The sequence below is a fragment of the Neolamprologus brichardi genome, chromosome 16 (genome assembly GCF_056152115.1).
Source record: "Neolamprologus brichardi isolate AB-2024 chromosome 16, ASM5615211v1, whole genome shotgun sequence".
NCBI classification, from domain to species: Eukaryota; Metazoa; Chordata; class Actinopteri; order Cichliformes; family Cichlidae; genus Neolamprologus; species Neolamprologus brichardi.
The window spans coordinates 36,473,704-36,545,521 of record NC_142119.1 but is presented as its reverse complement, the minus strand read 5'-3'; the positions used below and the strand labels follow the sequence as shown (position 1 = coordinate 36,545,521).

At 44.2% G+C, this 71,818-nt stretch overlaps 3 protein-coding genes across 3 annotated transcripts; all 3 read left to right on the top strand.

Annotated features, from left to right (window-relative positions):
• Positions 1 to 18,589: 18,589 nt before the first annotated feature.
• LOC148098362 (trace amine-associated receptor 13c-like) lies at positions 18,590 to 19,669 on the top strand. Its single transcript, XM_087829570.1, has 2 exons — positions 18,590 to 18,759; positions 18,856 to 19,669. The coding sequence occupies exons 1-2, from the start codon at positions 18,596 to 18,598 to the stop codon at positions 19,667 to 19,669; spliced, it is 978 nt and encodes a 325-aa protein (XP_087685696.1). The 5' UTR covers positions 18,590 to 18,595.
• An 18,160-nt stretch (positions 19,670 to 37,829) lies between these two features.
• LOC148098361 (trace amine-associated receptor 4-like) lies at positions 37,830 to 38,980 on the top strand. The gene is made up of 2 exons (XM_087829579.1): positions 37,830 to 37,999; positions 38,167 to 38,980. Exons 1-2 carry the CDS (start codon positions 37,836 to 37,838, stop codon positions 38,978 to 38,980), a joined length of 978 nt encoding a protein of 325 aa, XP_087685705.1. The 5' UTR covers positions 37,830 to 37,835.
• A 20,652-nt stretch (positions 38,981 to 59,632) lies between these two features.
• Positions 59,633 to 60,781, top strand: LOC148098360 (trace amine-associated receptor 4-like). Its single transcript, XM_087852942.1, has 2 exons — positions 59,633 to 59,802; positions 59,968 to 60,781. Exons 1-2 carry the CDS (start codon positions 59,639 to 59,641, stop codon positions 60,779 to 60,781), a joined length of 978 nt encoding a protein of 325 aa, XP_087709068.1. The 5' UTR covers positions 59,633 to 59,638.
• Positions 60,782 to 71,818: the final 11,037 nt, after the last annotated feature.

Sequence of the window (71,818 nt, the reverse complement as noted above, 5' to 3'; positions counted from 1 at the left end):
AAATGGCCTGTATTTATACATTTCCTGCACCAGCCCCATATACTTTTCTGCCACTCCTGACTTGCTTATGCAGTACCATAGTTCCTCTCTTGTCCCTATCATCTTCTTTCTCTAGATACAAAAAGACACTGTTTTTCTGCCTGGACAGGGAAGTTTGCTTCGCTGTTACAAGTTTCCGTAGAAGGGTCGTCTCTCTGGTTTCTATTAGAAGCTTAGGAAAAATAGGAAAAGGTGCTTTCCCCAATGGATGTGAATGAGGCAAGTTGTGTAAAATGCTTTGAGTGCTCAGTTAGAATAGAAAAGTATGATATGAGAAACAGTCCATTTACCATTTACCCATCCGCCACAGGTATGTTAGTAAAAACAAATTAACTACAACCACCACTTCCTATTAATTCCACTGTTCTTAAACTGGCTGCATTTCAACCACAGATGCTACAGGAGGCACTCTTAAGATAGTCCTTAATGGACTGTGAGAAAAACAGCCATAACCACAATGTACAGGCTGGGCCATTTATATGGATACACCGTAATAACATGGGAATGGTTGGTGATATTAAAGTCCTGTTTGCGGCACATCAGTATATGTGAGGGGGCAAACTCCTCAAGATGGGTGGTGACCATGGTGGCCATTTAGAAGTCGGCCATCTTTGATACAACTTTTGTTTTTTTAATAGGAAGAGGGTCATGTGACACATCAAACTTATTGGTAATGTCACAAGAAAAACAATGGCGTGCTTGGTTTCAACGTAACTTTATTCTTTCAAAGTTTCTGACCACTTATAAAATGTGTTCAATGTGCTGCCCGTTGTGTTGGATTGTCAATGCAACCCTGTGCTGCACATCTCGTATCTTCACACCACAGACAATTCCCTTCAGATGACCCCAAAGATAAAAGTCTAAGGGGGTCAGATCGGGAGACCTTGGGGGCCATTCAACTGGCCCACGACGACCAATCCACTTTCCAGGAAACTGTTCATCTAGGAATGCTCGGACCTGGCACCCATAATGTGGTGGTGCACCATCTTGCTGGGAAAACTCAGGGAACGTGCCAGCTTCAGTGCATAAAGAGGGAAACACATCATCATGTAGCAATTTCAAATATCCAGTGGCCTTGAGGTTTCCACTGATGAAGAATGGATCCACTATCGTTGTATCCCATATACCACACCCCAAACCATCACTTTTGTTGTTCCAACAGTCTTGGAGGGATCCATCCAATGTGGGTTAGTGTCAGACCAATAGCGGTGGTTTTGTTTGTTAACTTCACCATTCACATAAAAGTTTGCCTCATCACTGAACAAAATCTTCTGCGTGAACTGAGGGTCCTGTTCCAATTTTTGTTTTACCCATTCTGCAAATTCTGTGCCGATCTGGGTCATCTGCAGAGATGCTGCAGTAGCTGGAGTTTGTAAGGGGGGCATTTGTGAGTAGCTAATATCCGCCGAAGGGATGTTCGACTAATGCCACTCTCCAGTGACATGTGGCGAGTGTTACGCTGTGGGCTCTTGCTGAATGAAGCTAGGACAGCCACTGATGTTTCTTCATTAGTGACAGTTTTCTTGCGTCCACATTTTGGCAAATCCAACACTGAAACAGTTTCACCAAACTTAGCAAGCAGTTTGCTAACTGTAGCATGGGAGATGGGTGGTCTCGTAGGGTGTCTTTCACTGAAATCTGCTGCAATGACCCGGTTACTGCGTTCACCAGATATCAACACAATTTCGATCCGCTCCTCACCTGTTAACCTCTTCGACATGTCAATGGCTGTGAACAAAGATAAACTTGTAAATAACTCATGAAACAATAAAGTTAAGTTGAAACCAAGCACACCATTGTTTTTCTTGTGACATTACCAATAAGTTTGATGTGTCACATGGCCCTCTTCCTATTGAAAAAACAAAAGTTGTATCCAAGATGGCCGACTTCTAAATGGCCACCATGGTCACCACCCATCTTGAGGAGTTTGCCCCCTCACATATACTGATGTGCCACAAACAGGACTTTAATATCACCAACCATTCCCATTTTATTACGGTGTATCCATATAAATGGCCCACCCTGTACATTTATGTCTAGACAAGAGAACATCTAATTTTATTTAAGGTTTCACAAATATAATATCAATAATATTACTGTTTATCTAGACTCTTTTAAGGGCAGGTGGCGTGGTGGTTGCCTCACAGCAAGAAGGTCTGAGTTCAATTCCACAATTAGGTCTTTCTGTGTAGAGTTTGCATGTTCTCCCTTGCAAGTATAGATGACTAACCTGAAGACTTAAGCCTAATTCATGTAGACATACATTCCTGTGCACAATTAGCACTAATAATAAAAGTAATCCTAACTCAAGTAGAAGCAATGTCTGGAGTGAAGGGTGTGTGTTCTGTGTATTCTGTAACTTCCAAACACAGTTCAGGTCATACAAACACACAGCAAGACAAGAAAACAAGATTTATTAATCTTGCTTTACATATGTCATTATACTGTATGTGAAGCAAGTAGTATTTGTCAAATAGTTTACACTCCCAGTAGAGCATGGCTTTTTACAGACTTTTACAATACTTATATATATTTTAAATATAATGATGCTTTATGTATAATGTATATCATTTCCAATTTTGTTGTACTATTGTACTAGATGTGACTGTGCAATGACAATAAAGGGTGATCTTATCTTATCTTATGTATAATATGCAATTACATCTTTAAGATGAGCAAACTTAGAGAACTAGCATTGTTGTTAAAATCTGACGGTTGCTCTTCACTATCATTGGAGCCACACTCTGAACTTTAGACTAATATGAAAAACATTGCAGGTTGCATCATGTTGTTTTTTTTGTCTCCTTGTAGAGTATATCTTATGGGGTTTCACCTCGTGTGCTTACTTTGGAACATTCATGTTGTTATCAACACCTTTGATGAGAATGACCCTCCTGAGATGGGAGTTTACAGCTATCTGGTGATAATGTGAGAAGGTGTGAATATGTGATGACAGTGATTCAGACCAATTAACTATAGGCTATGTATGTGGATGCTTTGTTTTTGTGAAGCACTTGACATGAGTCCATCTGTGTGTGTGTGTGTGTGTGTGTGTGTGTGTGTGTGTGTGTGTGTGTGTGTGTGTGTGTGTGTGTGTGTGATATAGACATGCACCTGCACATGAACTTTCTACAAACTCTAAGAGGTCAAGGATTCATGTCCTTATCGATCTACGTTTTTAGTAGTTTGTTCCATATACTTGTTTCCTGGAAAAGGTCAGTTTTTGTCAGTAAATTATAATAATTGTGATATATGTGTCTTTCCCTTTCTGACAGAGAAGTCTGAGAGAATATGCAGCTTTATACACAAAGCTCAGCAGAAACAAAGATCAGTTAGGTTCATGCTCTGGCGTAATGCATAGAACTGATACCATCCTGGGCAGTGAAGGTGAGGCCTGAGGCTGTTATGTGAAGGCTGTGTGCACGCAGGGGTGGTGATATGAAGTATCCAAAATGCAGACTCACGGAAATCAAAGGTGAACTTAAACACAGCTTTAATGCTGAACTCCAAAAAAGTAACAAAACTGAGACTCCAAGGTAAACTTTACACAGACAGAACACACAGCAAAATAAGGGTAGATCACGACAATGACAAACTGAAACACAGGGCTTAAATACATAGAGGGAGCAATCAGGGAATGGACAACAGGAGGGAAACACAGCTGGGGCAAATCAGAACTGACGAGACAAGGAAGCGTAAACTGAACACACTGAGATAAGACAGAGACCTTCAAAGTAAAACAGGAAACACATAACACAGACTGAACAAAAGACACAGACTCACATGCAGGCACTACAACAGAGGGAACAGAGATGTGGGACCAGGGCAGACACAGACACTGACTGGACACGGGGATATAGCAGACAGGGGACACAGCAACTAAGGAATACACAGAGACAAACCATAAGACATGACTCTAACGAAAACCCAAAGACTAGAAATTATAAATAATATAATAAACTCAAAAACCCTGGGTCAACGACCCAGGCATCCTAACAGAGGCAAATCGCCTCCAGCACTATTATATCCACGTGTCTTTCTTTCCTATCGTTTCCTGCCCCCCTCCCCCCCCCCCTTTTTTTTGTCTTGAAAGATGCAGTCAGAAGTAAGGAGTTGTTTGACCTGACAACAGACCCCAGACCCACATTGCTGCCAAACCCTCCCAGAAAACATTAATTTAAGCAGATCCTCATGTACTAAATAGAAGTGAAGAAGAATGGAGAAGGAAGGAGGGAGGGAGGGTGGGGCACGTAAACGAGAATGATCAGCTTGCAGAACTAGGGGAACCTATATAGGGCTTTGGAGCATGATGTCACGGAAGGGGGTGTGACCACCGAGGCGCCATTTTAGCAGGCCAAACAAAGGGCTAAAGGAGCAAAAGCATCAGCAATGGTTCGGTCTTGCTGTGTTGCAATGTTGCAATGCAATGTTGTAATGTTAGATTGCACGATTGGGAAGGGAATAAGCTGGAAAATGGGCTCTCTTTTTATCTTTTCCCCACCTGGAAGCAACATGAGGGAGGTTATGTATCAGATGTTACCAAAAGAAACATCTAGCCTGGATAGCAGCTGTAAGACAAGCTGACATCCAGTTCTCTACATCACAGATATCTGTTGGTGTGCTCCAGACATTTTCATTCAGGTAAGTTCTAAATAAGTTCATATTACTCTTTATAGTCTTTATTTTAAAACTTACATTTTAACTACTGATTTTATCTACTGTTCTGATTTTATTTACTGTTTTTTTTAATCAATTTTAAGTCATGCTTTTTATTTGTTTTTGTTTTTTTAATGTCTCTGTAAAGCACTTTGAATCACCTTGTTGTTGAATTGTGCTATATAAATAAACTTGCCTTGCCTATAGCCTATTAGTTTTATTTTCAATGCGCTCTGAGGTCATACCAAATTTGAACAAACATCCTAATGAGTGATTTTGTAGAACTATGTTCTATTTATAGAGTTGCTAATTGTTTTTCATTATTGCAGCAAACCAGGCTATGAAATGAATGAAACAAATCCTGACTGGGTTCCAACGCTACACATGGGGAACTACGAAATCCCTGCTTCAAACTACATGCTACATGCCAATCAGATTACTTCTTCCATGTGAGGCTGAACATGTGCCCCAGTGTGGTAGTAAAACCAGGGAAAATACTCTTGTTAAATACTCTTAAAAGTCTTGTGCTGTATATGTAGTGATACGTTTTCAAAAGAGACAGTAAACTACAGAATGCTAGTAGAGCGTGATATTATTTAAATGCTGTCATGATTTTATGTGAACATTTTGTCATTTGTAAACTATAAACGACATGGATTCTACATTGTTACTGATGTTATGTTCTACAAAGTGGTTTTAATTTTAAAAAAAAAAGGCAAAAATTAGTTTGTTTCTTTATTCAACTTTTGAACAGTGGTACTTAGTAAGTACATATTCAGTAAATGCAAATTATTTACATGGCAATTCACTTCAGGCATAAATTTAGACCCCCTAAATAAAACATTATGGGTTATTCAGAACAGAACTATGCTTGGAGAAATATTCTCCCATCAGTTTAGACAACTCCTCCACAGTAGCAGGTGGAATTTTTCTTTTCTGAGGATGGCTTCTTTTACCTGTCACTACGGATGGTCTGTTTATGTTTTGATTAAGAGCCTTTTTTTGGGCAGCTGAAGAGGAGGAGTCTATCTTATAAGATAAGATATTTATTTATCCTGAGGGAAATTCTTTTGTCATACACATGCTCAATGCAGCAGGAGAGACAGAGGAGCAGAGTAATAAGATATACAATATGTACAATAGAATACAAGTATACAGTAATATAAAGTAGGATAGTGCAAAATATAATATCGAATAAATATATCTGTTCTTAGTGCTCATTGTATGATTATATTGTTTTATGTATGCCTTTATAAACCAGACCCAGACAAGACGAGAACTATGTTAAGGGTGACAGGTTGCCCTGGCAACAGACTTGAGAAAGAGGAAGTGCAAAGCTGCATCGGAAATTTGACACAAAGAAAAGTAGTAAAAGTAGTAACATATAAGGAGTTTTTTGTATCGAAACTGTGTGTAACCTGTAAAGTACCAAAATAACACCTATATGAGACACATTTTTAGCTTCTAATGTTGGGGATTCTGCAACTGGCTTTGGGCTGTGCAGGGCTCTCTCTTCCGGAAGATGATTGAATAAAGAATTATAAATGTTTTGACCACTCTGAGTCGGGTTTTCTCTGTTCTATCATGGGGATAAAAGAACCGGGTTTAATAGTAGCAAGTAACAGTATAACTATATCCTGAAAAATAAATAGCTTAGCTATCAGCGCGCATATCAGTGCAGGTGATTCTAAAAGTGACATAGTATTGTGCAAATGGATACAAGAGTAGCAGCATATGATGGGGAGATGAAACAAACATTCAATGAAAAAATTGTTGGTGAGATTGCACGGTCTGAATGGGAACAGAATAGCTTTGTTATTAATCCTCAGGAAAATCATCTACGGAGTGAGGAAGAGTTGTATAGTTTTATTGCCACCGGTACAAAGGATTTACTGTGGCGGTCAGTTCTGCATTTCGGGGCAATGAGTCTTTTGCCCCATGTGCTCCGTTGGTCCATCATGGAGGCGTGCATGAGGTGGGAGGGGTTATCCATGATAGAAAGAAGCTTTTTTAGCATTCTCCTCTCAGACACCTCCTCTAGGTTCTCCAGTCTGACACCCAGGACAGAACCAGCCTGTTTAATCAGTTTGTTCAGCCTGTTGGCATCAGCTGTCTTCACCCCACTGCCCCAACACACTGCTGCAGAGAACACAACACTCTCCACCACAGAGTGATAGAACATTGTCAGCATTTTCCTACAAACATTAAAGGACCTGAGCCGCCTCAGTAGGAAAAGCCGACTCTGCCCTTTTTTAAAGACACCATTGGTGTTCTTGGTCCAGTCCAGTTTACAGTCCAAGTGTACCCCAGGTACCGGTAGTCCTCCACTATCTCTACATCAGCCCCTCTGATGGTGACAGGGGTAGGAGGAGGAGCCTGCTTCCTAAAGTCCATGATCAGTTTCTTTGTCTTTGTGATATTAAGTTGTAGATAGTTAAGCTCACACCACTCAACAAAGCTGTCCACCACACTCCTATACTCCTCTTCCTGTCCATCCCTGATACAGCCCACAATGGCAGAGTCATCAGAGAGTTTCTGCAGATGGCATGAAAGTGACTTGTACCTGAAGTCAGACGTGTAGAGGGTGAAGAGGAAGGGTGATAGGACTGTCCCCTGTGGCGCCCCCATGCTGCTCATGATGTTGTCCGAGTGGCAGCCCTTCAGCCAAACATGCTGTGGTCGACTTGTTAAATAGTCCGTGATCCAAGCTACCAGTGGGGCGTCCACCTGCATTTCCGTGAGCTTATTCCCCAGCAGTGATGGTCTTATCGTGTTAAAAGCACTGGAGAAGTCAAAGAACATGACCCTCACAATGCTCCCAACAATGTCCAGGTGAGAATAAGCCTGGTCCAGCAGGTAGACGATGGCGTCCTCCACGCCGATACGAGGTTGATAAGCAAACTGCAGGGGGTCCAGCCAAGGCTCCACCAGCAGACGCAGATGTCTCAGGATGAGTCTCTCCAGCGTCTTCGTGACATGTGAAGTCAGAGCCACTGGCCTGTAGTCACTGGGGGTCGACGGGTTGATCTTTTTAGGGACAGGAACCAGGCAGGATGTCTTCCAGAGTGATGGAACCCTCTGCAGTTTCAGACTCATGTTGAAGATCCGATGTAGAACTCCAGCCGGCTGGGAAGCACAGCACCTGAGGGCCCTGGGACTGACACCATCAGGGCAAGCAGCTTTACTGGAGTGGAATCTGCCCAATTCCCTTTTGATGTTATCTCCTGAGAGGGACAGGGTAAGACAGTCTGAGGGGACAGGAGAGGGGGGAGGAGAATGGAGTAGATGGATAAGATGAGAAGAGCTGGGTGTGGAGACAGGAGACGCAGGGCAGTCAAACCTATTGAAGTGTAGATTTAGGTTGTTTGCACTTTCAATGACCCCATCCATCCCAACACCTCTCTTTTGTTTCAGGCCAGTAATGGCCCGCATTCCATTCCACACCTCCCTGGTGTTGTTTTCCAGCCTCCTCCTGTAAGACTCTTTTCCCTCTGCAATCATGGCTTAGTCAGTGGTTATAGCCAACCACCAACTGTATCTTGGTCATATTACCCAGCAAAACCCAGTATGCAGGTTCATTCGTAACAGTCCTTGTGCCACGGATCAACACTGTTGCTTCTACATTAAACAGAAGAGCAGCGACATGGCTGCAGATCTCCGCGACTCTGGCCATACAGGTGCAGCGGGCGGCTTCAACCTTCCCTGTGGTGCTGACAATGACCCATGGCTGCAATGCTGGTTCATTCAGTCTTTGAGAGTGCAGTACCTGAAACACACACAGACAAAGTTCATTTAAAGACAAGAACTTTAATGAGCAAATTTTTAGTGACACAGGACACAAACAATGAAGCAACATGTATAATTAGGATTATTTATATTAAATATGAATTAATTAGTGCAATTTCTTTAACCATAGAGAATGACTAAATCCTTCAGGAGAATGTCACATCAATGCACTGAACTCACTGTTATCCCTCTAACAGAGCCTCCACATGTTCTTACTGTAATTTCCCCCTCATGAATGAATTTAAGCTGCACTAATCTGAATGTTTGGGGGGAAATCAAACGCATTTTACTCGCAGTATTCAAGCTGACTTACCTTTGTTTGATTTACAACGTGAAGGCTTAAAAATAGCCAAATCTTGTACCCAATCCTTGGTGAATTGGATGTCCATCTCCAGAGATTTACAATTGCGAAATTGGTTCGCCGTCTATGCGCTGACTCCACAGACAATGTAGGAAAATATATCAGGCTATGTCAATAGCGGTTGGTCTTCAGGGTTTCTACTCCACTGCCGTTATTTCATACGGGACCACATTTTCAATGCAGGCTATTTTTTGCAAGTACCGTCTCTTTGCATCCGGACGCAATCTGTCTCTATAATGTCCTTTTTCTTTTGAGCTGATTTTAAGTATGGTTCGTAGCAATCCTCCTTCCAACACAGTGTGTTTGTTTTGATTCGTGGCCTGCTAAAATGGTGCCGCGCTCCCACAATGCAATGCGGCGTAACGTCATCTCCAAAGTTTGGAGGCGTGGTCCTGCTCCTGAATTTCCGATACATAATCTCCAATTCACTAGCTGGGCCCATGTCCTCATTTTAAGTTTGACAGCGTTTTAGTAGGTAAAAGTGAATGCTTTAACATGAATTGAGCTGTGGTTTGGGGAAGGCCTCGAAGGGGACTGGCGATGGCTCCCAGGCCTGGCAGATCCTCAAAGAAGGCATCCCCTGAAAATTGTAATAACTGTGCATTACGAGGGTCGATGACCTCAGCCAGAATAATTCGATTTTCAATTCAACTTATTTATATGGCACCGAACCACGGTGACAGATGCCTCGAGACCATACGATGATGTCTAAAAACCCAACAATCTTATGACCCCCCTATGAGCAAGCACTTGACAGTGGGAAGGAAAACTCCCTTTTAACAGGAAGAAACCTCTGGCAGAACCTGGCTCAGGGAGGGGATTGATTGGGGTGAGAGAAGGAGAACAGGACCGAGGCAAGCGTAGGGAGAGTGAATGCCGAGTGGCCTCGCCACCCAGAGAAGAGGAAAATGACTGGTGGCAGGCTAGCGAAGCTGAACAGCTCTCGATAAGGTAGTCGAGGATTCCATGGAGTGGAGTGGATCAGCTTAGACAATTTGGAAGGAATGGCAGGAGAAGAGGTCAAAGGAAATTGAGAACAACGGAAATCTTAATAGGTGAATGAGGGGAACTCTAGATCATGTAGCGACATGGCTCAACTTCTAACTGAAGCGCTGACAGAGAAGTATGATGGATTTTGAGATTTGAGGTGAGGTTCGTAAGGCTTGCGCGAGCTTGTCTTTGAGTAGAAGATGAAGAGCAGGTGCTTAACTGGTTAATTACTTCAGATAAGGTAGTGAGAACTACTGTGCTAATTTCTGAAATGAACAGAAGTGAAAGCAGCAGCTCAGGAAGGGTTGATAAATGGAAAAACTGATTAGAGGAAAGTCGTCTTCTATAATAATAACCCCCAAAATCGTCAGAGAGCAGAGGGCGTGTCCACAGAAATTTGTGGGAGATGATAAGCTGTTTAGATGTAGTCGGAACCGTGAGTCGGCTTTGAGAGTGGTCTCGAATGATTGTGTCAAGGGTGGATGCTAGATATTGCTCACAAAAGCACGGGAGAAGTGAACGGATGCCATGAAGAATTATGCACACAACGCAGTTCTAATGTCTTAAAAGGAGCAATAGAGGACAGAACCTGGCATTCCAGTGCCACAAAGGTTCGTCAGTGCTTTGCGAAGGCAGGAAAGATGGCAGAGAAACTGGTATCTCGGTGCCGGAACAGATCGCTGCTACATCTTGTGGAAGACTGGACGAAATGGAGAAACTGGCATCCTGGTGAAAGTAATGTTTTGGGTTTTTTGCGAGTGATTGATGGCGGAAGCTGCCAATCCAGTAACGGAAGGGTAAGCTGCTTGGGGAACGGAACCTGGCATCTCGGAGCGTTTTCTGCATTTGCAAATAAGGAACAGAGACCAAGAACCTGCCGCTTTGGTGCTGAAAGGAACATCTGCTGCTTAGCATATGAGGGCTAGATGCGGAGGAGGTGGCATCCCAGTGGTAGAAGGATTCACTGCTGTTTTTGCTGTGATAAATGCAGAGAAACTGGCAACTCTATATTAGAAAGCTCGCTGCTGAGTATGCGAATGAGGGATAAAGAAGAATGAGGCAACTCGGTGCCAAGGCTTGCTATTGTATTTGCATAGGAGGGATAGAGGAAGAGAACATGGCATCCTGGTGCCAAAAGCATGCTGCTGCATTTTGCCAATATGGGATACTGGAAAGGGAAACTGGCGACTCGTGCGATTGGATATGAGGGAAGGACCTAGCATCCTGGTGCCACGAAAGCATGTTGCTAAATTTTGCGAAGAATTGATGGAGGGAAGGGAAACTGGCAAGGCGTAGGTAGAAGGCTTGCGACTGCTTTGTAAATAAGGGATAAAGGAAAAATCTGGCAACCCAGTGCCTTTTTTTTCCATGCGGAGAAACTGACCGTTTTGCAAATGAGAAATGAGAACTTGGTATCGGGGCTAGAAGGATTCATGCTGCTTGTTGCCATGATGGATGTAGAGAAACTGGCAGTAGTAGGGTGTCATGGTCCTGAGTCTGCCGACTCAGTGTTTTATGTTTCTATATGCTTTTGTTCATTGTGAGTATATATTCTGTTATGAATTGCCATTTGTTAGGTTTCTGTTCTGTGCTTGCCCTGGTTCCACTTCTGTGTTCTGGTAAATGGTAAATGGTAAATGGTAAATGGCCTGCATTTGTATAGCGCTTTTCTAGTCCCTAAGGACCCCAAAGCGCTTCACACTACATTCAGTCATCCACCCATTCACACACACATTCGCACACTGGCGATGGCAAGCTACATTGTAGCCACAGCCACCCTGGGGCGCACTGACAGAGGCGAGGCTGCCGGACACTGGCGCCACCAGGCCCTCTGACCACCACCAGTAGGCAAACATGGGGTTAGTATCTTGCCCAAGGATATTTGGCATGCAGCCAGGAGGCAGCCTGGGATCGAACCACCGACATCGACAACCACTCTGTCTGTCTATGGTGTCACACTGTGTGTGAATCTGTTTAGTTCAGCGTCTTGTCCAGTTCTGTGTCTGTGAGTTTCCTGTTTTATTCTGAAGGTCTCTGTCTCATGTGAGTGTGTTCACTTTACGTTTTCCCTGTCCCGTCAGCTTTGATTTCCTCCAGGTGTGTTTCCCTCCTGTTGCTCATCTCTTGATTGCTGCTATGTGTATTTATACCCTGTGTGTTCTCCTGCCTGTTGCCGGTTCGTCTGTGTTCCACGGTGTCCTGTCCCTCGTCCGTGTCTCCCCGCCTCTCCCCGCCTCTCCCCGCCTCTCCCCGCCTCTCCCCCATTCTGGTACCCTCTCAGGTTTGTCATTTAGCTTTCCCAGTTTAGCTATTTAGTTTTGTCTTCCCTCTTTGCCTGTTTTGCCATCTCACCACTGTGTAAATAAAACATCACTAGCGTTATCATCTACTGCCTGCGTTTTGGGTCCTTTCTCCCTTCTACACCACACGGCTCGCCTCGGCAGCCGTGACAGTACGAACCGGCCAAACATGGACCAAGCGGCATTCGTACCTTCCGAGGAGCTTCGGGAGGAATTAATCAATTCAGTTTCAAGATGGATTAATCTGTGGTTAGAGCATGAGGGGGAGGAATTTCATCATGCTCTGGAGGACCAACTTCAGCGGCTAGTTTCCAATCACCCCTGGCTGCTGGAGTCACTTCACCCACTCCTACAGGACCTCCTCCTCAACACGCTTTACCTTCACCCCCCAACTGCAACAGCTGGCCTGCCTGGCTTACTGAAAGATTCTCCCCCCAGTCCACCAGAGGACTCTCAGCCGGACAAAATGCCACCCGATCAGTCGGCTTCTCCCTCCTTTCGGGCAAAACGCCGGTCACGCCGCCGTCATCTTTCGCTCGCCAAGCAAGCTCTCAGGGTTAGTGAAAGTGACTGTTTCATGTACACGCAGCCCCCCAGTGGCCAGCTCACACCAGCCCAGGCTTTTTACAAAGCACTGGGAATCATCCTCATTCCACACAGCCGATCCACCCCACAGCAGGAGCAGCCACTTCAGAGCTGCCCCATATCACCGTCCGCTTCCCCTGCCGCTCTCGCCCCTTCTCCCAGGCGGAAGCGACGTCCACGCAGCCGTCAGTTACCGGCAGATTCAGTGAGTCAGGAACGCAGTGTTATTTCTGCTCCGTCTGAGCCTGCATTCATGAACACTCTGTCAGTTATTCCTGAGTCTAGTAATTCAATGCCAGTTTCCTCAGGTTTATTCGATTGTGAAAAGATTAATTTAGAAATGGTTAATTCTTTGTCAGACACTCCTAAGTCCTTTAGCACCTGCTCTGAGGATTTGAAGGACTGCTTTCATTCTGCCTCTTCCGAGTCCTGTGTTATGCTAACCAGAACTTTCCATTCAAAATCTGAAAATAAGAAAGACTCTACTGGAAGCTCAGTTAGCCGCCCGGCCAGAAGCTCATTCGCCACCTCCACCACATTCAGCCTCACTACCCATAGCTCAGTTACAGTCACAGCCAGACTGACTGCAAACTATGTTACAATCCATAGCCCAGTCGGTAGCTCAGTTGGTAGAAGAATCATCAGCTTTATCATCCGTTCAGTCTCCCACTCCACCACCGTTGTCATCCCAACCATTATTTCAGTCACCCTCAGTTCAGCCTCCTGTTCAGCAGCCTCTAGTCCTGCATCCTGTGTCAGTTGCTCCACCTGTACAACAATGCAAGTCTATTCAACCCATAAAGAACTGTTCTACAACAGGAGAGAGACAAACCACACAAAATTGTTATCAGTCCTCAAAAGCTGGCCAGTTCAGAGACTGTGACGCACTCCAGGGCCCCCCCAGAGGCTGAGTTTAAGCCCTCAGCCCAATCTGGACCCCGGGAGGCTAAGAACCCAGCTGAGGACTGCACCCGGCTATCACTGCCTGAGCAGGGTCAGTGCTCTGCGCAGCTGCAGTCAGTCATGTGTGTGCCAGGGGCCCCTGTGCCCGCTGGTTCAGTGACTGTTTCCGCTGGGGGTTCTGGAGAGCCCGGCCAGCCCGTCTTCGTCTCTGCTGGAGGGCCCGAGGGACCGCTCCGGCCTCCTGTCTCTGCTGGAGGGTCCGAGGGACCGCTCCGGCCTCCTGCCTCGTCAGCTGGAGGGCCCGAGGAGCCCGTCCAGTCTCTTGCCTTGTTAGCTGGGGGTCTTGGAGGACCCAGCCAGCACATCCTCATGTCTGCTGACGGTTCCGGGGAGACCGTTCAGCCACCACCTGCTTCACCACCTGTGGCTCCCACGCCGCCGCCTGCAGCCGCAGCTTCATCCACACCACCTGCAGCATCAGCTTCATACTCGCCTGGTCCAGTCTCTGCTTCATCCTCGCCTGGTCCAGCCTCTGCTTCAGCCTCGCCTGGTCCAGCCTCTGCTTCATCCTCGCCTGGTCCAGCCTCTGCTTCATCCTCTGCTTCATCCTCGCCTGGTCCAGCCTCTGCTTCAGCCTCGCCTGGTCCAGCTTCAGGCATGTCTGGTCCAGCCTCCGAGTCAGCTTCGTCCTCGCCCGGTCCGGCTCCAGCTTCAGCTTCACCCACGCTGTCACCTGGTCCAGCTTCACCCATGCCGTCGCCTGGTCCAGGATCGGCTTCGGCGTCGCCTGCAGTGGCCTCCTCTTCAGCTTCATCGGCTTCATCTGGTCCAGCTTCGTCTTCAGCTTCTGCTTTTCCTGGTCCAGCTCCGGCTTCAGCGTCGCCTGGTCGAGCTCCAGCTTCAGCGTCGCCTGGTCGAGCCTCCGCATCCGCTTCGCCTGCAGCGTTCTCATCATCCTTTCGCCTGCAGCATTCTCATCATCCGCTTCGCCTGCAGCATTCTCATCATCCGCTTCGCCTGCAGCCTCGTCTGGTCCAGCCTCCGCCTCGCCTGGTGCTGCGGGGGTCACGCCGCCTTCAGGTCCCCAACTGCCGCCTCACCATCATCGGTCATCCACCAGGGCGCTTGTTGGGCGTCGTCGCTACTGTGGACGACCTCCTGAACGCCGCCGTTGCCGTCCACACGGTCAGTCCCCGGACTTGCTCTGTCGCCGCCACTACCTTCCGCGTGGCCGGCCTCTGGATCTGCTCTGTCGCCGCCACTGCCTTCCGTGTGGTCGGCCTCCGGATCTGCTCTGTCGCCGCCACTGCCTTCCGCGTGGTCGGCCTCCGGACATGAACTGCTATGGAGGATGGCAACACAGGAGTGTTGCCATCCTCTGGGTCGGCCTCCTGAACAGTGTTTGATCTTCTTCCTGTGCTCCACTGTTTCTGGTGGCTTTCTTGTTTTCAGACTCGGTGTGTTCAGTTTACGTTTCCCCTGTCCCATCAGCTTTGATTTCTCCCAGGTGTGTTTCACTCCGGTTGCTCATCCCTTGATTGCTGCTATGTGTATTTATACTCTGTGTGTTCTCCTGCCTTTTGCCGGTTTGTCTGTTCCACTGTGTCCTGTCCCTCGTCCGTGTCTCTCTGCCACTCCCCCATTCTGGTACCTCTTAGGTTTTGTCATTTAGCTTTCCCAGTTTAGGTATTTAGTTTTGTCTTCCCTCTTTGCCTGGCAGCCTTGACATAGTGAAGCTAGATGCTGCATGAAGGAAAACCTGGCAACCCGGTGCCATTTAATTAAATTAATCTATTAATTTATTTTGTCTATGCTGGGAACTGACAACCCGATGGCAAAAAAGCTCACTGTTGCTTTTGTGAATGAGGGATAAAGGAACCTCGCAACCCAGTTCCAAGGTTTGCTATAGAATTTTGCGAAGGAAGGATGAGTGGCTGGAAACATGTCAACTCTGTGCCGAAGCTTGCTGCAGAGTTTAGCCAAGGAGGGATGAGAGGCTGAGAGCCTGGCAACCCGGTGCCGATGTTTGCAGCAGAATTTTGCGAAGGAGGGATGAGTGGCTGAGAATCTGGCAACCTGGTGCCGAGGTTTGCTCAGAATTTTGCGAAGCAGGGATGAGGGGCTGGGAACCTGGCAACTTTTTGCGAAAGCATGCTGCATTCACTACGGAGGGGTGGAGTACTGGCAACTTTTTTTTAAGCTATGCTGAGAACCTGGCAACCTGATGGTCAAAAAGCTCGCTGCCGCTTTTGCGAATGAGGATAAAGGAACCTGGCAACCTGGTGCCGAAGTTAGCTGCAGAATTTTGTGAAGGAGGGAAGAGGTTGGGAACCTGGCAACTATAGAACTGGCCACTCAGTGCCGTTTTTTTGTTTTTTGCGTCTTCGCTGAGAAACTCGGAGTTCAGTGGTAGTAAACTTGCTGCTGCGTTTGCAAATGGTGGATAGGGAAGAACCAGGCATCCCAGTTCTGACTTGCTTGAACATTTAGTGGAAGGAGGGATAGAAAACATCAGGGCGATGGAGAAACAGTTGAGCATGGAACTAGTGACAGATTTCCAGCTTGCATTAAATGGTGTTAGGAGGAAGGAGCACAAAGCTGAGCTTGTCCCTGCTACGTGCCGGCGCCAGGTAGCAGGTGGAGCTATGAAGTACACAGTAGCTTTTGCTGTTGGAGCTGCGATTTGCTTGGAAGCGTGGGTTTGACGTGGCTTCTGGCGCTGACGTCCGTCGGCTTTCCGGCTAGCGCACCCGGCCTGTGGGCCTTTCACGTCGCTATTTTCAGAGTGACATGAAAGGAGCTGTGAGTTCGGCTGGTGGGCGGTTTTCGCTAAAGTGGCGGGCAACCGGAGTTACTGACTGAATTTAGCGGAGATAAGACGACTGGATGGATCAATGTTGCAGACCACATCTCGGGTGGCGAGAAAACTGCTAGAGGGTCGTCAGCAGTCAGTCTCTGTAAAGCGCCGCTGTGGCATTTGGTGTGTTTCTTGGATTACCGGAGGAAAAGCGATGGACACAGAGCTTGAGTAGTTGTTCATCTGATGTGCTGACGGACGAGAGGATGATTGTAGCAAATGGAAGGGTGAGTAAAATTATGTTACTCCTGTGAGAAAGCTGTGCTTAAAGGTATCCGCCAAGAATGGACCCTGTTTGCACGTGTTATGGAAATTTTAACAATAACCTGCAACACACCCAGTTAGCTTGATTTGAAGTGGGTTTAATAAACACATTGCAATGTGGAGAGAGCATCCCAGTGAAACACCAGGATCATCTCTGAATTGTGGCCACCGCCCTTAATACAAAGAACACTCCTCAAACTCTTTCATGTTGGCCCCTCTCACAGGGGGCTTTACCTCCTCCCGCACATAGAGAATTATGACCTTGCTTTCTGCTTAGCCTTCACCTAAGGATTTACATCCCTGATAAGCAGAAGGAGCCTCACTATCTGTTTAATGTCTCCCATTACAACGGCCTTACTGTGTTAACTTTCCACATGCATGTAAAGTAGTGGCAGGAGTGCTCTTACTACGGTAAAGTGAGAAAGTGATATTACTATAACTAATGTGATATAATTAAATATGTGATTAATATATGAGAAAAGATATCTGCCACCACACACGTAAACGAGAATGATCAACTTGCAGAACTAGGGGAACCTATATAGATGACAGCCAGAAGGCACATGTTTGAAGGCGTGGTACTGCTCCTGAAATTCCGATACATAATCTCCAATATACACATTATTTTTGACCAATGGCAACACTTGCACTCCAACGGATGCATCAGGGGCAACGCAGGGTTCAGTGTCTCGCACAAGGATACTCCGGGAACAAGTCAGAGATCGATTGACAGACCTGATCGGTATAGTACAGCGGTCCCCAACCCCCGGGCCTCGGACCGGTACCGGTCCGTGAGTCATTTGGTACCGGGCCGTGAGAGTTGAGGCTCAGGTATGAAATGTATAGTTTTCAGGGTTTTTATCGGTTTTCAGCGTTATTTTGTTATTGTTTTTATAGTTAACTCGGTTTTCCTGGGTCTTTTCACGTGTGTTATGAATAAATCTTCTTTTTTTTCGGTACCGGTAATTTTATTTTGTTGTATTTATCCGCGACACCTTAAAGGCCAGTCCGTGAAAATATTGTCAGGCATAAACCGGTCCAAAAAAGGTGGCGCAAAAAAGGTTGGAGACCGCTGGTATAGTAGATCACCTACTCTGCCACCTGAGTTACAGCCACCAAAATGCATTGCTCTCTGTTGGTTGTGAACAACTACAAGCAACTCAGGGTCACATTATCAAGTGAAAGAAAAACAAAGCAGATGGTAAATAGACATATTTCTTTTGAGATTGTTAACATTCTGGCATTATCAAATTTACTGTCACATCACATGTGCAGGTACACTGGTACAGTATATGCGAGTGAAATTCTTGTGTGTGAGCTTCACAAGTAACAGAGGTGTGTAAAAATGCAATAACATAAGAACAAGCAAAATCTAAGAATGGGTATGTGAATAAATATATGTACAATATAAGAGTGTATGCGCATTACTGAATGTGTATACTAAATATGTATATCTACATGTGTGTGTGTGTGTGTGTGTGTGTGTATATATATATATATATATATAATTATAATTATAATTATTATCATTATTAAATTTCATTCTTTGAATTCTTTTCTTTTGCACCTCCAGAAGTCCACTATCAACTCCTTTTTCTTTGCGACGTTGAGGGTAAAGTGGTACATTATGCTGTACCACTGAGCTGAAGAGGCGAACCTAATGTTTGCTGCTGAACCAGACATTGTACATTGACTAATTACTTGATGAATAATTGACTGATTGACTGGTACTGATATTTCCTGTTCCATAGGTGCAACACCAGCAACAACAACAGAGGTGTGGAAGAAGGAGGGGAGGATGGATATAAAGACGACAGACACATTTTAGTTCAGTTTGCCGTTCTTCCAGCAGTGATGGAGGAAACTGAACTCTGCTTTCAACAACTCGTTAACACCTCCTGCATGAGGCCCAGGCGTCCACACTTTGAGATCATGCTGACTTATATTTTGCTGTCCTTCATTTCTCTACTTACTGTGATTCTTAACCTGTTGGTCATCATCTCCGTCTCACATTTCAGGTAGAAATGTAAGCCTCTGCACTATATACTTAAATTTGAATAACACTTGATAGAGAAAACTAAATATAAAATATTGTGTTTTCTCTCCCTATTCAGGCAGCTCCACACCCCCACCAACCTCCTGCTCCTTTCTCTGGCTGTCGCTGATTTCCGTGTGGGCCTCCTCTTGTTCTTCCAAATTGTGCTAATAGATGGCTGCTGGTTCCTCGGTGACATCATGTGCACTCTGTATCAATACCTAGCATATGTCAGCACCTCGGCCTCAATAGGAACCATGGTGATGATATCTGTTGATCGATATTTGGCTATTTGTTACCCTCTGCATTACTCCACCAAGATCACACAACAAAGAGTTAAAATTGTTGTCTGTTTGTGTTGGATCTGTTCTTTCATCTTTCAAAGTCTGATTCTGATGGATAACCTGAAGCAACCAGGCAGGTATAACTCTTGCATTGGAGAGTGTGTCTTTGTCATTAATTACATCGCAGGACTTGTTGATGTTACTTTTTCCTTTATTGTTCCCTTTGCTGTGATTGTAGTTTTGTATCTGAGAGTGTTTGTGGTGGCTGTGTCTCAGGCTCGTGCCATGAGGTGTCAACTTGCAGTCACTCACCAGCGATCAGTTACAGTAACTGCAAAGAAATCGGAGCTGAAAGCAGCCTGGACTCTTGGTGTTGTTGTAGTTGTGTTTCTTATATGTATGTGCCCATATTACTGCGTTGCTCTCACAGGCCAAGATAACGTCCTAAATGCTTCATCTGCTGCCTTTGTAATATGTTTGGTCTACTTTAACTCATGTCTGAACCCCATTATATATGTCTTTTTCTACCCTTGGTTCAGAAAATCCATAAAAGTCATTGTTACTCTTCAGATACTGCAGCCTGACTCCTGCAAGGCCACCGTGCTTTAGAGGACTGTTTCTCTCTCTCTGTCTCTGCCTCTCACTCTCTCTCTTTCTCTCTCTCTCTCTCTCTCTCACTCTCTCTCTCTCTCTCACACACACACACACACACACAATAAAGGAATTATACACTCACAGTGTGATCCCAGTCTGCTCAAGCCTGCATGCTAAATATCCTTGGGCAAAATACTAAACCCAGGTTGCCCTCCGATGTATCAATTGCAGAGTGAATGTGTATATGTATAAATGTTAGTTAGACTGCACTAAAATCTTAGAAAAGTGAGGTGAATGAACAAGTTGTATAAAGTTCTTTGAGTGCTCAGATAGAGTAGAAAAGCGCTATGTTAAAACCAGTCCATTTACCATTTGCTTTATGACAGTTCATTTATTTGAATTTACGTGTATTAGGAAATCTTCTCTTTGTTAGAACAGTACAATTTCTCACTTTGCCCAGATGTATCACAACATGACTTGAATTATGGAGACGGATATTTTTCCCTTGGTGTACCTAGTTACCACATAAAATGCTTGAAGGCCACACTACTGAGGCACACAACCTTGCTTTGAAGCCATTTAATATTGATTGAAAACTAAAACTTTACAACTGTTTTCGGTTGAAAAATTATTAAATAACCAATGAAAACATGTGTGTGAAGTGAAAAGTGTAGTGCATATAGCTTAGGATAAGCTATATAAGCTTTATGCATATACCTTAGGATAAACTATATGCACTACATGCAGTGTTATATGCGAGCTAAAGCTTATAGCTTAAGAATGAGGTAAGAATCCATAGAGTTTCAGTTTCTCTTTTTTTGCTGCCTGTCCCATTTGGTTCTTTAGCCATCAGAATTATTGTCTGAAGGCCAAGTGGATCATTATGGCTTTGGTGTATTGGTCCATTTGATGGACTTTTCTTATTTTAATGCATTTAGTTATTTGATTTGATTTGATTTGAAGTTATTAGAGATAAGACAGACATGACTTGGGGTTAGGAAAGAGAGAGACAAAGAAAGGGAGGGAAAGAAAAAAAGGGGAAGAGGAACAGTGAGAGAAGACACTAAATAATTCAGCTGGATCACCTGTTGAAAGAGAAAAAAAGAAAAAAAGCTCAAAGAGAGAAACACAATATGGAGATCACAGCAATAATGTCGATAAGTGTAAGTAACAGTAAATACTAAATATCGAATGTTTTTGTGCAGCACACGAGACCAACAGCGCACAATGTGCTTTGAAGTAGCAACCAAGAAAGATATAGTTTGTGTCTCTAAGCACCTGTGTATACACCTGTGTATACACCTGTGTGCACACAGGTGTGGATGGGCGTGCTTGTATTCAAAAGGCTTCTCCATGTAATAATCTGATAAAGTTTGGGGAGAGACAGCTATAGCCCAGTCCCCCAGGGCATGAAGCAGGCATGGAGGAGATCCAGGCCACAGACATTCAGAGGCCCCAGAGTATGAGAGCCCAAGGGTGGACCATCGGAGGGGCTACTGTGCCACCCTCCTGGAGCTGAGGAGAGCCCCAGACGAGGGGTCCCATGGAGTAGAAGCCAGAGGGTTCTGCAGTGGCATGCCCGCGAGCTCTGCCAGCAGCCTGCTGTCCAGAGTGAACAGGAGAGAAAGAAGAGAGGTTAGATTTAAAGAGAAGGAGTGCTCAGTGGGATTTGATAAAGTAGAAATTTAAAACTTTGTCAACATTAAAATGAATAAATAAATCATCATCATCATTTCTGTGAATGATAAAAGCCTCACTGCTTTATGATTACAGGACAGTTGAAACTGACATGTAGTGATGAAATCGCACTTCTTTTTCTTATATTGAGACATTTCAGAGGTAAATGTGCAGGTAAACTACTTTTCACTGACAGAAACCAGGAACTGGTCTGGCCCACTTAAGATCAAAGTGGCATGTATGAGGCCAGCGATGTAAGACACAGAAGGGGAGCACAGCTGGGAGAAATCAGACATGACGAGACCCAGGGGAAGTAAAACTGAATACACTGACATAAGACAAGGACCTTCACAATAAAACATTGTGAAGGTCCTTGGAGAGATGCAGACTAGGGAGAGAGCGAGAGAATACATGAAGAAATACATGAATGCACCAGAACTAACACCACAATATACGCACAGACACACAGAGGGCGACTATACGAGGGAAACCTATATACTCAGGGAACTATACAGAATACAGGAAACCTAAACTAGCACACTATGGAATAAACTAAGATAACAAAGAGAACCTTAAACATCAGATAACAATCTCATCCAGTAGCTCAATTGTTGCCATATCATTGTGTGAGCCAGGTAATGTGCTCAGTCTCAGTCTTTTCTGGCCATCTATTTATTTTGCCTTGGATTCACAAGTTTCTGTTCAGATGTAATCAGAACCAGTAAATCTCTAGGAAACTGAGTGTTTTGTTTGTATTTGCATCCACTGACCACCTGCAGTACTGCACTACTTTGTCTGGAAACATCACAAACACCGCACTTCTGTTTTATCTACTATTTCTAAATTAACCTGTTAAACTTTTCCAGTGTTCAGTATGTGGGTTCATGACCTCCCAACAGTATATGAGCTAGTGAAGAGCTGCTTAGTCAGAGAGTGGTCAAGCTATGGGTAGTGACTTCTAATTGTATTAGAAAAAGCTACTAGTGAGCTACTCACTAGTAGCTCAAAGACTTGGTGTTGTATTTGAACTACTAGTGAGTAGCTGGTATTCAGCCGGCAACATAGCTGACTATTTAACTTGGTTAATCATCTGCTTTCCTTTTCTGAAGATATTTTAGGACAGGGGTGTCAAACTCCATGCCTCAAGGGCCGGAGTCCTGCAGGTTTTAGATCTCACCCTGGGTCAACACACCTGAATCAAATGATTAGTTCATTACCAGGCCTCTGGAGAACTTCATGACATGTTGAGGACGTAATTTAGCCATTTAAATCAGCTGTCTTGTATCAAGGTTACGTCTAAAGTCTGCAGGACACCGGCCCTCGAGGCCTGGAGTTCGACACCTGTGTTTCAGGGTGTGGATGATGTTTGCTTGTGTATAGGAATTTCTTTTACTTATGTATTAATCACATTATTTTATTGTATAATGTCTTGGTGCCACTGGATTTTAACAAGTCTGACACTCATACAGTAAGACAAATGGTGGGGGTCTAGTAAGGAAGTTGGGGGGAAGCAGACCACTCCACAGGAAGAATCTTTTGTCTCTTTGAGGACTCTGGGAGGTGTTCGTTCCTTGGTCCGTAGAAGGCAAGGAACCTCATGGGGACTCCTCGTGTAGTAATGGGAAACTGGATCCAGTAAAGCGGCAGGCCTTCCACCAGGTGGCCAGAGACAAAACTCAATGCGTGACTGTATGGTAAGAACTGAGTAAATGTGTGGTGTGTAAGATTGCAGAGAATGGCTGTGTGGGAAAAGTTGATGTGTGTGTAAAAACATAAAAAATGTGGTTAAAAAATATTGAAAATGGGGAACAAAAACAAGTAAGAAAAAAAAGAGAGGAGTGTAGAAATGTGTGTAAAAGTTGTTTCCAACTAGAGGGAGAGGGTGGTACTGCAGGCCACCAGCTCCCCTAGGGTGGACACACAAAAATTTATTTTTAACAGAATTGTTGATAAAAATAAACAAAAAAAATAGGAGGAGGGTTTGGTGTTTTTCAACATAGGGCAACTACAATCTCTCTGGGTTTTTAAGAAAGGGGAGTTCAGAACCAGAGAGGGGAGATGTGTTGTTTTAAGCAATGAGAAGAATGATCAAAATGTCTCAGTGTGTCACTTGCAGGTGAAGAGCAGACCGTGATCAATTTTTCACGTGCAGCAGTCGGAAGAAAATTATAGGTTAACATCATTAGAAACACTCAAGCAAAGGTTTGGCTGAATTGTTTTACAGCTTAACTTCCATGTGTTTGTCACCCTGAGAAAACAAGCTCCAAGAATCTTTCCCTGAAGACAAGAACTGCAGTTCCAGAACAACGATGGATATCGTTGGAGGGATGTTTGCCTGGAGGGCCTAACCCGGGGGATGTGGCCATGACCTGTTTAAGGGCTCTGGGGGCTCTTAGGTGGTGTTTTCCTTGTGGCTGCGTACAGCGGAGATGGGGGAGGGTCTGTGCTGGCGGACGTTGGTTACTGGCCTGGTAGCCTGGCTGCCCCTGGGTGGGTCCGGGACGGTCGTGGAGGCTTGGGGGTCTTTGGGTGCTCCGCCCCCCAGTCTGGGGTGCTGGCTGGGCCTTGGGGGCTTGGGTCCTGGCTGTTGTGTAGCCGGAGCATTGGGCGGGTGGGTGCAGGGGGGCTCAGCCCCAGTGCAGGGGATCTCTAGTGCATCGGCCCAATTAGGGGACTCTCTAACTGGTGGGGAGATTGTTATATCTTTGCAGGTGGTCTCCTCTCTACAGGAGCTCACTCTGCAGGTGGGGGGAGAGATATAGGAGAGGTAGAGAATGAACTCAACCTGGGTGTCTATTGTCTTGTGTAGTTGATGATTGGATGATGGGGTGGGTGCAGTTTTCTCTGGGGTGGAGTCGGGTGGGCTGCCCCGGACTCTGTGGGGCTGGGCTGTGCTGCTGCGGGCCCCGGTCCGGATGGGCCTGGCCCCCCTTGCCCTGGTGGGTTCCAGAGTGTGGGGGTGCCTACTGGGGTCAGCGGGGTCAGCGGGGAGCTGACCCCCCGCTGACCCGCTTGCCCCTCCCTTGCCCCTCCCTTTCTTCCCTCCCCATCCTCAGCTGCCTCCCTATTCCCGCTCTACCACACCCACCCATACACGCAGGGCTTGGGGTGCAGGTATGTCACCAGGGTACAGGGGAAGCACTCCCCCTCTGTCCCCTTCTGGTCGCCTGTGCCTCAATTTTATTCTGCAACCTATACATCCACATTACTCACACTCTCACATAACACATACATATAGGGCCTTGGGGGTGGGCATGTTTTACAGCATCCAGAGGATGGTCGGTGTAATCCAACCCACCTCTGGCGCTGGTGCCCTACCCTCAATTTTAAATCCATATAGACACTAAGGGTTTATGGGAGGAGCCGGGCTGCTCTCTGAGAGGAAGCAGGAACCATGCTCTCCTGTGTTTTAAATGCACTTTAGAACAGCACACAGCAACACTACATATGAGCGGGCATAGGGAGGTTTGGGGTCTTCACTCACCCCGGTTCTGTTAGCCGTCAGGGCTGGGGGGCTGGGAGGAGGTGCTGGCCGTCAGATTTGGGTCTGGGATGCGGGGCCTCCCTGCTACTGCAGATAAGGAGGTGGTCCACTGGCCTCCACCCCAGAGAGAAGGGTTACATCTTCTGGGTTTAGGTGCGGCTTGCCCCTCTGGGGGCGGGGGTACCTGGACCTGGGATATAGAGTATGTTTGGGGAGTGCGACTGTCTGTGCAGTGTCTATTTGTGTCTGTCTACACGTTGGGTGAGTGCCGAGTATTTGGTTGTGCATATGGGGGTGGGAATGCACGTTTGTGTCCGCGTGCGCCTGTTCGTCTGTGTCTATATGTCAGGTTGGGTCTCTGACTCAACCTCTCTGGGAACATCTCAGGCCCTCCAAAGTACGGAGGCCTATCTCCCCTCACCACACTCCCTGCCGGTGGCTGATGCCCTCAGACGTTGGTGTGTTGGTGGACCTTGTTGACTGGGGCTGGGTGCTCATGCATGTACCGGCTCACTCCTGGTGGCTGATTGGCGGGGCCTGGCGCCTGTGGCCCGGCTGGGCCCCTTCCGGGGGGTGGGGTGCCCTCAGGCCTCTGGCCTCGGGGCCTGAAGCTCGGTCCTCTCAGGCACAGCTGGCTGCCGGCAGAGCCCGCGGGCATGCCACTGCAACCCCCTCTGGCCTCTGCTCCGTAGCTGCTGGGTGACCTCTCGTTTGGGGCTCTAATCAGCTCTTCCCAGGAGGGTGGCACGGTTCCCCCCCTTTTGGTGGTCCTCCTCGGGTCCTCGTACTCTGGGGCCTCTGGATATCTGGGGCCTGGATCTCCTCCATACCTGCTTCATACCCTGGGGGACGGGGCTATGACTCCCCACACTCCCTAGCAGATCGTTACATGGAGAAACCTTTGGAATACGTGCTGATCCACACAGGTGTACACACGGGTGTTCACAGACGCAGACTACACCTTTCTTGGCTGCTGCCTCAAAGCACATTGTGCGCTGTCTATCTTGCGTGCTGCACAATATCGTTTAATATTTAGTATCTACTGTTATCTACTGTTAGCTAGTTTATTGTGATGGTGCTGTATTTATTATGTTGCTCTTTTTTGTTTGCTTTCTCTTCTGTTTTTTTATCTCCATACAGGTGATCCAGGTGTTTTGTTTGTTTTTCTTTCTTCCCCCCTTTCTCACGTCTCTTCTCCCCTCTGGTTTTCTTTTTCTCCCTCTCTTTCTTTCATTCTTTCTCCCTGTCCTATCCCCCAGTCATGTCTGTCCTGTTTGTAGCAACCAAAAATAAAATAAATTCATAATTATAATAAAGGTCAATCAAATGGACCAATATGGCAAGGCCATGATGATCCACTTGGTAAAATAAATCCGCTTGGCATCTTTCTTGGCCTTAAGACAACAATTCTGATAACTAAAGATCCAAACGGGACACACAAAAAAAAGAGAAAAAAGGATTCAGCGAGGTAATCCAGTCTAAATTCTTTTTCTTTTTTGAAATGGCGTCAATGCTGGCAGTAGAAACTTATTGCGTCACGAGAGGTTCTACTGTCAGCAAATAAAAAATGGGGACTGACTGGACTGACAAAAGCTTTGACTGAGTTGACACCAGTATGCAAGATTGCACCTCCACCCAGAGTGACAAAAGGGTGGATGTATGTATGTTTCTTTTTACAGGAGCAGAAAGATGACAGCAGCAGGTTGCATGAGGTTTTGGGCCGTGCTGACTTAACCTTTTATTTGCCACTTTCTGTGTCTGTGAATTTACCAGCAGTTTGTTATTCATGACCTTTTATTGTTTACAATGCAGATGTCACTGTGAGAAAGTGTGCATACAGATGCGCTGCGCTAACATCTACATCACTTTTTCCACAGCAAAGGGTTAATCGTGGGATCTAATCACATGATTTACAGCAGGACACACCACTGGCTAATGTTTTTTCTTACAAAAGATAGAAAAAATGTGCTCCTTGCAGCTGCAAGGAGCACATGGTGGATAGCATGGTCCATATCCCTTGCCTGTCTAAGAATGCTGCTGATCTTATGTTGTAGGTGTGAGTTGAAGATCTCCTGTACCTCTCAGTCCACCTCCACTATACATTTTGGTGTGCCAGTTCTGTCTGGCATCCCCCCCACCATCTAATCCGACAGTCTTGTGGAGGGTATACTGGAGCCTTGATCTTTATTTCTTTCACTCAACTTTTTTGTTCAGGTTGTCTGAATCACTGTTTGTCCAGCACCGCACATATTCTTTCTCTAGTTCCAAAATCACAGTACAATTCCTTCTGACCCTTTCTACACTTCTTCAACACATTCTCAAAGCAAACACTGCATCTGTAGTGCTCTTTAATAGAATCATTATGGTTATGTCTAATATGGAAAAGCACTAGTTTAATGTTAGTTAAAATTAGTACTTATTAAGTAATAAAAAAAAAAGTTTAAGGGTTTTGTGTTTTGCTTAGCAATAGATAAATGAAAAGCTGGTCCAATCACAGCAATTTCGTGTGGCGTTTTAGGTTTTTTTTTTCACTCTACTGTCCATGTTAGTATAGATGACTAATCTGAACTGACTTCATTTAGTCACATTCCTACGCACTGTTAGCACTAACAATAAAAGTAATTCTAATTTAAGTAAGAGCAATGTGTGTTTTGAGTATGCTGTACTGGTTTCTCACTGGTCAGGCGACACAATGTGAACACACTGTGAACATATGAAAAGAAAACAAACATTGCAAATAATATACAGTCCAATCCAGACGTATTGATGAAGCACATTTAAAAACAACAAAGCTGATCGCGTTGCTGTACGTGATACTACATGTATTTCTTGCTTCCTATAGTATCATAACATTATACTGTTGTATACGTTTAAGAATATAATCCACCCACTGTTATCATCTTCAATGCCCTGTACCAACACAGAGCAGAGCAGCTATCTGAAAGCTACTCCAACAGAGGTCGATCATCTTCTTAATAATTTCACCTCCTCACTAGGTACGACTCTGGATACTGTAGCTCCTGTGAAAACTAAGGCCTCTAATCAGAAGTACCTGACCCCGTGGTATAATTCTCAAACACGTAGCCTAAAGCAGATGAGTCGTAAGCTGGAGAGGAAATGGCGTGTCACAAATTTAGAGGATCATCATTTAGCTTGGAGAAATAGTTTGTTGCTTTATAAGAAAGCCCTCCGCAAAGCCAGAACATCTTACTATTCGTCACTGATTGAAGAAAATAAGAACCCCAGGTTTCTCTTCAGCACTGTAGCCAGGCTGACAAACAGTCAGAACTCTGTTGAGCCAACCATCCCTTTAACGTTAACTAGTAATGACTTCATGAACTTCTTCACAAATAAAATGTTTATCATTAGAGAAAAAATTACCAATAATCATCCCACAGATGTAATATTATCTACAGCTACTCTTAGTACCATTGATGTTAAGTTAGACTCTTTTTCTCCAATTGATCTTTCTGAGTTAACTTCAATAATTACTTCCTCCTAACCATCAACGTGTCTTTTAGACCCCATTCCTACAACACTGCTCAAAGAAGTCCTGCCATTAATTGATTCTTCGATCTTAAATATGATCAACCTATCTCTAATAATCAGCTATGTACCACAGGCCTTCAAGCTGGCTGTAGTTAAACCTTTACTCAAAAAGCATCTCTAGACCCAGCAGTCTTAGCTAATTATAGGCCAATCTCCAACCTTCCTTTATATCAAACATCCTTGAAAGAGTAGTTGTCAAACAGCTAACAGATCATCTGCAGAGGAATGGTTTATTTGAAGAGTTTCAGTCAGGTTTCAGAGTTCATCACAGCACAGAAACAGCTTTAGTGAAGGTTACAAATGATCTTCTTATGGCCTCTGACAGTGGACTCATCTCTGTGCTTGTTCTGCTAGACCTTAGTGCAGCATTCGATACTGTTGACCATAATATCCGATTAGAGCGATTAGAGCATGCTGTAGGTATTACAGGTACTGCACTGCAGTGGTTTGTATCATATCTATCTAATAGACTCCAATTTGTGCATGTAAATGGAGAGTCCTCTTCACACACTGAGGTTAATTATGGAGTTCCACAGGGTTCAGTGCTAGGACAAAATCTGTTTACATTATACATGCTTCCCCTAGGCAGCATCATTAGAAGACATAGCATACATTTACACTGCTATGCAGATGACACCCAGCTCTATCTGTCCATGAAGCCAGATAACACACACCAATGAGTTAAACTGCAGGAATGTCTTAAAGACATAAAGACCTGGATGGCCGCTAACTTTCTGCTTCTTAATTCAGATCAAACTGAGGTTATTGTACTCGGCGCTGAAAAGCTTAGAAATATGGTATCTAACCAGATTCTTACTCTGGATGGCATTACCTTGGCCTCCAGTAACACTGTGAGGAACCTTGGAGTCATTTTTGACCAGGATATGTCCTTCAACGCACATATTAAACAAATATGTAAGACTGCGTTCTTCCATTTGCGCAACATCTCTAAAATTAGAAATATCCTGTCTCAGAGTGACGCTGAAAAACTAGTTCATGCATTTATTACTTCCAGGCTGGACTACTGCAATTCATTATTATTAGGATGTCCAAAAAACTCACTGAAAAGCCTTCAGCTAATCCAAAATGCTGCAGCAAGAGTACTGACAGGGACTAGAAAGAGAGAGTATATTTCTCCTGTTTTGGCTTCCCTTCATTGGCTTCCTGTTAAATCCAGAATTGAATTCAAAATCCTGCTCCTCACATACAAGGTCTTAAATAATCAGGCCCCATCTTATCTTAATGACCTTGTAGTACCATATTACCCTATTAGAGCACTTCGCTCTCGCTCTGCAGGCCTACTTGTTCCTAGAGTATTTAAAAGTAGAATGGGAGGCAGAGCCTTCAGTTTTCAGGCCCCTCTTCTGTGGAACCAGCTTCCAGTTTGGATTCAGGAGACAGACACTATCCCTACTTTTAAGATCAGGCTTCAAACTTTCCTTTTTGCTAAAGCATATAGTTAGGGCTGGACCAGGTGACCCTGAATCCTCCCTTAGTTATGCTGCAATAGATGTAGGCTGCCGGGGGATTCCCATGATGCATTGAGTTTTTCCTTTCCAGTCACCTTTCTCAGTCACTATGTATTAATAGACCTCTCTGCATTGAATCATATCTGTTATTAACCTCTGTCTCTCTTCCACAGCATGTCTTTTATCCTGTCTTCCTTCTCTCACCCCAACCGGTCGCAGCAGATGGCCCCACCCCTCCCTGAGCCTGGTTCTGCCGGAGGTTTCTTCCTGTTAAAGGGAGTTTTTCCTTCCCACTGTCGCCAAAGTGCTTGCTCATAGGGCGTCATATGATTGTTGGGTTTTTCTCTGTATCTATGAAGCGCCTTGAGGCGACTTTTGTTGTGATTTGGCGCTATATAAAAAAAATTGAATTGAATTGAATTGAATTGAATTGAATTGAATTGAATTGAATTGAATTGAGAAGTGAACGGATGCCATGAAGAATTATGCACACGACGCAGTTTGAATGTCTTAAAAGGAGCGATAGAGGACAGAACCTGGCATTCCAGTGCCACAAAGGTTCGTCAGTGCTTTGCGAAGGCAGGAAAGATGGCAGAGAAACTGGTATCTCGGTGCCGAAACAGATCGCTGCTACATCTTGAATGAAATGGAGAAACTGGCATCCTGGTGAAAGTAATGTTTTGGGTTTTTTGCGAGTGATTGACGGCGGAAGCTGCCAATCCAGTAATGGAAGGGTAAGCTGCTTAGAGAACGGAACCTGGCATCTCGGTGCAAAGAACGTTTTCTGCATTCGCAAATAAGGAATAGAGACCGAGAACCTGGCTTTTTGGTGCTGAAAGGAACATCTGCTGCTTAGGATATGACGGCTAGTGCGGAGGAGGTGGCGTCCCAGTGGTAGAAGGATTCACTGCTGTTTTTGCTGTGATAAATGCAGAGAAACTGGCAACTCTATATTAGAAATCTCGCTGCTGATTTTGCGAATGGGGGATAAAGAAGAACAAGGCAACTCGGTGCCAAGGCTTGCTATTGTATTTGCATAGGAGGGATAGAGGAAGAGAACATGGCATCCTGGTGCCAAAAGCATGCTGCTGCATTTTGCATATATGGGATACTGGCAACTCGTTCGTAGAAAAGCTTGCTTGTGCGATTGGAATGAGGGAAGGACCAAGCATCCTGGTGCCACGAAAGCATGTTGCAAAATTTTGCGAAGAATTGATGGAGGGAAGGGAAACTGGCAAGGTGTGGGTAGAAGGCTTGCGAATGCTTTGTAAATAAGGGATAAAGGATAAAAATCTGGCAACCCAGTGCGTTTTTTTTTTTTCCATGCGGAGAAACTGACCGTTTTGCAAATGAGAAATGAGAACTTGGTATCGGGGCTAGAAGGATTCATGCTGCTTGTTGCCATGATGGATGTAGAGAAACTGGCAGTAGTAGGGTATCATGGTCCTGAGTCTGCCGACTCTGTTCTGTGCCTGCCCTGGTTCCACTTCTGTGTTCTGTCTGTCTATGGTGTCACACTGTGTTTGAATCTGTCTGTTTAGTTCAGCGTCTTGTCCAGTTCTATGTCTGTGAGTTTCCTGTTTTATTCTGAAGGTCTCTGTCTCATGTGAGTGTGTTCAGTTTACGTTTTCCCTGTCCCGTCAGTTTTGATTTCCTCCAGGTGTGTTTCCCTCCTGTTGCTCATCTCTTGATTGCTGCTATGTGTATTTATACCCTGTGTGTTCTCCTGCCTGTTGCCGGTTCGTCTGTGTTCCACGGTGTCCTGTCCCTCGTCTGTGTCTCTCTGCCTCTCCCCCATTCTGGTACCCTCTCAGGTTTGTCATTTAGCTTTCCCAGTTTAGGTCTTTAGTTTTTTCTTCCCTCTTTACCTGTTTTGCCATCTCACCACTGTGTAAATAAAACATCACTAGCGTTATCGTCTACTGCCTGCGTTTTGGGTCCTTTCTCCTTTCTACACCACATGGCTTGCCTTGGCAGCCGTGACAGTACGAACCGGCCAAACATGGACCAAGCGGCATTCGCACCTTCCGAGGAGCTTCGGGAGGGATTAATCGATTCAGTTTCAAGATGGATTAATCTGTGGCTAGAGCATGAGGGAGAGGAATTTTGTCATGCTCTGGAGGCCCGACTTCAGCGGCTAGTTTCCAATCACCCCTGGCTGCTGGATTCACTTCACCCACTGCCTACAGGACCTCCTCCTCAACACGCTTCACCTTCACCCCCCCAACTGCAACAGCTGGCCTGCCTGCCTACACGCAGCCCCCCAGTGGCCAGCTCACACCAGCCCAGGCTTTTTACAAAGCACTGGGAATCATCCTCATTCCACCCAGCCGATCCACCCCACAGCAGGAGCAGCCACTTCAGAGCTGCCCCATATCACCGTCCGCTTCCCCTGCCGCTCTCGCCCCTTCTCCCAGGCGGAAACGACGTCCACGTGGCCGTCAGTTACCGGCAGATTCAGTGAGTCAGGAACGCAGTGTTTTTTCTGCTCCGTCTGAGCCTGCATTCATGAACACTCTGTCAGTTATTCCTGAGTCTAGTAATTCAATGCCAGTTTCCTCAGGTTTATTCGATTGTGAAAAGATTAGTTTAGAAACAGTTAATTCTTTGTCAGACACTCCTAAGTCCTTTAGCACCTGCTCTGAGGATTTGAAGGACTGCGTTCATTCTGCCTCTTCCGAGTCCTGTGTTATGCTAACCAGGACTTTCAATTCAAAATCTGAAAATAAGAAAGACTCTACTGGAAGCTCAGTTAGCCGCCCGGCCAGAAGCTCAGTTCAGCCTCCTGTTCAGCAGCCTCTAGTCTTGCATCCTGTGTCAGTTGCTCCACCTGTACAACAATGCAAGTCTATTCAACCCATAAAGAACTGTTCTACAACCTCTAATCCTAAGCAGAGAGACATACCACACAATATTGTTATCAGTCCTCAAAAGCTGGCCAGTTCAGAGACTGTGACGCACTCCAGGGCCCCCCCAGAGGCTGAGTTTCAGCCCTCAGCCCACTCTCGACCCCTGGAGGCTAAGAACCCAGCTGAGGACTGCACCCGGCTGTCACTGCCTGAGCAGGGTCAGTGCTCCGTGCAGCTGCAGTCAGTCATGTGTGTGCCAGGGGCCCCTGTGCCCGCTGGTTCAGTAACTGTTTCCGCTGGGGGTTCTGGAGAGCCCGGCCAGCCCGTCTTCGTCTCTGCTGGAGGGCCCGAGGGGCCCGTCCGGCCTCTTGTCTCATCAGCTGGAGGGCCCGAGGAGCCCGTCCAGTCTCTTGCCGTGTTAGCTGGGGGTCTTGGAGGACCCAGCCAGCACATCCACATGTCTGATGACGGATCCAGGGAGACCGTTCAGCCACCACCTGCTTCACCACCTGCGGCTCCCACGCCGCCGCCTGCAGCCGCAGCTTCATCCTCGCCTGGTCCAGCCTCTTCTTCATTCTCGCCTGGTCCAGCCTCTGCTTCAGCCTCGCCTGGTCTAGCTTCAGCCACGTCTGGTCCAGCCTCCGAGTCAGCTTCATGCTCGCCTGGTCCAGCTCCAGCTTCATCTTCACCCACGCCGTCGCCTGGTCCAGGATCGGTTTCACTGTCGCCTGCAGTGGCCTCCTCTTCAGCTTCATCGGCTTCGTCTGGTCCAGCTTCCGCTTCAGCTTCTGCTTGGCCTGGTCCAGCTCCGGCTTCAGCGTCGCCTGGTCCAGCTCCGGCTTCAGCGTCGCCTGGTCCAGCCTCACGATCCGCTTCGCCTGCAGCAGCCTCATCATCCGCTTCGCCTGCAGCATTCTCATCCTCCGCTTCGCCTGCAGCATTCTCATCATCCGCTTCGCCTGCAGCAGCCTCACGATCCGCTTCGCCTGCAGCAGCCTCACCATCCACTTCGCCTGCAGCAGCCTCACCATCCGCTTCGCCTGCAGCAGCCTCACCATCCGCTTCGCCTGCAGCATTCTCATCATCCGCCTTGCCTGCAGCCTCGTCTGGTCCAGCCTCCGCCTCGCCTGGTGCTGCGGGGGTCACGCCGCCTTCAGGTCCCCAACTGCCGCCTCACCATCGTCGGTCATCCGCCAGGGCGCTTGTTGGGCGTCATTGCCACTGTGGACGACATCCTGGACGCCGCCATTGCCGTCCACACGGTCAGTCCCCGGACTTGCTCTGTCGCCGCCACTGCCTTCCGCGTAGTCGGCCTCCGGATCTGCTCTGTCGCCGCCACTGCCTTCCGCGTAGTCGGCCTCCGGATCTGCTCTGTCGCCTCCACTGCCGTCCGCGTGGTCGGCCTCCGGAGATGAACTGTTATGGACTCCTGTGTTGCCATCCTCCGGGTCGGCCTCCTGAACAGTTTTTGATCTGCTTCCTGTGCTCCACTGTTTCTGGTGGCTTTCTTGTTTTCAGACTCGGTGTGTTCAGTTTACGTTTCCCCTGTCCCATCAGCTTTGATTTCCCCCAAGTGTGTTTCACTCCGGTTGCTCATCCCTTGATTGCTGCTATGTGTATTTATACCCTGTGTGTTCTCCTGCCTGTTGCCGGTTCGTCTGTGTTCCACGGTGTCCTGTCCCTCGTCCGTGTCTCTCTGCCTCTCCCCCATTCTTGTACCCTCTTAGGTTTGTCATTTAGCTTTCCCAGTTTAGGTCTTTAGTTTTGTCTTCCCTCTTTGCCTGTTTTGTCATCTCACCACTGTGTAAATAAAACATCACTAGCGTTATCATCTGCTGCCTGCGTTTTGGGTCCTTTCTCCCTTCTACACCACACGGCTCGCCTTGGCAGCCATGACATAGGGAAGCTAGATGCTGCCTTGCAAATGGAAGATGAAGGAAAATCTGGCAACCCGGTGCCATTTAATTAAATTAATTAATTTATTTATTTTGTCTATGCTGGGAACTGGCAACCCGATGGCAAAAAAGCTCGCTGTTGCTTTTGTGAATGAGGAATAAAGGAACCTGGCAACCCAGTGCCAAGGTTTGCTGTAGAATTTTGCGAAGGAATGATGAGTGGTTGAAAACATGTCAACTCTTTGCCGAAGTTTGCTGCAGAGTTTAGCCAAGGAGGGATGAGAGGCTGGAAACATGTCAACTCGGTGCTGGGGTTAACAGCAGAATTTGCGAAGGAGGGATGAGTGGCTGAGAGCCTGGCAACCCGGTGCCGATGTTTGCAGCAGAATTTTGCGAAGGAGGGATGAGTGGCTAAGAACCTGGCAACTTGGTGCCGAGGTTTGCTGCAGAATTTTGCGAAGCAGGGATGAGAGGCTTGGAACCCGGCAACTTTGTGCCAAAGCATGCTGCATTCACTACGGAGGGGTGGAGTACTGGCAACTTTTTTTTAAGCTATGCTGAGAACCTGGCAACCTGATGATCAAAAAGCTCGCTGCCGCTTTTGCGAATGAGGATAAAGGAACCTGGCAATCCGGTGCCGAAGTTAGCTGCAGGAGGGAAGCTGCATTTTGCTGCATTTTGTGAAGGAGGGAAGAGTTTGGGAACCTTGCAACTATAGAACTGGCCACTCAGTGCCGTTTTTTTTTTTTTTTTTTTTTTGCCTCTTTGCTGAGAAACTGGGAGTTCGGTGGTAGTAAGCTTGCTGCTGCGTTTGCAAATGGTGGATAGGGAAGAACCAGGCATCCCAGTTCTGACTTGCTTGAGCATTTAGCGGAAGGAGGGATAGAAAACATCAGGGCGATGGAGAAACAGTTGAGCATGGAACTAGTGACAGATTTCCAGCTTGCATTAAATGGTGTTGGGAGGAAGGAGCACAAAGCTGAGCTCGTCCCTGCTACCTGGCGCCAGCTGGTGGGTGGAGCTATGAAGTACACAGTTTTGAGGGGTGACTGTAGCTCAGGTGGTAGAGCAGGTCATCTACTGATCGGAAGGTTGGTGGTTCGATTCCTGGCTTCGCCTAGTCTGCATGCCAAATATTCTTGGGCAAGATACTAACCCCAAATTGCTCTCCGATGCATGTCCGATGTGTGAATGTTAGCTATAAAGCACTTAGAGAGATGTGCTTGTGCGAATGGGTGTGAATGGGTGAATGCACAAGTTGTGTAAAGCGCTTTGAGTGCTCAGATGAGTAGAAAAGTGCTATATAAGAACCAGTAATGGTAAATGGACTGGTTCTTATATAGCGCTTTTCTACTCTGTCCGAGCACTCAAAGCGCTTTATACAGCTAATTCATTCACCCAATCACACCCATTCACACAAGCACTTCTAAGCTCAAGTGCTAAGTATTTAACATTCATACACATTCACACTCCGATGGATGCATCGGAGAGCAACATGGGGTTAATATCTTGCCCAAGGATATTTGGCATGCAGACTGGAGCAGCCTGGGATTGAACCACCGACCTTCTGGTTAGTGGCTGATCCGCTCTGCCACCTGAGCTACAGCCACCTGCTAAAGCAACCAGTCCATTTAGCTTTTGCTGTTGTAGCTGCGATTTGCTTGGGCCCGGACCGGTACCGGTCCGTGAGTCATTTGGTACCGGGCCGTGAGAGTTGAGGCTCAGGTGTGAAATGTATGGTTTTCAGGGTTTTTATCGGTTTTCAGCGTTATTTTGTTATCGTTTTTATCGTTAACTCGGTTTTCCTGGGTCTTTTCACGTGTGTTATGAATAAATCTTATAAATAAATTTTTTTTGGTACCGGTAATTTTATTTTGTTGTATTTATCCGCGACACCTTAAAGGCCGGCCCGTGAAAATATTGTCAGGCATAAACCGGTCCGTGGCGCAAAGAAGGTTGGAGACCGCTGGTATAGTAGATCACCTGCTCTGCCACCTGAGTTACAGCCACCAAAATGCATTGCTCTCTGTTGGTTGTGAACAACTACAAGCAATTCAGGGTCACATTATCAAGTGAAAGAAAAACAAAGCAGATGGTAAATAGACATATTTCTTTTGAGATTGTTACCATTCTGGCATTATCAAATCAAATCACTTTTACTGTCACATCACATGTGCAGGTTCACTGGTACAGTATATGCTAGTGAAATTGTTGTGTGCAAGCTTCACAAGTAACAGAGGTGTGTAAAAATGCAATAACATAAGAACAAGCAAAATCTAAGAATGGGTAAATCTGAGAGTTATGTGAATAAACATATCTACAATATAAGAGTGTATGCGCATTACTGAATGTGTATACTAAATATGTATGTGTGTGTATATATATATATATATATATATATATATATATATATATATATATATATATATATATATATATATATATATATATAATATTATTATTATTATTATAATTATTATTATTATTATTATTAAATTTTATTCTTTGAATTCTTTTGGCGGCAAAGAAAGACTGGACCCAGGGTGGTCAAAGCTCAAAAAATGATCTTTATTTTACATTCCCAGAAAAGGACACCTGAACACACAAAGACACAAGCTCAGGTCTGAAAGCAGCAGCAGCCAACATGGTCATATATATATTTCCGCAGCACGTCACACATGAAGTGTTCAGCAGTCTGATGGCCTGATGGTAAAAGCTGTCTCTCAGTCTGCTGGTACGGGACCGGATACTGCAGAACATCCTTCCTGATGGAAGTAGCCTGAACAGTTTTTGGCTGGGGTGACTGGAGTCCTTGATGATCCTCCCGGCTTTCCTCAGGCACCGCTTCCTGTAGATGTCCTGGAGGGAGGGAAGCTCACCTCCAATTTGCGGTTGTAAGCGGTGCTTACATCACCAGGTGGTGATGCATCCAGTGAGGTTGGTCTCAATGGCACAGCGATAGAAGGTCCTCAGGATGCGGGGCTCATGCCGAATATGTTCAGTCTCCTGAGAAAGAAGAGGTGCTGCTGCGCCTTCTTCACTGTTTATGTGTCCTGACTATGTAAGATCCTCAGCCAGATGTACACCAAGGAACTGGAAGCCACACACTCTTTTCACAGCAGCGCCGTTGATGGTGATGGGGGTGTGTACTTCTCTGCACCTCCAGAAGTAACACACAGAGGTGTGGAAGAAGGAGGGGAGGATGGATATAAAGACGACAGACACATTTTAGTTCAGTTTGCCGTTCTTCCAGCAGTGATGGAGGAAACTGAACTCTGCTTTCAACAACTCTTTAACACCTCCTGCATGAGGCCCAGGCGTCCACACTTTGAGATCATGCTGACTTATATTTTGCTGTCCTTCATTTCTCTACTTACTGTGATTCTTAACCTGTTGGTCATCATCTCCGTCTCACATTTCAGGTAGAAAAATATCAAACTGAATTGATCTCAAGCAGTAAGAAAGACATTTTTTTTTTCACAGATAGTATTTCTTTACTTTTTAAGCCTCTGCACTATATACTTAAATTTGAATAACACTTGATAGAGAAAACTAAATATAAAATATTGTGTTTTCTCTCCCTATTCAGGCAGCTCCACACCCCCACCAACCTCCTGCTCCTTTCTCTGGCTGTTGCTGATTTATGTGTGGGCCTCCTCTTGTTCTTCCAAATTGTGCTCATAGATGGCTGCTGGTTCCTCGGTGACATCATGTGCACCCTGTATCAATACCTAGTATATGTCATCACCTCGGCCTCAATAGGAACCATGGTGATCATATCTGTTGATCGATATTTGGCTATTTGTTACCCTCTGCATTACTCCACCAAGATCACACAACAAAGAGTTAAAATTGTTGTCTGTTTGTGTTGGATCTGTTCTGTCATCTTTCAAAGTCTGATTCTGATGGATAACCTGAAGCAACCAGGCAGGTATAACTCTTGCATTGGAGAGTGTGTCTTTGTCATTAATTACATCGCAGGACTTGTTGATGTTACTTTTTCCTTTATTGTTCCCTTTGCTGTGATTGTAGTTTTGTATCTGAGAGTGTTTGCGGTGGCTGTGTCTCAGGCTCGTGCCATGAGGTGTCAGCTTGCAGTCACTCATCAGCGATCAGCTAAAGTTACTGCAAAGAAATCAGAGCTGAAAGCAGCCTGGACTCTTGGTATTGTTGTTGTTGTGTTTCTCATATGTATGTGTCCATATTACTGTGTGGCTCTCACAGGGCAAGACAGCTTGCCAAGTGCTTCATCACTGACATTTGTTCTATGTTTGGTCTACTTTAACTCATGTCTGAACCCCATTATATATGTCTTTTTCTACCCCTGGTTCAGAAAATCTATAAAAGTCATTGTTACTCTTCAGATACTGCAGCCTGACTCCTGCAAGGCCACCGTGCTTTAGAGGACTGTTTCTCTCTCTCTGTCTCTGCCTTTCACTCTCTCTCTTTCTCTCTCTCTCTCTCTCTCTCTCACACACACACACACACACAATAAAGGAATTATACACTCACAGTGTGATCCCAGTCTGCTCAAGCCTGCATGCTAAATATCCTTGGGCAAAATACTAAACCCAGGTTGCCCCCTGATGTATCAATTGCAGTGTGAATGTGTATATGTATAAATGTTAGTTAGACTGCACTAAAATCTTAGAAAAGTGAGGTGAATGAACAAGTTGTATAAAGTTCTTTGAGTGCTCAGATAGAGTAGAAAAGCGCTATATTAAAACCAGTCCATTTACCATTTGCTTTATGACAGTTCATTTATTTGAATTTACGTGTATTAGGAAATCTTCTCTTTGTTAGAACAGTACAATTTCTCACTTTGCCCAGATGTATCACAACATGACTTGAATTATGGAGACGGATATTTTTCCCTTGGTGTACCTAGTTACCACATAAAATGCTTGAAGGCCACACTACTGAGGCACACAACCTTGCTTTGAAGCCATTTAATATTGATTGAAAACTAAAACTTTACAACTGTTTTTCTGTTGAAAAATTATTAAATAACCAATGAAAACATGTGTGTGAAGTGAAAAGTGTAGTGCATATAGCTTAGGATAAGCTATATAAGCTTTATGCATATACCTTAGGATAAACTATATGCACTACATGCAGTGTTATATGCGAGCTAAAGCTTATAGCTTAAGAATGAGGTAAGAATCCATAGAGTTTCAGTTTCTCTTTTTTTGCTGCCTGTCCCATTTGGTTCTTTAGCCATCAGAATTATTGTCTGAAGGCCAAGTGGATCATTATGGCTTTGGTGTATTGGTCCATTTGATTGACTTTTCTTATTTTAATGCATTTAGTTATTTGATTTGATTTGGTTTGATTTTAAGTTGTTAGAGATAAGACAGACATGACTTGGGGTTAGGAAAGGGAGAGACAAAGAAAGGGAGGGAAAGAAAAAAAGGGGAAGAGGAATAGTGCGAGAAGACACTAAATAATTCAGCTGGATCACCTGTTGAAAGAGAAAAAAAAAAAAACAAGCTCAAAGAGAGAAACACAATATGGAGATCACACCAATAATGTAGATACGTGTAAGTAACAGTAAATACTAAATATCGAATGTGTGAACACCTGTGTGCACACCTGTGTGGATGGGCGTGCTTGTATTCAAAAGGCTTCTCCATGTAATGATCTGATAAAGTTTGGGGAGAGAGAGCTATAGCCCAGTCCCCCAGGGCATGAAGCAGGCATGGAGGAGATCCAGGCCACAGACATTCAGAGGCCCCAGAGTATGAGAGCCCAAGGGTGGACCATCGGAGGGGCTGCCGTGCCACCCTCCTGGAGCTGAGGAGAGCCCCAGACGAGGGGTCCCACGGAGTAGAAGCCAGAGGGGGGTGCAGTGGCATGCCGGCAGCCTGCTGTCCAGAGTGAACAGGAGAGAAAGAAGAGAGGTTAGATTTAAAGGGAAGGAGTGCTCAGTGGGATTTGATAAAGTAGAAATTTAAAACTTTGTCAACATTAAAATGAATAAATAAATCATCATCATCATCATTTCTGTGAATGATAAAAGCCTTACTGCTTTATGATTACAGGACAGTTGAAACTGACATGTAGTGCTGAAATCACACTTCTTTTTCTTATATTGAGACATTTCAGAGGTAAATGTGCAGGTAAACTACTTTTCTACGGTGGCCCCTAGAGACAAAGCACATGCAAACTCCAAAACACTTGCAAACTCCAAAACATTTGCAAACTCCAAAACACATGCAAACTCCAAAACACTTGCAAACTCCAAAACACTTGCAAACTCCAAAACACATGCAAACTCCAAAACACTTGCAAACTCCAAAACACTTGCAAACTCGAAAACACTTGCAAACCCCAAAGCACATGCAAATTCCAAAACACAACGGAAGTGCTCCAGGACGCTAGGGGCAGTGTTGAGCTTTTGTTACCTAGTAACTACACAAGCCAGGAAGTACCAATGACCGGATTTGGGGTCTGCAGCATTGACTGGTCTGCAGCCTTAAAGGCCGCATTTTAAGGCCGATTACGTCACAGCGACACTACGAAGGCTGTCCCAATTCAAAGGCTGCTCGAAATGCGGCCCTCAAATGCGTCCTTAATTTCCCTGAATTTTAAGGATGGGTCGGTGTAGCCTTCATGGCCCAACATATCCCAGATTTCATAGCACGGTTGTGGTGTGGATAATTTTGCCGAAAAAAACGCCGTATGCGGAGCCACCGAAGAGTAAACTTTCAGAAGTAAATACTGAATATTATGTCACTTATTTATGCGCAAATGTTTTTATAATTAAGAACATTAAAACATTACTGTTGGCCACATGTCAGGAAAGTTATGTGACATTAGCGATGTTTGTACTAACTAGGTTTTAAAGCCTTTACTTCAAAATATACGCCGTTCAATAGTTGACTTTAATCTTACAGAGAATGTGATGATTTTATGGATAATTAAAGTCAGTCATATATCCACAAACACAACAAGCTGAAAGTCAGTGATGCTGCTCGGTTTGCAGTCCTGAATATCACGGCACAAGCAGGATTCACTGCACTGTTAATGTTAGCTATGTTCAATTCAATTCAATTCAATTTTATTTATATAGCGCCAAATCACAACAAATGTCGCCTCAAGGCGCTTCATAGATACAGAGAAAAGCCCAACAATCATATGACCCCCTATGAGCAAGCACTTTGGCGACAGTGGGAAGGAAAAACTCCCTTTTAACAGGAAGAAACCTCCAGCAGAACCAGGCTCAGGGAGGGGCGGCCATCTGCTGCGACCGGTTGGGGTGAGAGAAGGAAGACAGGATAAAATACATGCTGTGGAAGAGAGACAGAGGTTAATAACAGGTATGATTCAATACAGAGAGGTCTGTTAACACATAGTGAGCGAGAAGGGTGACTGGAAAGGAAAAACTCAATGCATCATGGGTATCCCCCGGCAGCCTACATCTATTGCAGCATAACTAAGGGAGGATTCAGGGTCACCTGGTCCAGCCCTAACTATATGCTTTAGCAAAAAGGAGAGTTTTAAGCCTAATCTTAAAGTAGAGATAGTGTCTGTCTCCCGAATCCAAACTGGAAGCTGGTTCCACAGAAGAGGGGCCTGAAAACTGAAGGCTCTCCCTCCCATTCTACTTTTAAATACTCTAGGAACAACAAGTAGGCCTGCAGAGCGGGAGCGAAGTGCTCTAATAGGGTAATATGGTACTACAAGGTCATTAAGATAAGATGGGGCCTGATTATTTAAGACCTTGTATGTGAGGAGCAGGATTTTGAATTCAATTCTGGATTTAACAGGAAGCCAATGAAGGGAAGCCAAAACAGGAGAAATATACTCTCTCTTTCTAGTCCCTGTCAGTACTCTTGCTGCAGCATTTTGGATTAACTGAAGGCTTTTCAGTGAGTTTTTTGGACATCCTGATAATAATGAATTGCAGTAGTCCAGCCTGGAAGTAATAAATGCATGAACTAGTTTTTCAGCGTCACTCTGAGATAGGATATTTCTAATTTTAGAGATGTTGCGCAAATGGAAGAACGCAGTCTTACATATTTCTTTAATATGTGCGTTGAAGGACATATCCTGGTCAAAAATGACTCCAAGGTTCCTCACAGTGTTACTGGAGGCCAAGGTAATGCCATCCAGAGTAAGACTCTGGTTAGATACCATATTTCTAAGCTTTTCAGCACCGAGTACAATGACCTCAGTTTTATCTGAGTTAAGAAGCAGAAAGTTAGTGGCCATCCAAGTCTTTATGTCTTTAAGACATTCCTGCAGTTTAACTAATTGGTGTGTGTTATCTGGCTTCATGGACAGATAGAGCTGGGTGTCATCTGCATAGCAGTGAAAATGTATGCTATGTCTTCTAATGATGCTGCCTAGGGGAAGCATGTATAATGTAAACAGAATTGGTCCTAGCACTGAACCCTGTGGAACTCCATAATTAACCTCAGTGTGCGAAGAGGACTCTCCATTTACATGCACAAATTGGAGTCTATTAGATAGATATGATACAAACCACTGCAGTGCAGTACCTGTAATACCTACAGCATGTTCTAATCGCTCTAACAGGATATTATGGTCAACAGTATCGAATGCTGCACTAAGGTCAAGAAGGACAAGCACAGAGATGAGTCCACTGTCAGAGGCCATAAGAAGATCATTTGTAACCTTCACTAAAGCTGTTTCTGTGCTGTGATGAACTCTGAAACCTGACTGAAACTCTTCAAATAAACCATTCCTCTGCAGATGATCTGTTAGCTGTTTGACAACTACTCTTTCAAGGATTTTTGATATGAAAGGAAGGTTGGAGATTGGCCTATAATTAGCTAAGACTGCTGGGTCTAGAGATGGCTTTTTGAGTAAAGGTTTAACTGCAGCCAGCTTGAAGGCCTGTGGTACATAGCCGATTATTAGAGATAGGTTGATCATATATAAGATCGAAGAATTAATCAATGGCAGGACTTCTTTGAGCAGTTTTGTAGGAATGGGGTCTAAAAGACACGTTGATGGTTTGGAGGAAGTAATTATTGAAGTTAACTCAGAAAGATCGATTGGAGAAAAAGAGTCTAACTTAACATCAATGGTACTAAGAGTAGCTGTAGATAATATTACATCTGTGGGATGATTATTGGTAATTTTTTCTCTAATGATAAAAATTTTATTTGTGAAGAAGTTCATGAAGTCATCACTAGTTAACGTTAAAGGGATGGTTGGCTCAAAAGAGCTCTGACTTTTTGTCAGCCTGGCTACAGTGCTGAAGAGAAACCTGGGGTTGTTCTTATTTTCTTCAATCAGTGATGAGTAGTAAGCTGTTCTGGCTTTGCGGAGGGCTTTCTTATAAAGCAACAAACTATTTCTCCAGGCTGTTATATTGCTGCCTGTGTTCGGTGGTGTCAAGCCAAACGGACTTTAACGTGTGTTTGAAGAGCTGACGGTTCACTCGTTAAGCTGAAAGAAAGATGCTTTAATCACAGGAGTCACACATGTGTCCACTGTACCAGCTGGGAACTCTTCTTGTTTAGCACTTGTAATAACAAAAAACACTAAATCCTCCTGTTTGTAGCAGTGTATACACCTGAGACTGTCACCTGTCTGTCTGTCCTGCACTTTTTCTTTCTCTCTGATTGTGGAATAAAAGTATGAACATGTGTTTATAAGTTACACTTGTGTTTGAATCCTGCAGCTTATCACACATTTGATTTCCATGTGTGACAACTGCAAGTATCCAGAATGAGGACAGACAGAGGGACCCACTGCTGTACATCATCTGTGAGGCTTTGCAGCCCTGATGATCCACCAGGACAAACTCAGCAGTGTGTGAGGAAGAGGAGGAGGAAGAGCCGGCAGCAGCTGACAGATGGAGAGAATAGACAGACTGTTCCCTGTTTGTGAAGGACTGCTAGGAAAGTTTAACATAACTAACTGTCTGTCGTGAATCAGTCTTATTAGGTAATGTTCAAATAATTTTATCATTCCAGTGTTTTCAGTGTGGGAGAAAGTACTCAGGGCCTTCAAGTTACACACTATGAAAGGCAGCAACAAGTTTAATATTCAGAAACCTAAAGTATGTATCAGCAGCAGAATGGAGCTAAAAATAATTGTTTGTTTCAGTTCTATGAAGCTTTGAGTATTTTGGATCAGTAGCACTTCTGTGTTTGTTGCATCATATCACTGTAATTGTTTATATGCTTTATATATTCTGAGCTAAGTTGATCTATAGTTACAGTGGGGCAAAAAAGTATTTAGTCAGCCACCGATTGTGCAAGTTCCCCCACTTAAAATGATGACAGAGGTCAGTAATTTGCACCAGAGGTACACTTCAACTGTGAGAGACAGAATGTGAAAAAAAAATCCATGAATTCACATGGTAGGATTTGTAAAGAATTTATTCGTAAATCAGGGTGGAAAATAAGTATTTGGTCACCTCAAACAAGGAAAATCCCTGGCTCTCACAGACCTGTAACGTCTTCTGTAAGAAGCTTTTCTGTCCCCCACTCGTTACCTGTATGAATGGCACCTGTTTGACCTCCTCATCTGTATAAAAGACACCTGTCCACAGCCTCAACCAGTCAGACTCCAAACTCCGCCATGGCCAAGACCAAAGAGCTTTCGAAGGACACCAGGAAAAGAATTGTAGACCTGCACCAGACTGGGAAGAGTGAATCTACAATAGGCAAGCAGCTTGGTGTGAAAAAATCAACTGTGGGAGCAATCATCAGAAAATGGAAGACATACAAGACCACTGATAATCTCCCTCGATCTGGGGCTCCACGCAAGATCTCATCCCGTGGGGTCAAAATGATCATGAGAACGGTGAGCAAAGATCCCAGAACCACACGGGGGGACCTGGTGAATGACCTGCAGAGAGCTGGGACCAAAGTAACAAAGGTCACCATCAGTAACACACTACAACGGCAGGGAATCAAATCCCGCAGTGCCAGACGTGTTCCGCTGCTGAAGCCAGTGCATGTCCAGGCCCGTCTGAAGTTTGCCAGAGAGCACATGGATGATACAGCAGAGGATTGGGAGAATGTCATGTGGTCAGATGAAACCAAAGTAGAACTTTTTGGTATAAACTCAACTCGTCGTGTTTGGAGGAAGAAGAATACTGAGTTGCATCCCAAGAACACCATACCTACTGTGAAGCATGGGGGTGGAAACATCATGCTATGGGGCTGTTTTTCTGCCAAGGGGTCAGGACAACTGATCCGTGTTAAGGACAGAATGAATGGGGCCAAGTATCGTGAGATTTTGAGCCAAAACCTCCTTCCATCAGTGAGAACTTTGAAGATGAAACGAGGCTGGGTCTTCCAACATGACAATGATCCAAAACACACCGCCCGGGCAACAAAGGAGTGGCTCCGTAAGAAGCATTTGAAAGTCCTGGAGTGGCCTAGCCAGTCTCCAGACCTCAACCCCATAGAAAATCTGTGGCGGGAGTTGAAAGTCCGTGTTGCTCGGCGACAGCCCCAAAACATCACTGCTCTTGAGAAGATCTGCATGGAGGAATGGGCCAAAATACCAGCTACTGTGTGTGCAAACCTGGTAAAGACCTATAGTAAACGTTTGACCTCTGTTATTGCCAACAAAGGTTATGTTACAAAGTATTGAGTTGTATTTTTGTTATTGACCAAATACTTATTTTCCACCCTGATTTACGAATAAATTCTTTACAAATCCTACCATGTGAATTCATGGATTTTTTTTTCACATTCTGTCTCTCACAGTTGAAGTGTACCTCTGGTGCAAATTACTGACCTCTGTCATCATTTTAAGTGGGGGAACTTGCACAATCGGTGGCTGACTAAATACTTTTTTGCCCCACTGTACATCATATTCTATAAGGATGTTATGTGTTTGTAGACTTTCTGCCCAGTTTGACTCATTTAGCAGAAGTCAGCCTGTTTAAGGCTCTGATGTCTATTCTGTGTGACTTAAAGCAGTTATGACATGGTCTGATTTTCTCACCCAATAAAGGAATATTCAATATATCAGTCTACTCTTCATTTTATCAGAAACAGTTATCACAGCTCATACAATTTCTTTTTACACATGTATGTAAGCAATGAGCCAAATTTAGTAATGCCAACATACTGAAGGAACAACATTTGTCTCTTATATATGATACACCTATATATGCACTGTCAAAGATACTTGTTTTTGAGTGAAGATTTAAGGTGATAAGACATATAAATAACTGCAGCTTGAATCTGTACTGAGGCTCAGGCGACTATACGAGGGAAACCTATATACTCAGGGAACTATACAGAATACAGGAAACCTAAACTAGCACACTATGGAATAAACTAAGATAACAAAGAGAACTTTAAACATCAGATAACAATCTCATCCAGTAGCTCAATTGTTGCCATATCATTGTGTGAGCCAGGTAATGTGCTCAGTCTCAGTCTTTTCTGGCCATCTATTTATTTTGCCTTGGATTCACAAGTTTCTGTTCAGATGTAATCAGAACCAGTAAATCTCTAGGAAACTGAGTGTTTTGTTTGTATTTGCATCCACTGACCACCTGCAGTACTGCACTACTTTGTCTGGAAACATCACAAACACCGCACTTCTGTTTTATCTACTATTTCTAAATTAACCTGTTAAACTTTTCCAGTGTTCAGTATGTGGGTTCATGACATCCACCCAACAGTATATGAGCTGGTGAAGAGCTGCTTAGTCAGAGAGTGGGCAAGCTATGGGTAGTGACTTCTAATTGTATTAGAAAAAGCTACTAGTGAGCTACTCACTAGTAGCTCAAAGACTTGGTGTTGTATTTGAACTACTAGTGAGTAGCTGGTATTCAGCCGGCAACTGAGCTGACTATTTAACTTGGTTAATCATCTGCTTTCCTTTTCTGAAGATATTTTAGGACAGGGGTGTCAAACTCCAGGCCTCAAGAGCCAGAGTCCTGCAGGTTTTAGATCTCACCCTGGGTCAACACACCTGAATCAAATGATTAGTTCATTACCAGGCCTCTGGAGAACTTCATGACACGTTGAGGAGGTCATTCAGCCATTTAAATCAGCTGTCTTGTATCGAGGTTACGTCTAAAACCTGCAGGACACCGGCCCTCGAGGCCTGGAGTTCGACACCTGTGTTTTAGGGTGTGGATGATGTTTGTTTGTGTATAGGAATTTCTTTTACTTATGTATTAATCACATTATTTTATTGTATAATGTCTTGGTGCCACTGGATTTTAACAAGTCTGACACTCATACAGTAAGACAAATGGTGGGGGTATAGTAAGGAAGTTGGGGGGAGCAGACCACTCCACAGGAAGAATCTTTTGTCTCTTTGAGGACTCTGGGAGGTAGCAAGGGAGTGTGAACCTTAAGGTGAGAAACAGCTGTGTACTGCCTTTTGTTCCTGAAGAAGGTATTTAACTGAGAGCCATGCTAGGCTCAGTGAGACTCTGCTGACCGTCTGCCCCGCGGTCATGTACACTCTCCACAAGCTTGGTTGTCTGTTCTTTTTGTTTCTTTGTGTTTCTTTGTGTTTGTATCATATCTATCTAATAGACTCCAGTTTGTGCATGTAAATGGAGAGTCCTCTTCACACACTGAGGTTAATTATGGAGTTCGACAGGGTTCAGTGCTAGGACCAATTCTGTTTACATTATACATGCTTCCCCTAGGCAGCATCATTAGAAGACATAGCATACATTTACACTGCTATGCAGATGACACCCAGCTCTATCTGTCCATGAAGACAGGTAACACAAACCAATGAGTTAAACTGCAGGAATGTCTTAAAGACATGAAGACCTGGATGGCCGCTAACTTTCTGCTTAATTCAGATCAAACTGAGGTCATTGTACTCGGCCCTGAAAAGCTTAGAAATATGGTATCTAACCAGATTCTTACTCTGGATGGCATTACCTTGGCCTCCAGTAACACTGTGAGGAACCTTGGAGTCATTTTTGACGAGGACATGTCCTTCAACGCACATATTAAACAAATATGTAAGACTGCTTTCTTCCATTTGTGCAACATCTCTAAAGTTAGAAATATCCTGTCTCAGAGTGACGCTGAAAAATTAGTTCATGCATTTATTACTTCCAGGCTGGACTACTGCAATTCATTATTATCAGTAAGTCCTAAAAACTCCCTGAAAAGCCTTCAGTTAATCCAAAATGCTGCAGCAAGAGTACTGACAGGGACTAGAAAGAGAGAGCAGATTTCTCCTGTTTTGGCTTCCCTTCATTGGCTTCCTGTTAAATCCAGAATTCAAAATCCTGCTCCTCACATACAAGGTCTTAAATAATCAGGCCCCATCTTATCTCAATGACCTTGTAGTACCATATCACCCTATTACAGCACTTCGCTCTCGCTCTGCAGGCCTACTTGTTGTTCCTAGAGTATTTAAAAGTAGAATGGGAGGCAGAGCCTTCAGTTTTCAGGCCCCTCTTCTGTGGAACCAGCTTCCAGTTTGGATTCAGGAGACAGACACTATCTCTACTTTCAAGATTAGGCTTAAAACTTTCCTTTTTGCTAAAGCATATAGTTAGGGCTGGACCAGGTGACCCTGAATCCTCCCTTAGTTATGCTGCAATAGATGTAGATGCATTGAGTTTTTCCTTTCCAGTCACCTTTCTCACTCACTATGTGTTAACAGACCTCTCTGCATTGAATCATACTTGTTATTAACTTCTGTCTCTCTTCCACAGCATGTCTTTTATCCTGTCTTTCTTTCTCACCCCAACCAATCACAGCAGATGGCCCCGCCCCTCCCTGAGCCTGGTTCTGCTGGAGGTTTCTTCCTGTTAAAGGGAGTTTTTCCTTCCCACTGTCGCCAAAGTGCTTGCTCATAGGGGGTCATATGATTGTTGGCTTTTTCTCTGTATCTATGAAGCGCCTTGAGGTGACTTTTGTTGTGATTTGGCGCTATATAAATAAAATTGAATTGAATTGAATTGAATAACATTATACTGTGTGTGAATAGTTTATAATAGCTTGGCCTTCTGAAATATTTTTACAACATTATTACAAGTATGGTAAATGGAGTTTCCCGGAGTACTCAAAGTGCTCTGTACAACATGCCTCATTCACACCCACTTCTAAAGTCAAGTGCAACTAATAAGCATTCACACTCCGATGAACGTATCGGAGGGCAATTTGGGGTTAATATCTTGCCCAAGGATATTTGGCATGTAGACTAGGGGAAGCCAGGAATTGAACCACCAACCTTCCAATCAGTAGCTGATCTGCTCTACCACCTGAGCCACAGCCACCCACGAGTATGAGCATGCATTATGTATTTGTAATATTCAGTTACAGTACTTTAAGGTGAACAGTGTCCTACTGAACAAGCATTGTCATTGAAATCGGACAATTGCTTTTCATTTCCAAGGGAACCACAAAGTTTAGACTGCTATGGAAGGTTGCATCATGTTGTTTTTGTCTCCTTGTGAAGTTTCTTGTGTGATTTCACAATGTGTGTTTACTTTGGCACACACATGTTTTTGTTAACACCTTTGATTAGAACGACTCCCCTGAGATGGGAGTGTGTGGCCATCTGGAAATAATATAAGAAGGTGTGAATGTTCGATGACAGTGATTCAGACCAATTAAGTGTAGCATGTTTGTGTGTGTGTGTGTGTGCATACACATACACTTACAGAGTGTATTGATATGAATGATGACATGAATCCTTGGCTACATAACAGATAACATAATATTTTTTCCTCCGTAAAAGCTACCAAATGACTTTAAAAATATGAATTGCTCCATTGCCTGTTCTGACACTTTATAACAGTGGTTCTCAAACTATTTTCGCTAGGACCACCTTTGTTTTACAAGAAAATCTACCTACCTTTATTAGGTAGAGGATCATCAAGGGGTTCTTTTGCCCCTCTTTGGGGGGATACTCACACGGGGTTTAAATCTTGGACTCTCCACCATTTGACCTGTTGAGAATAGATTCCTTCATATAGATCAGACTTAAAGAGAATATAGTTTGTGATTTCTTTCAACATTATAATATTGCAGTTAATAGGTGTAAGAATACAAAATACAAAATAGGCCTGGGATGGGGACAAAGAACTGAGGTGCAGGGCAGAAGGACAATCAACCTCCACCCCCAGGGCATGAAGCAAGAGTTACTGAGGCTGAGGAGCAGACAAAGGGCAAATGGACACTACCTTAAAAGGAGGTGGGGGTCAGGGTGTCAGCACCCTTGGCCACTGTACTAGTGTATTTCCATTGTGGGGGTGTTTAATGTAGGGGCGTGGAGACCAGAGGTTATAACTGTAACTGTTGTGTGGAGTTCTTTAGATCAGCCTTTAGCATAGGACTGCATAGGAATGCAGTGTGCTGACCTCCAGATGCATCTGTAAGAATAATGGGTAATAAAAAGATTGTGTAAAACATGGAAACATCTCAGCGTGATCTCTACCAGGACCAAAAGAATCACAGAGACCGGCGTTGTCTCAACAGACCCTAGAACTGAAGAAGCTTCTCAGATGAGAGGTGAAACATCTTCAAGCAACCTAAAGAAGTCCAGACGCTTTTCTTTCCAAGCTCCTTAGACGATGACCTGGATGACTGAGAACCTTCACAGACATAAAGGATTTAGTCATTCTCTATGGTTAAAGAAATTGCACTAATGAATTCATATTTATTATAAATAATCCTAATTATACACCTTGCTTACGTGTTTATGTCCTGTGTCACTAAAAATACATTCTATTTTGGTTTTATACGTTGATCAATGACCTGCAGAATCTCCTTATCATATTAAGTGATTCATACAAGTCGAACTTTATGCTTTCTCCCTCTTGAAAGTGATTACATCCTTGCATTACATACTTTAAGTTCATTTTTTTGCTGGCAGATTAAAAAAACAACAAAAAAAACAGGCAGATTCAGAATATAACATGCAGCGTTCTATAGATGGATACATAAAAAGAAAAAAAATAACATGTATGTGTCACGGACCCGGCTCTGGTGAACTCGGGGGTCCGTGGGCAGGATGGACCATTATTGGTATTATTAGTATTATTGTGGTTGTTGTTGTTATTTAGGGATGTGTGTCGTTCTGCACTGTGCTGTGTTCTTTGTTCCACTCACTATATGTAGAGGCAGGGTGTGGGTGTGTACATGTGTGGCTGGAGGATGGAGAACAGCCACATGCGGGCCTAATGGGTGTGGCCCGGCAGAAGGACTGGCCACACCTGAAGTTCCTGCCACACACCTGTTGGCGATCAGGGCTCGTCGGGGGAGCTACTTAGGAGAGTGTTGGAGCTCCCACCGGCGCGGGTTCATTGAGTATCCTACCAAGAGGAAGAGTGGTCCAGAAAGGCAGCACGCACGGGGGTGTGGAAACACAACAGCGGGGAGCACGAGCACGAGCACAGACGTCGGAGGGAAGCACACTCACGGGGTTCAAGGGAACAACGGGGAGTTATTGTGTTTACAGCTTTTCACTGTAAATAAAGAGCACTGTTTGCATCGCAGAGTCTGCGTTTTGGGTCCTCATTCCCCATATCCCCACGGTCTGCTTGCCAGACCGTGACAGAATGAACCCGCCAACCACCATGGACCCAGCAAACTCAGGAGTTGCCACGGAGGAGAGATCGCTCGCGCAGCTATGGGATTACTGCCGGAGCATAACCCAGGCTGTAGACCCACACAAGAGACATATACAGGTAGTGTTCTTTGACAATTATCTCTCATCCACTACCTTCACCATGAACTTTTTGGACATTAACAAACTTAAGCAATTGGTCACTAGTTTAAGGGAGAGCTCAAGTTTTGAATTATTTGGCTTGGGTGGCCCGAGCCAGGGAAGTTCGGCTGCTCTCCTAGAGGCTTTAGCCGCTTGGTTTTTCACGCATCGGCGGAGGGCTTTCCCGTCGATGCTTGCGGCACAATTGTTTGACCCTCCATTACACCTCAACCCACTCCTGCGGTTTCAGCCCGGTCAGCTGACGACGGTCCAACAGCACTCATTACCGCAGTGAGTAAACCAGACTCTATTGTTTCAATAAATCCTGTCATTGAAAATCAAAACACAGATGAACAGCGGATTTCCATGCACACGGCCCCGCCTTCACGGAGGAGAAGGCGTCCTCGCAAGCATCTTTCAGCCTCGTCTACACTCACTCCTGTGCTTGTTGAAGACTCAGGACCAGCGGCTCTGGACGCCACAGTGAGTAAAATGGACTCTGCCGGTGTTGTAAATTCCCTCTCTGTGAACATGGAAATAGAGACTATAGCCGCTACGGCAATTAACAATGGAAAAACTGTAGAAGGTGTAACTGAACCCCCAGTGGAGATCTTTGGTCCACTGACAGACAAATGTGGTCTGAGTGCTAATTCTGGGGCAGAATTTTGCATAGACAGTCCTAAAGTCGTTAGCTCAGAGTCGGTGGGGTCAGAAACTTGAGACTGTGAGTCTGGAGCTAGGGAGCTCAGAGCATGCAGACCCAGATGACGTTTTGGCCCAGTCTGGCCACATGGAGACGGAGGTTCCCCCCAGGGCTTCCCCAGAGGCCGAACTGGAGGCCTCAGCTGCCTCTGGACCCCTGGTATTTGTTGAGCCAACTGTATCATTTTCATCCTCTCCACCCTTCATGATAGCCATATCACCCTCAACTCACTTAGCTGCCCAGCTAGTCACTCAGTTGTCATCTGTTCCACCTTCCACGTCCACTGCTCTACCACCACATCCACCGCCTGCTGCTGCCGTGTCGCCATTGCCGCAGCCGGAGGAGCAGCTCAGCGAGCGGGGGTAGCCCGCGCCGCAGCCGGAGGAGCAGCTCAGCGAGCGGGGGGAGCCCGCACCGCAGCCGGAGGAGCAGCTCAGCGAGAGGGGGGAGCCCGCGCCGCAGCCGGAGGAGCAACTCAGCGAGAGGGGGGAGCCCGCGCCGCCAGCTGCGGAGCCCGGCGAGCCGGAGCTCAGAGAGCGAGGGGAGCCCACGCCGCCAGCTGCGGAGCCCGGCGAGCCGGAGCTCAGAGAGCGGGGTGAGCCCGCGCCGCCAGCTGCGGAGCCCGGCGAGCCGGAGCTCAGAGAGCGGGGGGAGCCCGCGCCGCCAGCTGCGGAGCCCGGCGAGCCGGAGCTCAGAGAGCGGGGGGAGCCCGCGCCGCCAGCTGCGGAGCCCGGCGAGCCGGAGCTCAGAGAGCGGGGGGAGCCCGCGCCGCCAGCTGCGGCACAATCTTATAACTACCTGGACCCGGGGTATAGAGTGTGTTTGGGGAGTGTGATTGTGTGTACATGTCCATTTACGTTTATTCCTACGTTGGGTGAGTGCTGAGTGTTTGTATATGTGTGCATGAGGGTGGGAATGCATGTCTGTGTCTGTGTGTGCCTGTTTGTCTGTGTCTATATGTCAGATCGGGTCTTAGACTCCACCTCTCTGGGAACTCCCAGGCCCTCAAAGTGTGGAGGCCTATCTCCCCTCACCACACTCCCTGCCGGTGACTGATGCCCTCAGGGGTCGGTGCATTGTTGGTTCTTGGTGTCCGGGGCTGGGCGCTCAGGTCATGTGCCAGCTCACTCCCGGTGGCTACTTGGCGGGGCCTGGCGCCTGCTGCTCAGTCAGGCCTCTTCCGGGGCGCGGAGGGCCCTCGGGCCTCCGGCCTCTGTGCCTGCGGCTCGGTTCACTCTGGCACAGCTGGCTGCCGGCAGAGCCGGCGGGCACGCCGGTGCAGCCCCCTCTAGTTTCTGCCCGGTGGCTACTGGGTGACCCCTCGTCTGGGGATCCTCAGCCCTTCCCATGAAGGTGGCACGGATGCCCCTCCGGTGGTCCTCCTTGGGCTCTTGCACTCTGGGGCCTCTGGATGTCTGGGGCCTGGATCTCCTCCATGCCTGCTTCATGCCCTGGGGGACAGGGCTATGGCTCTCTACATCCTCTTGCAGACCATTACATGGGGAAACCATTTGAATACAAGCGCGCCGATCCACACAGGTGTGCACACAGGTGTTCACTGTTCGTAGACTTAAATCACACCTTTCTTGGCTGCTACTTCAAAGCACATTGTGCGCTGTCTGTCCTGCGTGCTGCACAACAACATTCAATATTTAGTATTTACTGCTGTTTACACTTAGCTAGATTAATGCGATGGTGTTGTCTATAGTATGTTGCTTTGTTTTGGGTTTTTTTTGCTTGTTTTCTATTCTTTTTCTCTCAACAGGTGATCCCGGAGATATTTTTTTTTCCCCCCTTTCTCACTGTCCCTCTCCCCTTCTGTTTTTCTTTTCCTTCCTCTTTCTTTCTCCCTTTCCTATACCTCACTCATGTCTGTCCCGTCTGTAACAACTGAAAATAAAATAAAATAAATAATAAAAACAAAGGTCGATCAAATGGACCAATACGGCAATGCCATGATGATCCATTTGGCAAAATAAATCCATTGGGTATCCTTGTTGGTCTTCAGACAACAATTCTGACGGCTAAAGAACCAAATGGGACAGGCAAAAAACAAAAAAAAAAAAACAAAAAAAAAAAAACAAAAACAAAAAACAATCTTATAACTGCATCAGTGTTACAAGTATGTATGTGTGTGTGTGTGTGTGTGTGTGTGTGTGTGTGTGTGTGTGTATATGTTTGTTTGTGTGTGCGTGTGCGTATGTGTTCAGGATCTCTGTTACAATGTTACTGTTTTGGTTGTGCTGCATGAAAGACGTTGAGTGTGTATTGGAGGAGGTTAGTCACCGGAGAGTAAATTATTCAGGAGAACTCTCAGCAGCATTAACTGCCCTGTTACTGTAAAACCTTAATAAACCTCGGTGAAGCAAAATGTCTTTTGACTTGTCTTTTGTGCTTAAGACTCTACATTAAAGTTGAAATATATCTGTTCAGTGCACATAGATATACAGTGTATATAGTTACACAGTTATACATATCAAACAAAAGTCCACCACACACTCTCAAAGACTGAATGAACCAGCATTGCAGCCATGGGTCACTGTGAGCATCACAGGGAAGGTTGAAGCCGCCCGCTGCACCTGTATAGCTGGAGTCACAGAGACCTGCTGCTATGTCGCTCCTCTGCTGTTTAAAGTAGAAGCAACAGTGTTGATCTGTGGCACAAGGATTGTTACAGATGAACCTGCATACTGGGTTTTGCTGGGTAATATGACCAAGATACAGTCAGAGGTTGGCCATAAGATGGACTTCTCCTCTTCAGCTGCCCAAAAAAAGGCTCTTAATCAAAACATAAACAGACCATCCGTAGTGACAGGTAAAAGAAGCCATCCTCAGAAAAGAAAAATTCCACCTGCTACTGTGGAGGAGTTGTCTAAACTGATGGGAGAATATTTCTCCAAGCATAGTTCTGTTCTGAATAACCCATAATGTTTTATTTAGGGTGTCTATATTTATGCCTGAAGTGAATTGCCATGTAAATAATTTGCATTTACTGAATATGTGCTTACTAAGTAACACTGTTCAAAAGTTGAATAAAGAAACAAACTTATTTTTGGCTTTTTTTTTTATTAAAACCACTTTGTAGAACATCACATCAGTAACAATGTAGAATCCATGTGGTTTATAGTTTACAAATGACAAAATGTTCACATAAAATCATGACAGCATTTATATAATATCACCCTCTACTAGCATTCTGTAGTTTACTGTCTCTTTTAAAAACGTATCACTACATATACAGCAGAGTATTTAACAAGAGTATTTTCCCTGGTTTTACTAACACACTGGGGCACATGTTCACCAAGACGCAGCAAACCTTCACTATCTTATCCAGAAGGGTCACCTCTTCACCCTCACATGGAAGAAGTAATCTGATTGGCATGTAGCATGTAGTTTGAAGCAGGGATTTCGTAGTGCCCCATGTGTAGCGTTGGAACCCAGCCAGAATTTCTTTTATCCATTTCATAGGCTGGTTTGCTGCAATAATGAAAAACAATTAGCAACTCTATAAATAGAACATAGTTCTACAAAATCACTCATTAGGATGTTTGTTCTAATTTGCTATGACCTCAGAGTGCATTGAAAAAAAAGCCCAAACTTATAGGCTATAAAGAGTAATATGAACTTATTTAGATCTTACCTGAATTAAAATCTCTTGGAGATTTTCAAAAACTCTGGTTTTGCGTTTATGTGTGGGAATACGGAGTTCGTCCCGCAACATCAAAGTGCCTTTTTTCATGTCACGCTGTGCGCCACGTTCTTGTTTACATGAGATTAATTTCTACAGTGGCGGACAGAGACTAAAATACTGCTACTGTTAATCTTACTATCTGCAGTTTTTACACGCTTACACACAGTTACTGTCCCTCCATTTAGAAAGGCAGAGGTATCAGAGTGTTATTATTTAACATGTAGTTGTTTTTTCCTGTGTAATAATATTCAACATTGCTATCAATACTTCTTTCAACAAATGCCTCTCTGTGCAAAATGGGTTCAAAAACATGAAACAACTGTGGGATACTGTTTGTCTGTGATTTGTGGCAGGATCACCCTGATATTATTTGTATCCCATGGTAACTTTATTTTAATTAATGATATATTTTTATGTGGTTCAGCCACAACTCTACTAAGACCTCAGCCAGTAATAGGTAGGCCAACTTTTGGACCGTCCAGTTGTCTGTATGACTGCCGCAGTACGTACATTACATTTGCACACTATCAGTGCCAAACAGCCCTGGTGGAGAGAGGAGCTGTAAAGAGAAGCAGATGCTCTGTTTCTATTCTAAAAATGTTTTAAGCTTGTTTCAAAGATACTGTACTGCAGCTTTAAATGTTTTCCAAAAGCACACATACACTTATCAGTGTTTCTCAAACTTTTTACAGTGTGGACCACCTGATAAAAATGTCAAGCTCTCCTAAGGACCACTATGAAAGAATGAAACTCATAAATCTTACAACACAAAATTATTATTATTAAATTAGTAAAATTAGTATCTGCAGTAAAGATTTTTTCATGCATGGTATACATTCTACCACAGGCAGAGTTGCCTCCATTTTTATAGTTTTATTTTTATTAATATTTTGTAATAATTTATTTGTAATAATTTATCCTGTTTCAGGAGTGTTTTTTATGCATCTGTATTATATTATACATACACATTAAAAGTGAATCTCTGTCCAAAAAATGCACTCAGTTTACTTTTTACTCACTATGAGCATCATTCATTATTCTCCCAGTAATTAAGGTTAGGATATGTATTTTTTTATTCCAATCCATTCTTCTTTTGCAGCATTTAAATAACCTTGATCAGATTTGATGGTTTTGTTACAGACTTTTCAAAAAAAGTGTTTTTCTTTTCTTTCACAAATGTGGGATTAAATTGTGTTAAAATGTACAAAACAGTGATGTCATGTTTTGTGACGAGGACCCAGGCACAGAGAGACTTGATGAATTTAAGAATCTTATGATTTAATAAAGAAATTTGCAGACTTGCACAGAGATGGTAAAATTATGATGACTGATAACGGAGACAAAGACAACAAACAATGAGGACAGGGAGGAACAGGTTTAAATGCACCAAAGTGACTGTCAGAGAGAACTCGGGACAACATTTAAGGATGCAGGGACTGACAGAGACAGGTTTATCTTGCCCGGCTGGGCAGCTCTCTGAGTGCTCAGCACCCCCAAAGCTCTGATCCTAGAATCGCCCCTGGGGCAAGATACTAACCCCAACTTGCTCTGCGATGCATCCATCTGAGTATGAATGTATGTTAGTTAGAAAGCAGTGAGAACGCAGAGACATCAGTGCTTGTGTGAATGCGGTGTGCTGTATAGAGCGCTTTGAGTACTCTAGGAGAGTAGAACAGCGCTATGTAAGAATCAGTCCATTTACCAAAGGTCTAGTGATGGATAAGAGTTCTGGAATTTGGGTTGCTCTTTCAGTTGGTGCTTGGGAGGGTAGAATCAATAAATATCCAGTTCATGATCTTTGTGCCAATTACAGTACAATATAAGTTTAAAATGTAAATTAATCATGTGCTTAAATTTTTCAAATTTTCACTTTCATCTACTAAACTAAGAAGATGGAAAGAAAAGGGACTCGCCACCATTTGATTTAGAATTGAAGAAACATCTTGGGTGAGAGGCGAAACATCTTCAAGAAACTTAAATCAAAAAAATTGTTATTACTGTTCAAAAATAGGTCAGCTGTTCAAGAGTCTGATGGCAGTGGGGAAGAAGGAGTTGTTGAGTCTGGATTTCACACTTCTGAACCTCTATCCCGAGGGCAGAAGTGTGAACAGTCCATGTTGGGGGTGTGTGGGGTCTTTGAGGGTGGAGGCAGCTCTCCTCTGGACTCTGCAATGGTAGATGCTCTGCAGAGAGGGCAGCGTACTTCTGGTGATCTTCTCTGCAGTTTTTATCACTCTCTGCAGGCATTTGTGGTCAATGTCAGTAGTGCTGCCGTATCATGCAGTGATGCAGCTGGTCAGGGTGGGCTCCACAATGCAGCTGTAGAACCTGCTGAGGATTTTGGTCGACATGCCAAATGTCCTCTGCCTCCTCACGTATTACAGCCGCTGCTGAGCCTTCTTGACTTTCAAGATAAAGACCCTATAACGATACACTAAAGCCCCACCAATCACACAAACACCTATGTGCCTACAATGAGAAAAAAAAACTCCATTTAACTGGAAAAAACCTCCAGTAGAACTAGGCTCGGGGAGGGGCGGCCGTATTGTAAACTCCTGAATCTCCTCTGAACCCTCAGATAGCAAACAGAGTGGCAGCACATTATAACTTCTTAGCCAGTTTTAGGGCTTTGTCACCCTGGTTGCAGTGACCTTCCAGCTCTCAGAGGACCTTCAGAGCAGGTCAAGGGAGCCGATTAGGTCCAACTGTCAAGCCTTAACCACTCAGCCTTCCCTTTCAGGATAAATGACAGTTTGCCATCATCCACTCAATGGTACTCACCTAACATTCATATCACTGGACTATGGAAGTAAGTAAGAACACATGGGGGGGAAAAGCACCACAGAAAAGCCTCAGTGGACCAGGAATTGAGAACTGTTTTACTATGAGGAGACAGTATGCTGTCACACAATATATTAGAAAAACCCCACCAGCAACAACAACAGAGGTGTGGAAGAAGGAGGGGAGGATGGATATAAAGACGACAGACACATTTTAGTTCAGTTTGCCGTTCTTCCAGCAGTGATGGAGGAAACTGAACTCTGCTTTCAACAACTCTTTAACACCTCCTGCATGAGGCCCAGGCGTCCACACTTTGAGATTATGCTGACTTATATTTTGCTGTCCTTCATTTCTCTACTTACTGTGATTCTTAACCTGTTGGTCATCATCTCTGTCTCACATTTCAGGTAGAAAGATATCAAACTGAATTGATCTCAAGCAGTAAGAAAGACATTTTTTTTCACAGATAGTATTTCTTTACTTTTTAAGCCTCTGCACTATATACTTAAATTTGAATAACACTTGATAGAGAAAACTAAATATAAAATATTGTGTTTTCTCTCCCTATTCAGGCAGCTCCACACCCCCACCAACCTCCTGCTCCTTTCTCTGGCTGTCGCTGATTTCTGTGTGGGCCTCCTCTTGTTCTTCCAAATTGTGCTAATAGATGGCTGCTGGTTCCTCGGTGACATCATGTGCACTCTGTATCAATACCTAGCATATGTCATCACCTCGGCCTCAGTAGGAACCATGGTGATCATATCTGTTGATCGATATTTGGCTATTTGTTACCCTCTGCATTACTCCACCAAGATCACACAACAAAGAGTTAAAATTGTTGTCTGTTTGTGTTGGATCTGTTCTGTCATCTTTCAAAGTCTGATTCTGATGGATAACCTGAAGCAACCAGGCAGGTATAACTCTTGCATTGGAGAGTGTGTCTTTGTCATTAATTACATCGCAGGACTTGTTGATGTTACTTTTTCCTTTATTGTTCCCTTTACTGTGATTGTAGTTTTATATCTGAGAGTTTTTGTGGTGGCTGTGTCTCAGGCTCGTGCCATGAGGTCTCAGCTTGCAGTCACTCATCAGCGATCAGCTAAAGTTACTGCAAAGAAATCTGAGCTAAAAGCAGCCTGGACTCTTGGTATTGTTGTCGTTGTGTTTCTTATATGTATGTGTCCATATTACTGTGTGGCTCTCACAGGCCAAGACAGCTTGCCAAGTGCTTCATCACTGACATTTGTTCTATGTTTAGCCTACTTTAACTCATGCCTGAACCCCATTATATATGTCTTTTTCTACCCCTGGTTCAGAAAATCTATAAAAGTCATTGTTACTCTTCAGATACTGGAGCCTGACTCTTCTAAAGCCACCATGCGTTAGACCAAGATTTTGAAACTCTTCATCACACACAGACACACACACACACACACACACACACACACACACAAATAAATAAACTACTCACAACTAATAAAGTACTCATTGGTTTTCTTATATATTTTTTAAAAGACCCAAAGTCGAAGTCCTTTACAATGGCAGCTGCAATTTTTTCTTGTTGATGATTCTTTAAATAACAGATGAAGTAATGTGAACGGAGTGGAAAAAAGCCTTTGTAGTGCATATGTAGTATGTCTTTACATTTTTATGTTAGCCTAACAAACATAGGGTGCTGTTCATTTTCACTTGTTTGCCCAAAGCACAAAATGTTTAATTAATGTGTAATTAACACATTTTTACTGTTTTACTTTGCACTACTTTTTGTAGTCACCGTAGAAAAAATGTATGCACATATAAGTAGTGTGTTCCTGCATTGTGTCTGACAGTGAAAGATAGAACTCCAAGCAAATAACTTGCCCACTCCAGCTCCCATAACCAAATATAAATCGGTGGGAAAAGAGTTAGCTCAGCCCACTACAACTTCCAAGCAAGCAGGACTTATCTGTTCATGCTAACATTAGCAGTGTCTATACACATCCGTGGAAGACATTCAATTCAGGTTTATTTATATAGCACCAAATCACAACAGCAGTCGCCTCGAGACACTTTATATTGTACAGTAGACCCTACAATAATAGATACAGAGAAAAACCCAACAATCATATGACGCCCTATGAGCAAGCACTTTGAAAAACTCCCTTTTAACAGGAAGAAATTTCCAGCAGAACCAGGCTCAGGGAGGGGTGGGGCCATCTGCTGTATTTGGTTATGGAGAGAGAAGGAAAACAGGATAAAGACATGTTGTGGAAGAGAGACAGAGGTTAATAACAGATATGATTCAATGCAGAGAAGTCTGTTAACACATAGTGAGTGAGAAAGGTGACTGGAAAGGAAAAACTCAATGCATCATGGGAATCCCCGGCAACCTACGTCTATTTAAATACTCTAGGAACAACAAGTAGGCCTGCAGTGCGAGAGCGAAGTGCTCTAATAGGGTGATATGGTACTACAAGGTCATTAAGATAAGATGGGACCTGATTATTTAAGACCTTGTATGTGAGGAGCAGGATTTTGAATTCAATTCTGGATTTAACAGGAAGCCAATGAAGGGAAGCCAAAACAGGAGAAATCTGCTCTCTCTTTCTAGTCCCTGTCAGGACTCTTGCTGCACCATTTTGGATTAGCTGAAGGCTTTTCAGTGAGTTTTTAGGACTTCCTGATAATAATGAATTACAGTCGTCCAGCCTGGAAGTAATAAATGCATGAACTAGTTTTTCAGCGTCACTCTGAGACAGGATATTTCTAACTTTAGAGATGTTGCACAAATGGAAGAACGCAGTCTTACATATTTGTTTAATATGTGCGTTGAAGGACATGTCCTGGTCAAAAATGACTCCAAGGTTCCTCACAGTGTCACTGAAGGCCAAGGTAATGCCATCCAGATTAAGAATCTGGTTAGATACCATATTTCTAAGCTTTTCAGCGCCGAGTACAATGACCTCAGTTTGATCTGAATTAAGAAGCAGAAAGTTAGCGGCCATCCAGGTCTTTATGTCTTTAAGACATTCCTGCAGTTTAACTCATTGGTGTGTGTTATCTGGCTTCATGGACAGATAGAACTGGGTGTCATCTGCATAGCAGTGAAAATGTATGCTATGTCTTCTAATGATGCTGCCTAGGGGAAGCATGTATAATGTAAACAGAATTGGTCCTAGCAAGATGATTAATAATTTAACTGTTGTACATTTGTGACTGATGATGATGATGATAATTCATGATTCGTATTGTTGCATAGACTTGCAGAAAAATGTATTTGTTTACCGGTAAACTGAATTGAACTTTATGTGCTAATGCAGCGGTCCCCAACCCCCGGGCCTCGGACCGGTACCGGTCCGTGAGTCGTTTGGTACCGGGCCGCGAGAGTTGAGGCTCAGGTCTGAAATGTATGGTTTTCAGGGGTTTTATCGGTTTTCAGTGTTATTTTGTTATCGTTTTTATCGTTTACTCGGTTTTCCTGGGTCTTTTCACGTGTGTTATGAATAAATCTTCTTTTGTTCGGTACCGGTAGTAGTTTTATTTTGTTGTATTTATCCGCGACACCTTAAAGGCCGGTCCGTGAAAATATTGTCGGGCATAAACCGGTCCGTGGTGCAAAAAAGGTTGGAGACCGCTGTGCTAATGGACATTTTTCTGGCCTACAGGTCAGGGTTTTTTTCCCCACCTTGAATTGATCTTCTTCACATTGAAGTGGGGAGCCGGATGGACCATTCTTTTTTCCCCTCTTTTCCCCCACTTTGCAGTCTTTGGATTACGGACATATTTCCCCATTACATGAAGCTGGACCCTAAGGAGGAATTCCTTAAAAGCAAACTTTAAAAAAGAAACTTTAACAAAGGACCAAAAGGACTCTTAACAAAAGGACTCTTGCACAGAAAAAAATCACAGCATTAATTTATTAATTAATTGTGGGCATTTATTTATGTTGTGTGTTGTTTTAATTATTTTGTTCCATCTCCCCTTTCCCCCATTTAGTCAATATATTTTTGGTTTTTCCTCAACAAGATATCTCTGGTCTCGTCATTCACACCATCTAGGCTGCATAAAGAACTATTTCTTCTGCGCGTCAGTCAGTAAACTCACCCATTGCAATAAAACTAGCCCTTAAATAACTTTGTGTTACAATGGGGTCTAAAAGACACGTTGATGGTTTGGAGGAAGTAATTATTGAAGTTAACTCAGAAAGATCAATTGGAGAAAAAGAGTCTAACTTAACATCAATGGTACTAAGAGTAGCTTTAGATAATATTACATTTGTGGGATGATTATTGGTAATTTTCTCTCTAATGATTAAAAGTTTATTTGTGAAGAAGTTCATGAAGTCATTACTAGTTAACGTTAAAGGGATGGTTGGCTCCACAGAGCTCTGACTGTTTGTCAGCCTGGCTACAGTGCTGAAGAGAAACCTGGGGTTGTTCTTATTTTCTTCAATCAGTGACGAATAGTAAGATGTTCTGGCTTTGCGGAGGGCTTTCTTATAAAGCAACAAACTATTTCTCCAGGCTAAATGATGATCCTCTAAACTTGTGACACGCCATTTCCTCTCCAGCTCCATCTGCTTTAGGCTACGTGTTTGAGATTATACCAGGGAGTCAGGTACTTCTGATTAGAGACCTTAGTTCTCACAGGAGCTACAGTATCCAGAGTCGTACATAGTGAGGAGGTAAAATTCTTAATAACATAATCGACCTCTGTTGGGGTAGCGTTCAGATAGCTGCTCTGCTTTGTGTTGGTACAGGCCATTGAAGATGATAACAGTGGGTGGATTATATTCTTAAACTTAGTTACAGCGCTTTCAGAAAGACATCTACTGTGATAAAGTCTACTCTCCACTGCTGAATAAGCAATTATTGTAAAATCTTACTTTATATACTTTAATACAATCATATTTTGGTGTACCCTCTGTATCCATCTCCTCTTCCTTTTTATTTTCTCTTTTGATGTAGCTTATAATCCCAGTGATGGTCCCCAATGTTGGAAGTTCCAGATGTAGTTCACAAGGAGAACGAACAATGAACAAATAGGTCTAGTCAGCTATAGCTCAGGAGGTACAGAACGTCATCTGCTGATTGGAAGTCTACTCTCACTGCTGTGTAATCAATTATTGTAAATGCAAATGTTATCAGGAAATGATCAGACAGCACAGAGTTTTCAGGAAACACTGTTAAATGTTCAGTTTCTATGCCATATGTTAAAACAAGATCTAGAGTGTGATTAAAGTGGTCAGTGGGTTCTTTTACATTTTGAGAGAAACCAATTGAGTCTAATAACAGATTAAATGCCATGTTGAGGCTGTCATTTTTAGCATCTACATGGATGTTCAAATCACCCACAATAATTATTTTATCTGAGGTCAGAACTAAATTAGATATAAAGTCTGAGAAATCAGACAGAAACTCTGTGTAAGGCCCAGGTGAACGATAGATGATAACAAGTAAGACTAGTTTCTGAGTTTTACAGCTGGGGTGGACGAGGCTAAGCATATGGCTTTCAAATGAATTGTCTGGGTCTTTGGTTGATTAATAGGCTGGTGTGAAAAATTGCTGCCACACCGCCCCCTCGGCCTGTGCTTCGAGGTTTCTGGTAGCTAGAATGACTCCGGGGTGTTGATTCATTTAAACTAACATAATCATCCTGCTGCAACCAGGTTTCTGTAAGGCAGAGTAAATCAATTTGTTGATCAATTATTAAGTCATGTACTAACAGAGACTTGGAGGAGAGAGACCTAATATTTAATAATCCACATTTCACTGTTTTACTCTTTGGTTCAGATGTGGATACTGTATTGTTCTTTCTTTATAATTGTTTATGTTTAAGTTGTTTGTTGCTGGTTTTTAGTTTGTTTTTTGTCTTTTTGGAAGCTGACACAGTCTCTGTGGAGATGGGTTTTTGGGGGGGTAGCAGGAGGAGAGAAGCTGCAGAGAGGCGTATAAGACTGCAACTCTGCTTCTTGGTCCCAACTCTGGATAGTCATATTTTGAGGGGGTTTAATAAATTTGTCCATATTTCTAGAAATGAGAGCTGCTCCATCCAAAGTGGGATGGATGCTGTCTCTCCTAACAAGACCAGGTTTCCTCCAGAAGGTTTGCCAATTATCTATGAAGCCCACATCGTTTCTGGGACACCACTCAGACAGCCAGCAATTTAAGGAGAACATGCGGCTAAACATGTCACTCCTGGTCTGATTGGGGAGGGGACCAGAGAAAACTACAGAGTCCGACATTGTTTTGGCAAAGTTGCACACCGATTCAATATTGATTTTAGTGACCTCTGATTGGTGTCATTACTGCCGACGTGAATTATGATTTTACTGTATTTACGTTTACCCTTAGCCAGCAGTTTTAAATTTCCTTCAATGTCGCCTGCTCTGGCCCCTGGAAGACAATTGACTATGGTTGCCGGTAGGGATGGGTATTGATAAGATTTTCATGATTCCGAGTTCATTTTCGATTCTGTTTAATGATTCGATTCTTTATCGATTCTCTTATCGATTCTTTTTAAAAAGGAGAACACTAAGGTCAATTAGCTTAGAACTTTGTTTTATTTCTTCTCTTTGAACAAGATAGAAATTTAGGAGTAACATGGCCTTATAAACCCAACAGTGAGATCTTAAGAGATCCACAGCCTACGGCTCTTCAATGGGGTGTCACAGGATCCCCAGGGAAAAAAAATTGTAAATGTAAAATAATAAAATAAATATTCTCCTGTAGCAATAACAAAGTATAACATATATTCTTCTGTAGCAATTACACAAGAATGTCCAGTAATGTCCCTGCCTACAATTAAACACATTCACTTACCAAAAATCGGGGCATCTGCTGTGGTAAATGGGTTCAAGCCTTTTACCACAAACTTAGTCACTGCTCGGTGACATTCGTCTATCCTGACCTGAAAGGAGACGCTACCGGTAGACTGCAGCGAGAACTGCCAGCATCTGAGCCAGACTCTGTCTGTCTCTCTCATCATGGTCACCTAAATGCACAGTAATGGCAGGATTTGTAATAAGGCAGATCGCGCTAACATAATATGCACTGTTAGTTGATTATTTACCTGCCGCATTAACGGGAGAGGACGTGCAAACGTTACCGCTGCTGCTGGGTTGAGATTTACGAGTCCAGAGTGGAATTAAAAACACGACATTCATTTAAGGTCATCGCGTGTTTTGTGAGCAAATGCTTTTGCATATTCGTATTGTTTCCTCCCTTAAATGAAATATCTACTTTGCAAGTATTGCAAGTTGCCCTGTTGTCATCCGTTCTTGTAAGGTAGAACCAAACTTCTGAGCATTTGAGCCGCTTAGGCGCCGTGTTTCCTGCCAGGTAAATGACGCTCCGCAACGTGGTCACGTCATTCCGCTTGACTGGAATCAATAAGAGAATCGTTTGCAAAAATGGCAAACAATTCCAAGGAAATGAAACAGTGGGAACCGGTTCTCAACAAGAACAGGGTTTCGATACCAATCCCTAGTTGCCGGTGTCTCTAGCTTCACATGTCCGAGAACAGAATCACCAATTACCAGAGTTTGACCCCCGGCGGGTGTGTCGCTGAGTGGGGAAAAACGGTTAGACACATGAACGGGTTGGTGGTGTACCTGGGGCTTCTGTTTAGGACCATGCTTCCTCCTCACCGTCACCCAGCCGCACTCTTTCCCCAGCTGCTTGGGATCTGCCGGGGAACAGCTAGCGGGGCCTACGCTATCTTCGGCTGCACCAGCTACAGGGGCCTGGCTAGCTACGGGTGAATGAAGGGTGCGAAGCCGAGTCTCCAATTCAGTAATCCTGACCTCCAGAGCTGCGAATATGCTACATTTGTTACAAGTATCATTACTGCTAAAGGAGGCCGAGGAGTAACTAAACATCTGACACAATGAGCAGGAGGGACAGGTGAAGAAGCCATGCTGCTAACGAGTCGGCTACGAGCTAAGCTAAGCTAGCGAATAGATAGAATACTGCATGATGACCTTTTCCTTGCTTAGAACTTATTGTTCTTTTCATTTTTTAGAACTGATTGTTCTTTATAAAATGTGTTCTGATATTTTTATCTGAATCTTCCCACAGCGATAGTAAGAAGTTGAACAAGCAGTTCTGACCTCGCACACACACACACACACACACATACACACACACACACTCACACACACAAACACACACACACACTCACACACACACACAATCGCATACGCACATGCTCACGTATCAACATTCCCCTGAACAAATGTTTTCATTTTTCTTGTGTATAAATAAAGACAAGTGCAAGAACAGAGCGCGCACTTCACAGGGTCTCCACTCTGATGTGAGCGCTCTGTGACCGCCCTTGCAGGTAAAATCTGCAGCGTGTGTGTCTCCACTCTCTGACTCTCATCTGAAGAAGTGTCTCTTGAAATAAATCTCTTGACAGACAGTGAGTAAATACTTTGGCTATAAATTAGGTAGTGAGTACACGGAAAGTGTGCTTTGGATGAAGCACGTTAAGATTATACTATGAAAAAAGAATGTATTTAAAAGTTTTTTAATTAATTGCTAAGCAGATAAGCTACTCAGAAACACCCACTGGCTGTATCCCAATTCAGGGTCTGCAGCCTTAAAGGCTGCATTTTAAGGCCAATTACTTCACAGCGACGCGACGAAGGCTGTCCCAATTCAAAGGCTGCTCGAAATGCGGCCCTCAAATGCGTCCTTCATTTCATTGAATTTTAAGGACGTGGCGGTGTAGACTTCGTGGCCCAACATATCCCAGAATGCATAGCGCGGCAGTGGGTGCGGAAGAGGGGGCGGCCGATGAGGGGCGGCCGAAGAGTAAACTTTTAAAAGTAAGTACTGAATATTATGTCACTTATTTATGTGCGAATGTTTAATAACGAAGAACATTAAAACATTACTGTTGGCCACATGTCGGAAAAGTTATGTGACATTAGTGACGTTTGTACTAACTTGGTTTTAAAGCCTTTAAAAAAAATAACACCCCTGCTTGTGCCATCTTTTTGATTGATGGCCCCAGCCTTGACCTTTTGACCCAGAAGTGTCTAATCGAATCCAGATGTGTGTAATATGATCCATAAGTGCGACGAAGTGCATTCGTTGAGGAGAGGGGGCTACTCCGGAAGTGTCTAATCGATTCCATATGTGCGACTAATTCAATTCAATTCAATTCAATTTTATTTATATAGCGCCAAATCACAACAAATGTCGCCTCAAGGCGCTTCATAGATACAGAGAAAAGCCCAACAATCATATGACCCCCTATGAGCAAGCACTTTGGCGACAGTGGGAAGGAAAAACTCCCTTTTAACAGGAAGAAACCTCCGGCAGAACCAGGCTCAGGGAGGGGCGGCCATCTGCTGCGACCGGTTGGGGTGAGAGAAGGAAGACAGGATAAAAGACATGCTGTGGAAGAGAGTCAGAGATTAATAACAGATACGATTCAATACAGAGAGGTCTGTTAATACATAGTGAGTGAGAAAGGTGACTGGAAAGGAAAAACTCAATGCATCATGGGAATCCCCCGGAAGCCTACATCTATTGCAGCATAACTAAGGGAGGATTCAGGGTCACCTGGTCCAGCCCTAACTATATGCTTTAGCAAAAAGGAACGTTTTAAGCCTAATCTTAAAAGTAGAGATAGTGTCTGTCTCCCGAATCCAAACTGGAAGCTGGTTCCACAGAAGAGGGGCCTGAAAACTGAAGGCTCTCCCTCCCATTCTACTTTTAAATACTCTAGGAACAACAAGTAGGCCTGCAGAGCGAGAGCGAAGTGCTCTAATAGGGTGATATGGTACTACAAGGTCATTAAGATAAGATGGGGCCTGATTATTTAAGACCTTGTATGTGAGGAGCAGGATTTTGAATTCAATTCTGGATTTAACAGGAAGCCAATGAAGGGAAGCCAAAACAGGAGAAATATGCTCTCTCTTTCTAGTCCCTGTCAGTACTCTTGCTGCAGCATTTTGGATTAACTGAAGGCTTTTCAGTGAGTTTTTTGGACATCCTGATAATAATGAATTGCAGTAGTCCAGCCTGGAAGTAATAAATGCATGAACTAGTTTTTCAGCGTCACTCTGAGACAGGATATTTCTAATTTTAGAGATGTTGCGCAAATGGAAGAACGCAGTCTTACATATTTGTTTAATATGTGCGTTGAAGGACATATCCTGGTCAAAAATGACTCCAAGGTTCCTCACAGTGTTACTGGAGGCCAAGGTAATGCCATCCAGAGTAAGAATCTGGTTAGATACCAAATTTCTAAGCTTTTCAGCGCCGAGTACAATGACCTCAGTTTTATCTGAGTTGAGAAGCAGAAAGTTAGTGGCCATCCAAGTTTTTATGTCTTTAAGACATTCCTGCAGTTTAACTAATTGGTGTGTGTTATCTGGCTTCATGGACAGATAGAGCTGGGTGTCATCTGCATAGCAGTGAAAATGTATGCTATGTCTTCTAATGATGCTGCCTAGGGGAAGCATGTATAATGTAAACAGAATTGGTCCTAGCACTGAACCCTGTGGAACTCCATAATTAACCTCAGTGTGTGAAGAGGACTCTCCATTTACATGCACAAATTGGAGTCTATTAGATAGATATGATACAAACCACTGCAGTGCAATACCTGTAATACCTACAGCATGTTCTAATCGCTCTAATAGAATATTATGGTCAACAGTATCGAATGCTGCACTAAGGTCAAGAAGGACAAGCACAGAGATGAGTCCACTGTCAGAGGCCATAAGAAGATCATTTGTAACCTTCACTAAAGCTGTTTCTGTGCTGTGATGAGCTCTGAAACCTGACTGAAACTCTTCAAATAAACCATTCCTCTGCAGATGATCTGTTAGCTGTTTGACAACTACTCTTTCAAGGATTTTTGATATGAAAGGAAGGTTGGAGATTGGCCTATAATTGGCTAAGACTGCTGGGTCTAGAGATGCTTTTTGAGTAAAGGTTTAACTGCAGCCACCTTGAAGGCCTGTGGTACATAGCCGATTATTAGAGATAGGTTGATCATATATAAGATCGAAGAATTAATCAATGGCAGAACTTCTTTGAGCAGTTTTGTAGGAATGGGGTCTAAAAGACACGTTGATGGTTTGGAGGAAGTAATTATTGACGTTAACTCAGAAAGATCGATTGGAAAAAAAGAGTCTAACTTAACATCAATGGAACTACAAGTAGCTGTAGATAATATTACATCTGTGGGATGATTATTGGTAATTTTTTCTCTAATGATAAAAATTTTATTTGTGAAGAAGTTCATGAAGTCATCACTAGTTAACGTTAAAGGGATGGTTGGCTCAAAAGAGCTCTGGCTTTTTGTCAGCCTGGCTACAGTGCTGAAGAGAAACCTGGGGTTGTTCTTATTTTCTTCAATCAGTGACGAATAGTAAGCTGTTCTGGCTTTGCGGAGGGCTTTCTTATAAAGCAACAAACTATTTCTCCAGGCTAAATGATGATCCTCTAAATTTGTGACTAATCACATCCGGTGTGAAAAAAAAATATGTTCTCTCCCTTAGAGGGAGGGAGGAGAATAAAAACAGAGGGGGCCGGCGCACACTTTTCTATGCACAGTCAAGATGGAGCCTTTCACTCTGCAGCCCTGCGTTCCTCTGTACTTGGACGGGGAAGAGATCTGCCCTCCTGAGGCCGTAAGCATGGGAGGCAGCAGCGGCGAGTGGTCCTCATCGGTGATCAGATGCGATGCTCCGCGGAGAGAAGAGAAAAATAAGAGCGTCTTCATGTCTTCATGTTCCGCAGCCAGGTACCGGCTCCGAGGAGCTTGCGGGGAGAATGGCCTCTACCTTTTGAGGGGTGTGGAAAGTGAAAATAAAAACCTTATATAGCGCTTGGTGGAGGAAAGCTACACCATTGCTTGTATGTGTTAAAAAAAATATCCCTTTGTGAAAAGAGCACCTCGCACATATTCAGAAATCGGCCTTACTTAAACAATTAAAACACCCTCGGTTAAGGTATTGTGTGGGAAAGACTTTTCTTTTTTAAAGTCCCTTTTACAACAGACAGAAAAACAAACCCTAAAAGAAAACTTGTTTTACACACACCAAGGAGGAGTCAACAACACCTCTAATCAATATTAGTATTTCTTATTGCTTATAACCTACAGTGCGCCCACCTCGTACGTGTAAAGAATCCCTTAGTGGGGAAAAAAAGCACCGCGCCCGTAGTTGGAAATCAGCTCTAAATAATTTTTATTAAAACACCCTCGGTTAAGGTATTGTGCGGGAAAGAGTTTTCTTTTTTTTGAGTCACTTTTACATCAGGTTTTCTCATTAGCAGAAAACAGAAACTCTAAAAGAAAAGTGTCTTGTACTACGCACATCAACAACCCTTCTGATCGTTATTAGTATTTCTTAATGCCTCCGGCCAAGCAAAGAATTTTATAAAGGCCTCAACTCCTTGTACGTGCAAAATAACCCAGAGT

What these genes read in the sequence shown, in the direction of transcription:
- LOC148098362 (XM_087829570.1), top strand. Translation starts at nt 18,596, where the DNA reads ATGGAGGAAACTGAACTCTGCTTTCAACAACTCGTTAACACCTCCTGC. An exon ending in ATCTCCGTCTCACATTTCAG is followed by an intron (nt 18,760 to 18,855) that starts GTAGAAATGTAA and finishes CTCCCTATTCAG; the next exon opens with GCAGCTCCACACCCCCACCA.
- LOC148098361 (XM_087829579.1), top strand. Translation starts at nt 37,836, where the DNA reads ATGGAGGAAACTGAACTCTGCTTTCAACAACTCTTTAACACCTCCTGC. An exon ending in ATCTCCGTCTCACATTTCAG is followed by an intron (nt 38,000 to 38,166) that starts GTAGAAAAATAT and finishes CTCCCTATTCAG; the next exon opens with GCAGCTCCACACCCCCACCA.
- LOC148098360 (XM_087852942.1), top strand. Translation starts at nt 59,639, where the DNA reads ATGGAGGAAACTGAACTCTGCTTTCAACAACTCTTTAACACCTCCTGC. An exon ending in ATCTCTGTCTCACATTTCAG is followed by an intron (nt 59,803 to 59,967) that starts GTAGAAAGATAT and finishes CTCCCTATTCAG; the next exon opens with GCAGCTCCACACCCCCACCA.